At 39.2% G+C, this 71,618-nt stretch overlaps 3 protein-coding genes across 3 annotated transcripts; all 3 read right to left on the minus strand.

The window, feature by feature from the left end:
* Positions 1 to 3,054: 3,054 nt before the first annotated feature.
* Positions 3,055 to 4,156, minus strand: LOC129731105 (uncharacterized). Its single transcript, XM_055690870.1, has 4 exons — positions 3,970 to 4,156; positions 3,656 to 3,905; positions 3,457 to 3,587; positions 3,055 to 3,396 (listed from the first exon to the last, which is right to left on the minus strand). The coding sequence occupies exons 1-4, from the start codon at positions 4,040 to 4,042 to the stop codon at positions 3,101 to 3,103; spliced, it is 750 nt and encodes a 249-aa protein (XP_055546845.1). The 5' UTR covers positions 4,043 to 4,156; the 3' UTR covers positions 3,055 to 3,100.
* Positions 4,157 to 5,618: 1,462 nt separating this feature from the next.
* Positions 5,619 to 20,136, minus strand: LOC129731106 (uncharacterized). The gene is made up of 4 exons (XM_055690872.1): positions 19,835 to 20,136; positions 6,262 to 6,493; positions 6,072 to 6,202; positions 5,619 to 6,014 (listed from the first exon to the last, which is right to left on the minus strand). The coding sequence occupies exons 1-4, from the start codon at positions 19,935 to 19,937 to the stop codon at positions 5,713 to 5,715; spliced, it is 768 nt and encodes a 255-aa protein (XP_055546847.1). The 5' UTR covers positions 19,938 to 20,136; the 3' UTR covers positions 5,619 to 5,712.
* A 23,325-nt stretch (positions 20,137 to 43,461) lies between these two features.
* On the minus strand, positions 43,462 to 58,546 carry LOC129731115 (protein takeout-like). The gene is made up of 4 exons (XM_055690882.1): positions 58,090 to 58,546; positions 44,383 to 44,620; positions 44,191 to 44,324; positions 43,462 to 44,119 (listed from the first exon to the last, which is right to left on the minus strand). The coding sequence occupies exons 1-4, from the start codon at positions 58,157 to 58,159 to the stop codon at positions 43,818 to 43,820; spliced, it is 744 nt and encodes a 247-aa protein (XP_055546857.1). The 5' UTR covers positions 58,160 to 58,546; the 3' UTR covers positions 43,462 to 43,817.
* Between the last annotated feature and the right edge of the window lie 13,072 nt (positions 58,547 to 71,618).

Genomic DNA, 71,618 nt, shown 5'->3' on the forward strand with positions numbered 1-71,618 from the left:
GCGTACGTGATCGCTTTCAGTGTGTGAAAAGGGCATGGGCAGGAGCATGATCGGCTTCATGTGTTATGTTCGATGTTTAATTTTATTGCGTTGCATCTTGTGTGCGCAGTGAACTACCATCGATACTTTAAAATACGCTGCTAGTTAGCCGTTTCGAAGTTTATCGTTCGTGCTCTGACCGGACGATTACGGACGTTTTGTCCAGTTTTATGCCCTTGTTTCATGATTTTTGCAGCTTTTGAACAAATGTTGAAACACATAGACAATTTTTATTTAATTATTTTGAATTATTGTTGAAATCTCGTCAGCTGACATGGCAACTAAATTTTGATTGCGATTGCTTTGGCATTTTGTATCACAACTCAGAACTCTGTTTAGTTCGATATGCATATTTGCATTTTCATAAATTTTCGAGCTATGAATGCAAGAAACTTTGCCAATTTTTATGCTCAGTAGGTATCTTAGTTTAATTATTCGAGAAGTAAAAAATAATCGGCGCGAAACATCGTGTCCCTGTGCGTATGCGTCGGTACGAGGAAATAGAGCGGTCGCGCATAATGCTCCGGCGTAAAAACGTTTTCGGCCTGGGTGAGCTTTGCTCATCTAAGGATTTTCGGTGTGTTGTGACTTCCGAGGTGTACCAAATCATTTATTTGAAGACTGCCCGTCCGTTGGTTCTATTCCAGCACGTTGCGATTCAGAGTAGGTTTCGTTCATTCGATAAATATCGTAATAAATTAAATATCGTAATTATTCGCAATAAATATCGGGATTATATTGTTTGGTGTGATAAAAATTGTTACGATTTGTAGGTTGCTGAACATAATTTGAAACTTCGATTCTCCTGTATGCAGCAATCGTGGTGCGGTTTCATTTATATCGTCTCCTGGTGGCCGGTGGCCCAGAGACCGAGAAGTACCATATCGGGCCCAAATTTGTGTAGAAAAGATTGCACCATCAACCTCGATGGATCCAGATCAATTCCTTTCCATTAACACTAATTCCTTCCTTTGATACTTGTGGATGATGCAGAGGATTCCTCGGTCTCCAGTAGCAACATGTATCGAACTAACACTCCCGATATCCCTTCCTCTATTGATCTGCATTGGTCGTGGCCAGCTACGTTATTGACCAGTGAAAAGAAAGATCACCAGGAATTGTATACTGAAAATGTCTTGCTACTCCTAGGCACTATTTTGACGGTTCTTTGTGCAATTTCAGCTGATTTTGGTTAATCGCGGGCAACACACGGGCGATCAAATATGTTATATGCTATGCTATGCTCATTTTATATTTTTTAAATATCTTGTCGATGAGTGTAACATGGATTGTTGAACAGAATATTCAGAAAATTTCATAAATTTATGTTTAGAAAATTAGCAAAAATTAGAAAAAAAAATCCTAAAAAATCCTTCAACCAAGGTGATACAATTTTTATCGAGAGTGTACCTTGCAAGTCTTATAGAAAAATCAAGAACAGTAACATAATTTTTTGTTGATAAACCTGAAAACTATAAATACAATCGAAATAACATTCAATTCTGATCGGTAAAATAATAAATTGAAATATAAACTCACTTTCAAGAGAAAACTTCAAACGAAGATCCAATGAAAGATAACATATAACCCAGATTTCTTTCACCTCCAGAACTTGTCAAAGCTGATAAATTGAAAAAAAAATTATTACTCTTTGAACATCTTCGACTAATTGATGGATTTTGATGTTGTTAATTTTTCATCATGGTATTACATAGACTCGGTCAGCCTAAGATAATATGAAACCTTGGTTAGTAGGGCATAATATTTTCCAAGAGTGGATGAATTATCTCTACAAACTATACACCAAAAATCCCTGGAGTCACATCCTTTATCACATGAGAAAGTAAAAAAATGCAGCAGTGCTCCCGGATGTCGGTGATTTGGACATAAAAACTGACCAAAACTATGTTTACTGCCAATATATGTCGCGCATACTTGCTAAAAGTTGGAATCATTTGTGTAGCAAATTATGATTTTGTATGCTTTCCGAAAATTTGGTTTCAGGATAAGAGATGAAATGGTGAAAAACTTTAACAACAGTCAAACATTTGAAACTTTGTACTCTACTAGGGATACGGCTCATCATTTTTATTATTTTAATACTCTTGAAGACTAATATCTTAGAAGAAGAAAAACAGGATGGAAATGCTTGAAATAGGTTAGCGTCATAGAGCTCCAACTTGAGTTGATTCCTAAAACGTGAACTACTTGTAATACTTATTCTAAATATTTGGAAAACTTTATATTTGAGTAAACTTGAGAAAACAGAAACAAAATGCAAACATTATTAGACAAAACTTCCAAAATCCAAGATACACCTTCAAAGAACTAGGTTCTAGGAAGAAAGTGAGAAAGTTCTCCTCTGTAACAAAGACAGATGCGCAACTATACTCCTGGCTCACAGGTCACCGAATCAACCGTAGAAAAGGAGACGATCGTCACAATTCGTCGCACCCAAACAACCTAATTATGTCCCTCCCTTGCCATGGAACCCGTTTGTTTTCTTGCCTCTCCTCGTCAGGTCCCCGTCTGCTTGCTGAGGTCAAACGGAAGGTTCAACAGCCGGCCTACAAAATTTAGCGATGCGCCGAAAATTCAGCAGTTCGAGAAATTAATTGCACTCCGTCCGAGGCCGCGTGCCACGACGATGCGCTCTCGAGGGTCGTTGGACCCCGTCTGCGAATGTCGCGTTCTTGCATCCCATCCACAGTTGGGGTGACCAAGAGACAAACATGAATAAGTCGAGGCGTAATACGTGCTGCCCACGGAGATGCACTCCCATTGGCCGCGAAGGCTTTTGAACTGCATCAATGCCATTTTGATTGAACCAATCAGACCTCGCTCGTCATCTGCCACCAGTCGGCCGGCCGGCGCAGTGGGAGAAAGAGACAGAATTGCATCGCAGCAGCTGGCGGCGGCGGTGCTCAAAGTAGGCGAAAGGAGCTTGTGATACATTGTGATACATTGTTTTTATTGGCAATTGATGGTTGCCGACTGAGCGGTGTATATCTGTGTGCGTGAAGATCTTTGCGTTTTATTTATGAGGTTGGCGTTTTTTTTTTCATACAGGGAACAGCTTTTCGTAAGGCGCTAGTGCTAGCACTTCGTTAGCGATGTGCTGTAACCGGGAACTGAGTTGTACCCGAAGGTCTTTTTCGATTAGCTTAACGAACTCGGGCCGTGAAATGTCGTTCAAGTGCCGATTCACGCGGGGAATGTGCGTACTGTGGTCCAGATCGTTTATCACGTACGGACCCATGCTTAGTTCTACGTCGACACCGGAAATCCGAAGGTACTCCAGATGCTCGGGGGATTTGTACAGTTCACCTTTCACGCGAAATTTCGCCGTTGAGCTTCCTGTGATTTACAAACGTGATTTAGTTAATGGAAAACCGAGTAACATTATGGGTTACTTACGCACTGAAATTGTGAGGATGGAATTCTCGGAACCTTCATGGTCTACCAGAGATTCGCCGGAATACATGCCTAACAACTCCAGAGCAGGCATCAGGAAAGTCATGCTTAGCTCCAATTTGTCCAAATCGACGCTGTTGAAAATTTTAAAAACAAACTATCAGACTACAAAAAAGTTTTTTGTTCATTCACTTGCGAATACCTCGTATCGTAAATAAAACTGTTTTTAAGTCCCACCAAATAGCGGTTAACGTAAATGGCTTTGAATTCTTTCGCCTGATGACTGATCGTCATATTCGGGAGAAGAAGCGGGTCGAACGGAGTGATCGCTACTTTCGGCGACAGCTTCCCGCTAGCCATGAAGTTGACGAAGTACTGTATCGAAGTACCGACGCATTCATTTAGTTCGGATGAATTTTTTGGACAACCTGTAGTAGTTTCCTGGCGTCGACCTGTCCGAACAAACAAGCGGGTTTAAGTATCAACTAGCCATTGGTTAGAACAAGAAAAACTTACGATCACGACTTGGAGCAGCCAGAGTTAGGTGAATTCCAGCCAACAGTAGCAGATATATATTCAGAGAGACCATTTTGCTCCACACAACCGGGGATCACAGCCAAAGCTTCGTAGACGGGACCTAAACTCCGCACGGCACCAACGATGGATCGAGACTGCGATCGAGCCGCTTGATCGTCACGATTCACATTCAGTTGCCGTTTCAAATATGTTGCAAAAATTATTATTTGCCAAAAAACAGTCCTCCGGAGAGGAAAAGTATTGCCGATCGCAGGATGGGCCTTTCCAGTGGAAAGTCACGATCACGCTCGCACATATCGACGCCAGCGATGACAACCAATTGATATTCGCGTTGATTTAATTAAATGGTGGCGCTTCGGCGGGCAGCGCACGTAAGCCATCTCTTTTTCTCTCGAGCAGTCCAAGCTGGTCCCGAAATGCAACAGACTTTATATGCAAGAAAAAAATGGACCAAACCCCCGCGTTGTTCTCAATTCATGGGAAGAACCTTCCCCGCCATGAATCGATTGACCGATCACCAGCGCTAAAGTGCACCCCAACTGTTGTTCTATTTCTATAAACGGACTCCCCGCACCACCGACACGGATGCCATCGAACGCTAAACTGCGTGTGTCTTCGATTCACTATATACTCCAATTCTCGGGACCTGCTGCTTGCAGGCTATCGAGCATTTCATCTCTCGTTATTTTCGGGCCCAACAATCAACGATTCATTGAGAGAAAAACGCCGTCGCCAAAATTGCGTCAATGAACTGAACGGCACCGACGACGGACGGAAGCGCGTGGCAAACTCCCTCCGTTGCATGGCGCGAAGACTTTCGCGATTCCAGAAGGCTGAAAGGGAAACGGCGGGAGATCTGCTTTTTTTCGCCGCTGTTGAGCTGCCTTTCATTCACCAGTTCCAGCACACGCGCACGCGTCGGTTCGAGCTCTGATGACGATGGCGAAAAGCTGGTCAAACATTAAACATGTTGACTGTGGTCAGGATGAGCGGGGCCTTGTGTGCAAGTAAGAAATTTGTAAGCAAGCTTGCGCACAATCGGCGCAACGGTCAACCTACGTGTGGTTTGTTACTTGACTATCGATCAAGTGAAATCAAAACGATTTCGATTTCGTTCCAATATGCTAATAATATAAGCTAAGGGAGGTTTTTTTGATCCCTCTCCCCCCCATCGTAGCATTTCGTCACAAAGCTACAAACCCCTCTAAATAATGACGCAGCTTCGTAAGAACCCCCCCCCCATCCATGTCAATTTATTTTTGTAAATTTTACTATCAAGAACATACATTGATGTATAAGAAAAAACAAGAAAGTATTAAAAATGACCCTAAACAGAGAAAACGAAATAATAAAAATGAACAATTAGAACAAATCCAAACTTTTTTCTTAGTTTCATATTTGCTACGCAGCTTTTCTTGACCCCAACCCCTCCCCCTCGTCACATTTCGTCACTAAACTGAAACCCCTCCACCCCCTTCGAATACTACGTCATTTATGAATGTTCTCTGAATAGCTTTGTGGTAAGCAATTTGTTGTTTCGTTCTTTGAACAAAACAATTCAATTTCTTTCCGAACTAAATTAGAAGTGAATGGACTTTGACGTTAACAAGTTAATGACCAACGATGCGTACAAAAATAAATATTATTTATTGATACAAATAAAGCTCTATTTACATTGCCCTACAGTTAGTGTGGCGTGCATTTGATAACGCAACGCAACGGCTAATGGCTGGGGAAGAATCGCTCCAACGGAGCCAGCCGCAGGATATCGTTCAGCAACAGCTGGAACTTCTCCCGGAAGCTCTGCGTAAATTCATCCTCCACGATCGTCAGAATGTTCCGGCCCCGCTCGAGATCGAAGCTCTGGCTGTACTCGGAGTAGTTACCGCTCATTGTGAACCAGCCGAAGCCGACGGTATGATCACCGATGGTCAAATCGAAATCGGTAATGTTCACTCGGACGTACATCCCTTTCTCCGTCTGGGAGGTCATTCCTTTGAGATAAATTCGTAGCGTGGAGTTACCTACAAGATTCGACGGTGTTTAAAAATTGTTAAAATATTCGTTTGAAAAATGCTTACGCAAAGAGGAAAACATTTTGGCCCATTCTGCGATCTGCTTCTCGGCCGCTAGTTCCGCTCGGTACGAGCCATGAACGTCCAGTGCGGGTATGTGAAATTGTAGCATAAACTCAAGCTTGGTTAGATCTGCCCTGAAAAATTAGATTTGGGTTATTTTCGATTCTGTAAGTTTTTCACGCTGCATTATTACTTGACATCCGTCACGAACGCATTCCGGAAGCCTCGAAGCTCCCTGTTGAGGAAATAGGTTTGAATGTGTCGGTTGCGTACAAGAGTAGCATTCGGGAAGGCCAACGGATCAATGGACATGTCATTCCGGCCGGAGATTTTCCCGTTGGATGTAATGAACTCCTGAACCCAACGCTCGATGCATTTGTTGAGGGAAGGCGAATGACGTCTGCAGCCAGAATTGTTTTCGAATTCTGAAAATGATATGAGGAATTATTTGATAAATAAATATTGATACACAAAAAACTGCATTTAAGTTTGAAAAAAAATTAAATCAACAAACAATTACCAACAGTTAGTGGTGGTTGCACCGCTAAGTAAAAATTTAGCGACGCTAATCGATAATTCGTTAACTGGAAAATTCAGCTCGATAATCGCTAAACGCTAAACGCTAAACCCATATTAGCGGAGCTTTCACTAATCGCTAACTTTTAGACACGTAGATTGTCATATGACCACATTTATAGCTCATAAAAACAAAAGAAAATAATTACTTTTGAACGCTATTTATAATGAGAGGTTCGAAGTTTGCAAAACGATCTTCAAACTTGAGACACAGCCTAACAGACACTTCTAGCAAATTCTGAATCAATTCTTCGTTTAAGAGATAACAGTAGTTTCCGTAAGTAACACTGGCACCATATCCTGCCTTGTTCGCCCTGCGTCTTAAAAGCAGTGCTAGTGTACGTGCATTAGGGTGCCAATCATCGTATGGAAAAAAGTGACCAGAAAATTAAAAAAAAACCCTATACAAAATGTTCACCTGCTCGAAAAAACACCCTGTACAATATTTCAGATCAATCGGACTTTAAATGGGGTGACGCAAAGCGATTGAAGTTTGGCTTTTTTGAAAACCCAAAAATCACCCAAGGGGGGGGGGGGGGGGTACGTGAAATGTCGGTTTTCGAAAAAAAAATTTTGATGCCAAATGACTTAAAAACGCATGAAACGTCGAGAATTGGTGTCATCCGAAAAATTTTTTTTTTTCAAAAATCGACTCTCGGGGACTTTCGTTCGTTTTTTCAGTTGTGGAAGGCGGAGTTTAAAATATTTAGAATTTATTTATTGAAATTGATCGCTAGGCTCTCGAAATACCCTATATAATGATATACACCATAACTTGCATCGAATACATTATGTTTCATTGGGGTGGTTCATTTATTCGGCATAGGGTGGTTCATGATATTGTGTAAAAATGAGTATAAAATGAAAAAAATCACTTTTCACTGAATACCAATAGAAATGTTCCTGAAAATATAATATTTGTTATATCATTGTCGTTAGGATGGCAATGTTGAATTGGAAAAAATACCATGTAAAATGGCAAGATACATTATACCTCGATATAAGGCAACTCTATTTTTATTGTCGTTACGTTATATCGAGTTACGTTATATCAAAGCAAAAAAAAATTTTTTTTTTAATTTATGCAAGAATGTTGATAGTTACCCAAAGATGCGCTAAAACCTATTTTCCATAACCTATAAGTATTTTTAAACCTTTCTTATGCCCATTTAAGAATATTTTCAGAAGCAAAAAAAAATTTTTTCATTTGATACAATAGGTTACTCAAAGATACGTAAATATTAATAGTAGGAGGTTGTATCCAAGACACGACCGCATAAATGACGTACAACTACGTACACTATTAACAAATGCATTGAGTGTTTCATTACCCTAGTAACACAACTGGTTTTATCAAAGTTTTATAGCACTTTTTTGGCTGTATCGAGCGCCATAAAACTTTGATAATACCAATATTTTGCTTGAGAAATGGGTTATAATGTCTACTAATGAAGGGTTGTGAATTTCGTGAACCGGATTCAGCATTGTTAGCAGAACGTGCCGAGTTAAAAGCCATACACAGCACACACGCACAAATCATACCATATCATAGAAACACACACATCATACCATATTATACGGACACACACACATCATACCATATCATACAGACACACACAATCATACATATTATACAGACACACACACAGCATACCATACCATATCATACAGACAAACACACACATCATACCATATCATAAACACACACATATCATACACACACACAAACACACATCATACCATATCATTCACACACATCTCACAAATCAAATATCACACATGCTACAGCTCAGTGCGTCTTGAACTGTCCTACAGATCAGACGTTTTTTCGGTTGCTTGTGGACTGGTCTTTGACTGCCTATAGCTTCAAAGTTTGTGTTTTGTCAGTGTGTCTTTTAAAGACTACCTGAAAGTTATTTCTCAAGACTACCTACTTTTGAATTTAACATTTGTTTTAACTTTTTTCGTATCACCTGAAATGGCTGGACGGAAAAAGAAACCTCGCATCGCTGCGGAGAGAAAAAGAGAGGCATTTCTTGCCTGAGCAAGAAGCTGGTGAAATGGAAGTTATTAAAAATGAAACTATACAAAATATAAAATCTTTAAAAAGGAGAAAGTTCCACCTATTGTGGTAACTATTTCTTCTGAATTTAATATATTCAAAAAGGAACTTTCAACGTTTGTTTCTGAAGTTAAAGTTACCTATCAAATTGGCCGTAGAGGTGAATGCCGCTTATTAGCCGACTCAGTAAAGGGTCGTGATCGTCTTGTTCAGTATTTAACTGACAAGATGTACAAATTTTTTACATATGACACCAAGAACGCCAAGCCGTTCAAGGTTGTCTTGAAAGGTCTCACCAACGATCAAACCGTTGATGAGATCAAACTTACTTTAACAGAATTACTTGGCATAGCCCCTACCCAAGTAATTCTAATGAAACAAAAATCACGAGGCGGAAACAGTCAGAGAACTGGAATTTCCCTTGTTAATTATTTAATTCATTTAACCGCAATGAGGTTAACAACTTAAATTTTTTTGAAAAAGCACATGCTTTGTATAATGTGCGTGTAAAGTGGGAAATTTATAGGAAGTATGGCGGAGGTGAAAAGCATATCACCCAATGCCGTACTTGCCAACGTTATGGCCATGGTTCCAAATTCTGTAACATGGACCAAAAATGTCTTAATTGTGAAGACTCTTCTCACAAAAAGGACACATGTCCTGTGAAAGAGAGTAAACATTTTCGCTGTGCGAATTGTAACGGCAACCATATGTCAAATTTTTTCAATGCCCAGTCCGTTTAGCAATTGTTAAGGCAAGGCAAGGTAAACAAAATTCAATTTCTCAATTAAAACCAACTTCAAAACAAAATTCTCCAAGCGTACCAGTGACGCATAGTTTACCTACGCCTTTGCATACCCGTTTAACTTATGCACAGGCTACAGGTAGTTCGAACATTATACCGCCTAGTGTTGGTAGTTCGAAAATGACCGTTAAACAAAACACGCTAGAAAATAATTGTACACCTATTACTCCAGCTACTATTGCTGACGAAAATATTTTTCTAATGTCAACTGCCTGGGGCCTATTACGGCAGGTAAACTTTCTTTTTTGCAACAGGCAATGTTCGATCTTATGAACGCCATGTTGCAGGCAAAATCAATGTTTGAAGCCATTCAAATGGGCACAAATTTTACTATTAAAATTGTTTCTAATTTAAAATTTAGCAATGATTTTAAATAAAACAATTAAAATATTAAATTGGAATGCTCGCTCATTGAAGGCCAATGAGAATGAGCTTTTTAATTTTTTAACAGTAAATAATGTGCATATTGCAATTATTACTGAAACATTTTTGAAACCTAACATAAAAATAAAATATGATCCCAATTACGTGGTTCATAGAAATGATAGGATTCAGGGTTCCGGCGGTGGAGTTGCAATTGTTATTCATCGCCGAATCAAACATCGTGCTCTTCCCCATCTTGAGACGAAAGTTATTGAAACTTTGGGAATTGAAGTTCAAACTGAACTTGGGATTTTATTTATTGCCGCAGCATATTTACCATTTCAATGCACACGCGAGCTCAAATATTATTTTAAAGGTGATTTACAAAAACTCACCAGAAATCGTTCGCAATTTTTTCATAATCGGCGATTTTAACGCTATACATCGTTCATGGAATAATTCTCAAAGTAATTCCAATGGGAAAATTTTATTCAATGATTGTTCTTCAGGATACTATTAGTCCTACATGCTTTTCTTCTGTAAGAAACCCTTCAACAATTGATTTGGTGCTAACAGATCAAAGTCATGTATGTAGTGATTGGATCACACATGCTGACTTTGATTCTGACCATCTTCCAATAACTTTTTCTTTATCACATGAATCAGTTTTAAACCCTATGAGCTCTGTTTTTAATTATAACAAGGCTAATTGGGAAAGATACAAAACTCATATTGAGAGAAATTTCAATAATGATCTTGATTTGCAAAACCAAGTGAATATTGATTCCGCTTTGGAAGCATTAAAATGTACAATTGTTGATGCCAGGAATTATTCTGTTCCAAAGGCTCAAGTGAAATTTGATTCACCAATAATTGACGAAAATCTTCAACTTCTAATTCGTTTGAAAAATGTCCGCAGACGTCAATATCAACGTTCTCGTGACCCTGTTTTTAAAACTATTTATAAAGATTTACAGAAAGAGATTAAACATAGATTTACTCTTCTGAGAAATCAAAATTTTGAGACTAAAGTTGAAAAATTGAAACCATATTCAAAACCATTTTGGAAGCTGTCGAAGATTCTTAAGAAACCTTCAAAGCCTATTCCAGTTTTAAAAGATGGTGAACGTTTTCTTGTATCCAATGAACAAAAGGCTCAAAGACTTGCTCAGCAGTTTGAGAGTGTTCATAACTCAAATTTGAATTTTGTGAGTCCAATTCAAAATGAAGTCACACGTCAATTTGATTTAATTTCTTCCCAGAATTTTTTACCTGCAGAAATAATTGAAACTAACTTGAATGAGATAAAATCAATTTTTAAAAATTTCAAAAATATGAAAGCACCTGGTGACGATGGAATCTTTAATATGCTAATCAAACATCTCCCTGAGAGCACAATGGAATTTTTAGTGAAAATTTTCAATTGCTGCTTCAAAATTGCATATTTTCCCAAATTATGGAAAAATGCAAAAATTACTCCAATTTTAAACCGGATAAGAACCCAGCTGAAGTTTCAAGTTATCGACCAATCAGTTTGCTTTCTTCAATAAGTAAACTGTTTGAGAGAATTATTCTTAACAGATTGATGTCACACATCAACGATAATTCAATTTTTGCAAATGAGCAGTTTGGATTTCGCCATGGGCATTCCACAACTCATCAATTGCTCAGAGTTACTAATATGATACGAGCTAACAAATCTGAAGGTTATTCCACTGGAGCTGCTCTTTTAGACATAGAAAAAGCATTCGACAGTGTTTGGCATAAAGGTTTGATTGCGAAATTGCGAACTTTTAATTTTCCAATTTTCCTAATCAAAATTTTAAAAAAATATCTTACTGATCGAACTCTGCAGGTTGTCTTTCAGAATTCAAAATCTGATAGATTTCCTGTCAGAGCAGGTGTACCTCAAGGTTCAGTCTTGGGTCCAGTCCTGTACAACATATTCACTTCAGATCTTCCTGATTTGCCTCCAGGATGCACAAAGTCATTGTTCTGCGATGACACAAGCATTTCCGTTAAAGGAAAAAGTCTTCGTGTCATATGCAGTCGATTGCAGAAAAGTTTAGATATTTTTTCTTCCTACTTGCAAAAGTGGAAAATCTCTCCCAATGCTTCTAAAACTCAAATGATAATTTTTCCGCATAAGCCTAGGGCTTCTTTCCTCAAGCCAAACAATAATCACGTTGTCAAGATGAATGGGGTTATTTTAAGTTGGTCCGACAAGGTTAAGTACTTGGGACTAATTTATGATAAAAAAACTTATTTTCAAAGAGCACATTGAGAGTATACAAGCCAAGTGCATCAAATATACGAGATGTTTATATCCTCTCATTAACAGGAATTCTAAACTTTGTTTAAATAACAAACTTTTGATTTACAAACAAATTTTTAGACCAGCAATGCTTTATGCTGTACCGATCTGGTCAAGTTGCTGTTCAACAAGGAAGAAAACGCTCCAAAGGATTCAGAATAAAATTCTGAAAATGGTTTTGAAGCGTCCTCCTTGGTTTGGTACACTCGAATTACATAGACTTACTGGTGTTGATCCATTAGAAGCTATGTCAAATAAAATTATTAACAATTTTCGACAAAAATCGTTGCAATCCTCAATTGCTACGATAAGCTCTCTTTATAGCCAATAAGTTAGCAATTAAGTTAGTTGTAAGTTTACTTCCCCTTTTCTGACAAGTAGGTTTAAATCCCTACGAATGATAAGTCCTAATTGCGAAAGCAAACAAATCCTAACAATTAAAATTACAAATTTCTAACAGTGTTGAGAAGTCACCATTTGTGATTGGACACACATACTCATTATTTACTAATATTTATCATAAATACTTAAGCTACTAACAAATCCCCCCTTAAAAAAAAAAAACACACACATGCTACAGCTATCAACACACGCTAAAACGCTCCTTACACTGCTTTTGGGCCGGGTTCGTGTTCTCTCTGGGATTTCAATGCATTCACACTGCCTCCGTGTTTGAACCGTGCTCTGGCTGAGATCCGACTGCCCGGCACGAATCCGGCCCGGTCCCGGCACTGAAGCAGTGTGCATAGCGCTTAAATCTTTCCGCACACGCTATAGATATGCACATACGCTATATATACATACACGCTGGATAGCGTTAGCTTCTTAGACCACTTGGAGGTGCTGGTCTCATAAAATTTCTGGCTGTATTCACCTCAACGATATCTGAATTGGATTACCACTGGTGGGCTCCAACCCAGATCGAAGGGAAGCCGAACTAAACGAGGAACTGCAGCTGCCCACTACCAACGCCGTTGCCACCGTCGCTGCTACCAACGGTTTCCACCGCCGCTGTTACTGCCACTGCCAGCGCCGGGGGAACGGCAAGCCGAAGTCACTCGCGTGAACCATGGCATCGGCCTAATCCGATGCAGCAATCTACTGCCGCTATAATCCTATGGACAGTCCGTCCGTCTAACCGTTCGCCAAAAGAATGTGACTAACTCGACCAAAAACACCCTTTCATAACCAAAGAATGCACTGATATAGGCCCCGCCTTTTTGTTGAGTTTTACCATTATCTAATCTTCTTCAGGCGAGATTCCACAATTCGCATTTAATTTTTTTCCTGTGGAAAAACACCGATGGTGCTCTCGCACATGCAACGATATAACCCGTATCTTGTTGCGGCTGGGAACGTCAAGCGATTTTTTTGCTCGCTGTTGCGTGTTTGCATATCGTGTTGGAACTCTGCGGCTGGGAGACGACAAAATTCTGAATCCAGTATAAATTATTGCTGTGAAGTCGAATCAATCGCCTTTGTTAAAGCGCCCTAACATTTGAATGAAGTGTAATATTTTCATATTTTCGTGCAACGAGCAGCTGTTGAAAGGTTGTCGGCCTTTTATTCACGCATAAAAATTCCTATATCACTGATTAAACAGAATGAGAAAGCATTTGTTTCCGAAGTCTAGCACTCGAGTCCTTTTCAAAAAATCATTAATTTTTTTTATTCTTGCTTATTTTCCGTCGGTCTAGTTCCGCCACTGTTGTGGCCAATAATCGACGCCCAGGGAGGCGACTCCACACCTAGGACCCTAACTCACGACCCGTTTATTAACGGACAGGCGCCAACGGCTTTACTTCCTCATGCGATGGAAGGCGTGATCCCAGAGATTTTTCGCCTCAGAAAATCTCCCGGTGTCGGCTAGGATTGAATCTAGACCAGTTGGGTTGGTTGTGAGTGGATCACGCCACCTCACAACCATCGACACCTATGTCGGCGGTGGGATTCGAACCCAGGCGTCGAGCGTGGTTGGCGGAGACGTTACCAACCACACTAGGCCCCCGTTAAAAAAAAATAAAAAATCATTAATCTTCAATTACTTGTTAATTTACCTTGGTAAATGTAGTTTGCTGTTCAAAATCGGATATGGTGAACGCAATCTTTGTGCTGCCCACAGTGGGGGAATAAGGCACTCATACAACACACGGTTAAAGCTGTTTTCACACATAGTTAATTTAGATTGGTAGGCTAGCTGTGCACAACATGCTGTTGTTTGCCAAAATAAGACCAAGCTTCATCGTGGGGAAGAAGGCCTGAGCCCTCAACCGGCAATCCGAAACGTTTGTTGCTACCGCTATGATATGTGACCAACCGGCAAATGATTTTTTCAAGCCGAAAGCAAATTCGGCAAACTAGCTGATACTGGCGCAAACTGCTACGCTACGGCAGCGTTGCCACTAAGTTTTGAAAAGAATCTGGCAAAACGAAAATAAAAAGTCTGGCAAAAATCTGTCACTTATTTTTGGATAAAATTCCTGGCAGAATTGAAAGTGATGACCTTTTTCTTTGCTCTCGTCGGGTGTTGGTAGGTAAAGGCCAGGCACGGCTCATCTTGCAGTGATGACCTTTTTGCGAGACGACGCGGATAAAATCTGGCAAATATCTGGCAGATTCTGAGGTTTATCTGTTTGTCTGGCGCTCAAACAGAAATCTGGCAAAATCCAGATTTATCTGGCACAATGGCAACGCTGGCTACAGCTAGTTACGCTACGGCTAACTAGGAATGTCGACCTTTTTAGGGAAAGCCAGCAAACGACCAATGAGAGGACGTTATTCTCATTTCAACAAGGCTTGACAATTTGCAGTAGTGCAATAGTTCGCAGATTCAAACAACATTTTTCTGCATTTGGGCAGATGCGTGTATAATTTTCCAATCGGTTGCTGCAAGAATGAAGGAAATCGGTTGAAAAACAACCGACCTATAAGCATTTGAAAAGGGACAAATTTCGTCAGAGTTTTTCAGTTTGCATCCCTGTGTGGTATGCTAAAGTAAAACGTAGCTCTACGTCAAAACCTATTTTCCATCACCTATCACAGTATTTTTAAACCATTCTTATGCCCATTTAAGACAATTTTCAACAAGCAAAAAAATTTTTTTTAATTGATGCAAGACTGTTGGTGATTACTCACAGATGCGCGAAAACCTATTTCCCATCACCTATCAGTATTTTTAAACCTTTCTTATGCCCATTTAGAGAAAATTTCAACAAGCAAAAAAAAAGTTTTTTAATTAATGCAACACTGTGAATAATTACTGAAGGATGCGTGAAACCTATTTCCCATAACCTATAAGTATTTTTAAACCTTCCTCATGCCCATTTTGGACAATTTTTGCATTGGTTTCATTGGTTTCAAAACTTACTACAAACATTTTTTGAAGCAATTTATAGCCCAAAAACAGTTGCTGTATCATTTATTTTCGACTTCAATACATTTTAAAAAGTTACGTTATATCGAAGTAAAAGTTACGTTATATCGAGTTACGTAATATCGAGGTTGCCTTATATCGAGGTATGACTGTATTTATGTTTTTATAATTAACTTTTCTTAGTAAGGCCGTTACAAATTTTATTTTAATTTTATGTCAACCCCCCCCCCCCCCCCTTCAAAAATCTTCAATATTGGAAGGGGAAGAAAAAAAAAGCTCAAACCGTTTTGACCATTTTATTGGTTTTCCGACAGCATGAATGTTTCATTTAGCAACAACCAAGTCCAGTGACAGCGAGAGTGTCGTCAAAAGGCAAGCGAAATAAATAATAATAATAATAATAAAGTGTTATTTTTCAACATTTATTTGAGTGCAAGTTACAAACGTCTTAACTTGCACACAAACTTTGATCAAAGATATTTCTTTTTTTTTTTCGTCTCGGTGTTATTTATTATTTGCCACCCCCTTTGCTAACTTTGATGACCTTGGACATAAAAAGAATTCGAAATTTGTATCAGCCTAATGCGTTCTTAATTTATTTCAATTTATGTTTGAGTTACAGAAAACAGCACAACAACCACTATTGACATGTCGAGAATTAATCTCATATTAGTTAATCCATTTTATTTTATCTCAGAACAGCACAACGGACACTTTTCTATCCGACAACTTTATTACTCCTCCTCATTACTAACTATTATTAAACTAGTTGACTCGTAGTGGCTAGCCACTTTTAAAATGCATGTTGGACTATTACTTCGACTCACTACAAACACTGGTATTTATTTCAAAATGATGAAGCTTCTTCGAAAAATCTAGTTTGGAATCAAGATTCAACTATGACAATTCGACAATTCGATGCAGATGATTTACGCTAATTTGAAACTCAAATGTTAACCTTAACTGTGAGAAACATCCTTCTTCCAGTGTATCATGAAAATGCTTGGATTGATCGTTTATTTGAAGACGAATGAATATCTTGCCTCCCATACGGAACCACTGCACAGAACTTTTTTTTCCATTATTTAACCATTTTCGAAAAAAAATTCTAATGATTTATTAATTTTCTTTCGACGTTGTATAATAAGAGTTCAATTTTTCAATTGTATGAGGTTACATTTCAAGTAAAACTTACAAAACAAACGAAAACAAATGTGATCGAGAAAAACATAACAATTTGCAAAATAGTTGCCTACGACAAAATACTGAACTAATCCAGAAATCATTCACTCGTGCAAAAGTTTGACACCGTACTCTATAATAGTCATGGCAAAGCCTAGAATTCGGATTCCACGCAGATTTTTCAGAAAAGTCGTTTTTGACGCGGAATTTTTTAATGGAATTTCATTTTAAAATCGCTTATTTAGAATGTCTAAGGATCGTTCGTTTTATATTTTTCCGTGATGTTCAGCTCATTTCGTAGGTGGAAATAACACTGCTGTTAATCCTTTTTCGAAAATATTCAGCAGAAATGGTTAAAAATCTTTAGCAAATAACGTTTTCTACGCGAATTTCGAAATTCAAGTGGTTTTTTACGTCGATTTCGGAATTTTGTCTTGTTCTTTTTTTTTTTTCAAACAAATCAAATGCTTGGTTTGTGTAGAACAGTACCTATGTTGGATTTCAGAAAAATCGAAAACTACATGGCGATATTTCAAACATCTGAAATAAAAACTGTTAATCAAATTTGACATCATGTTTCAAAGTAATGACTCATAGTGTAAGCTTATACTGTATCTATATTTATAAAGCAATAACATAATATCTTGTTATTTAAAACGTATTGACTGGTGATATTTTTACATATCGGCAAAGGAATAATCGCTTTAACCGTACAGTTTGAACGCCAGAGTATAGTTGAAAGATTACGCTGAAGCTCTTGTTTTAAATAACCCATGATGTACTTAACTTTTTCATAGTCGGGTGCCATCTTATGCCATCTCTTAACAACCTAATTTTGATGGAGCTGTATGATGTTACAGGACTAATTCATAATCAACTGATAGTGGTTTGGCCAATTTCAAATCTCTGGGTCATGCTGAATATTTATGATACTACGTTCCTTTTACATCCCGAAATAATCTTCCTCTGTCTCCAGCGAAACATTATATTTTTTGCGGTTTTTGTCGATGCAACTGGATCAGAACATTTAGCCATGTGCGAATAATAACTCGTGTGTCTAAGAAAGTTTAAACTCAGTTCACTCTGATTTCCTCACGCTTCAATGGGTCCGTATCAGGCGAGAGGAGGTGTGTAGAGGACTAAACGCAATCAATGGTAACTTGTGGTTGCTACACCTAAAAAAGTAACAAACTTCGGTGTACCTCAGGTTCATAGTTTGCTAGGAAAGAAGACAGTTTTAGTAACTTGCGTTTGGCGTGTGCGTGACCACTGACAGCTTACGAAACTATATATATTCCGGTAATAATTCATTTTTATTTAACTCACATTATGTGTTCATGATCATATCTTCCGTACTGCATCAAATTTAGAACACTTTAGCTATGATGTAAATTCTTGCACTAAAAAATCAACGGAAAATGAACTTTCCCATCGATCTTAAATGTTTAGCATGTAGGTTATTTTATTGTTGTTGCATTGAGGTGCTATTTATATAGATTAAAACACGTTTCGAATCCCCGTCTGCTGGGTGGCCCTACAGTAAAGAGCTATACATCACAGGGTGAAGGACCTTTAAAGGAAGGAAATGGTATATAGTATTCATTCTTTTTATTACACTAGCTATAATTTGAAGTTTGAGACTGTTCGAAGTTTGAATCAAAACGGTAAATTGTAACATTTTTCTAATTGAATGGCCATAATACTTATCAAAGTGAATTTTGCTCAAAAACGTAACTCAATAACAAATACTCCCTTTCGTGGTCGTTGTAGGAATGCAGAGGTATACTAGGACTTTACAAAGCAAAGACTACATTCTGACATTTCTTCCATATCGTCGGTTTAGTACAGCACTGATGTGGCTTGAAATGTGTTAGAAAATTAATGTTTGAAATTATCTTTTCCATTTTCCAAAGTGAGGTGATAAATATGGTCACATTTCCCTGCAAGGTTTAGTAAAACTCATTTCAAACTAGAGTATAATTAGCAAAGGCATCTGCGTGTCACGCCTTCAACAAACTCAACTCGCTCCAGGGTAACTAGATTGCCTTGTGTTGCTTTGTTTACATCTGGTATGCAAACCAGCCAGTGAAAGTTGACATGCGTGAGCAGCGGGTACTTTATTAGATATGATGTTAACAGAACAAGCCTTAACTATCAAACAACGCGCCGGGTTCGAGAACTATCTACTTACATATACCAGAGAAAGAGGCATGTCTTCATAGTAGATATTATTATTCACACACTTCCAAATATGAGGTAGAATTAGAGCCACAAAATTACGATTTCCATAGCACGTATTCCTTCGAGACATCAGTTGTATTGGAATTTATTCTCAACGTCTGTGCGTGGCGTTCTTGCACGTGGTTAACGCTGTTTTTATTTGGCATCGAACAGAAACCAAATTTTTGCTTTCCTAAAATAAGACGCAGTTCTACGCCAAAAAATTGTTCGAAAACACCCCTCAGATCTTCAAATTGCGAAAAAAAAAAATGCACGAGCTTCATCGGCACTTACGGTCGTACCGATCGCAGGAGACTCCGTTCGGATGATATGACCGGGAGCATACACGAGGTGGTACGTACATACACACGATGATTCAAGGCCAATGTCGAGTGTGAATAACTTGCCTCTTACCGCCACCGTTCTTTACTCTCCCACTCTCTCTTCTTTCTATCACCAACCTGTTTTGCGTGATTTGCCGTCCAGCCGGAGCGGAGGGCAGATCATTCGTAACATAAGAGGTAATTACCGCGGGACGATCTCGACCCATCTCACACAGCACCTGGTTCGCGATCTCTTACTCACGTCTTGTACGAGAATAAAGCGATACAGTAATCACAAACTACGCACTCTTCTTTCTTCCGCGTGTGTTCAATCACTCACAATGCGGTACAATCTTCCATTTCCGGAAGTCTTCTACTATAACAAAAAAAGAACAAACGCCTACCCGGTTTGCGGTTCGATTCTCAGATTCCGGCTGTGATTTATGACTTCTGCGATTACGAGTCTATTTATATACACCACAAACTGATTAGGGCTTGAAAAGCGGCACCAAGCCCCTGAGTGTAAGAAAGGATATTGGAGCACTTACGTGGTGATCCATCCACAACCGTTAGAATTCCTGCGAACAGCAGCAGCAGCAGCGGAGTCACGACCGCAAACGTCACCCGGCTCAGTTTCCCCGTTGGAATCATATTCCACCTTTGTCGTTGCTGCTACTCAAATTTGACACGCTTATCACCTCGGACACTATCGCACGGACACCCCAAAACAACACTTCCTTCGGACGCGAAAGTAAGTTCACGAATGAAATTCTTTCCGGATCGTTTGAGCCGCTCGCTCTAACGAAACGGACCAATAAACCCAAGCGGAGAAAGAAACTGAATAATGGTCATTTTACGATGCCAGAATGATGATCGTCAGTGCAATTATTATCAGCGAAGAAGCCGGCTTGGTCGGTCGGTTCCCAGAATCAAACACCCGGCCGTGTAGGTCCGACTACCGCTCACCCATGATCGTACGCCTCGATCGTCACTTGCAATTATCATCCACCGGCTGTTATTTCGTCCCTCAACGGTAGTAGAGAGTAATAAATAAAACTTCGACTTCGAGAGCACAGCAAAACGAGAGTGATTTTTATGCTGTGCACAGAAAATAGACAGTGCGGAGGGATGATAATGGCAAAGTCGGTTCATTCCCACCGACAACCTGTTTCTGGGGTTGAACCTTCCTAGTAGGGCTCACCTCCGAGGTGAGAAAATGAAGGTGTGTGCGGCTCTCGAGTGGCTCGTAAATTCCTGTTTCTTACTGGACAATGCCGGCTTCCCGAGCGCCTGCTTCGATGCATTTCTCACAGCAGAGGGTAAAAAGGCGAAAGAAATGGTTGAAAACCTGATCAGAAATTCCTGCGGGCACCACCCCTGCTGGGAAATGACTCATCCAAGGCCATCTCCACGGGGTTAGTGATAAGGAAGCAAAAGTGTAAAGCGTGTGCAAATGCCGTTGCCGTATAGGTAGCGTGTAGAGCGGAAAAAACGAAACAAGAAAGGGCAATTCTCAGTCTGTTCGGTAAGTGAGATGAGATGATGACAGGCGTCAGAACGCGACATGCGACCGCGAAATGTAAGATCGCGCACTCGGAGAAAAATGAGTGCACTTAAGACTAGATTGAAATTGACGTACAAATTGGTATGATTTGATAAAATATCAGCGAAAGTAATGCGGCGGTCTTGTCACTGGGACCGAGCAAAGAAAGGGAAGGCTTGTAATGGAGAGTGTGCGATTATTAACCTTGTGGAGTTGTCTTTTATCACAGTCAACTGTCCGATTTTAGATCCGTCATCCAAGCGCTGAAGTATGAAAATATAGGGGAACTGTTCCATTATTCATCTCATTGAGCCGATATTCACGAATAGAATCGCCCAGCATTGTACATTTAGTAAACTTAGCTAGATTTATCCTGAATTTTGTAAAACAAACCATTTTCCACAACGCTTCAATATACATCTCAAAACTTGAATCAATGCTCAATTATTCATCTCACGACGCCCCCATATTCATCACACTGTTATTCACATTATCATGAATGAACGTAGCCAACGACCGTCGTAGAAGGTTACCTAGATCTCCGCTGTAGTTGTTTACGTCCAAAACTGGTAACCTAGGTAACCAATGCAGTGCTGTCGATTTATATAAATTATGTCGGAATAATTTAACTTTTTTTTTTTATTCCCGCTTATTTTCCATCGGTCTAGTTCCGCCACTGCTGTGGCCAATCACCGACGCCCAGGGAGGCGACTTCACACCCAGGACCCTAACTCACAAAAATTGGTCTAAAACGATGTTTGTATAGGAATATTCATTATTTGATTAAATTCGACCACTAGTCGCCTACTTTGAAACAGCCAAACCTGGGGTGTAAAATTGTGAAAATGCCTCAAAAATCACAAAATTTTACAACCAAAATAAAAAAAAGTTAGAAATAGTCAGAACAAGTTTAAACAAGACAGCAAAATAGACAGGAAGAATATTGAAATTTATAATTTTGAAACAAATGTCAGGCACCGAGTGAATTAAATTTATCCAATACTTAATGAAAACATTTTTTTTCCTTGATTTCCAATTTATTTTATTGTCAAGACTTTGTCATAACCTATACTATTCCTTAAGCTAATCAAACAATGTACAATTAGATGCTACTTCCTAATGGTATTTAATACCAATTTTGATACTGATGCTGCTGACTCAGTTCCTGAAGTAGATATGATGCAGGATACGCTGTAGTCGGATTCGCAGGAACATAGTAAGAAACGTACGGCGAAGGGTGTACGTATACCGGTAGCTGGTAGCCGTAGATATCCGTTTGGTAATATTGTGGCATGTGCTGTGGTTGAGGGTAATTTAACACTGGAACGTAAACTATTGTCTGCACCGGCTGGAACATCTGTGGAGCTTCATATCCGGCAGTATGACCTAAATGTCGATGATCTGGTTTTTTCGCAGGTGTATAGCGATTTTTGCTACGGCGGTAAAACCTTGGTCGGTTCTCCCTTTTAATACGATGGTTATTTCCTGGTCGGTTCTCTGCTACTCCGAGCTCACTCAACCAATATGAGTATCCCATGATATCCTCAGCCGAATCTTCGTGATTCACACAACATTTCTCTCGATGGTAGTGTTGACAGTGGTAGCAATCCTCCGGCGCTGGAGATGACGATCGGCTTAATCTGGTATTTTGAAATTTGTTTTCAGAACTACAGTTATACTGCTTGTAATTATTCATTATCGCTTTGGCAGAAAAGTTGGAAACGATATTCACCGGTAAACTGCTGTTCACTGTTTGTTAGAAAGAATCCACTTACGTACACTTTTATGCGAGCGTAGTAGATACCTAAATAACGTCTGCCAAATTCTACCTATCTAATTGCTTTAATTTTGTTTACAGAACTGATGCTTAACAGTAGGTAAAGCATGTTACGAGTAAATCTGAACTACCTGTTATTAATTAGTCTCTCTGGATAATGTTTTATGTAATATCTTCAAATCAATCGATATCGTATTAGGATGTTTATGAAAAAATACCTGTTTCATATTGTTTTCAGATTTTATCGGTAATTTCATTACCTGCAATAATCTTCAGAAATTGGCACCTGCAATTGCGGGTCACACAGTGTTTGTTAACGCTTTGTTCAATGCGGTCCTAATGTTACAATATTTCGTTTAAGGTTCGTATTTCGTTGAAATCAAATTTCCTGAATTTTATTTTGGATTAATTTGGTTTATTATGAAAAAGTAAATTTTAAATTCACATATAATTTAATATTGCAAACTATAATCTGCTATTTCGTTCTAATATTTCCAGAATGTAATATTCTGAAATTCGTAAACTGGCATTGTAATTAGAAATAAAAACCAGAAATTCTAATTTTGATTTCAGGTTTAATACTCCAAAGATATGAATATCTACAGCACTCCAAAATAACAAGTAGAGTTTAAAATTTATATTTACATCTCAACTCCAGGCATGGAAAATCAACCCCAAAACGGTAACTGGTTTCATCAGACACGTAGTACCGAATTAAGACACTGACTTGCAACCAACGAGCTCTACTCCATCAATGAGTTCGAGCATCTTGCATTATGTGTAAAGCATCCGGGGCCAGCTACAAAAATTCCTGTCCAATGCGCTTCAGGCTTACATAAAAATATACATACTTGTAAATCGTAATCCAATACCCCTTCCTCATTGTGAGCCGTACGGTTGGATTTGTTTTTGTGTGCCTTTAGTTATGGATTAATGATCAACTCTACCTACCATTTCATTGCTTCAAATTTGACTTCTTAACAGGTACGTAAAAGTAGGTAGTGTGTCTCTACTAATTTAGGTTAATTTGATTTACTGCATATCGTGTTAATCAACGATTTGGTTTTGTTTTTTTTTATATAAAGGGGGGATTTGTTAGTAGCTTAAGTATTTATGATAAATATTAGTAAATAATTAGTATTTGTGTCCAATCACAAATGGTGACTTCTCCACACTGTTAGAAATTTGTAATTATAATTGTTAGGATTTGCTAGCTTTCGCAATTAGGACTTATCATTCGTAGGGATTTAAACCTACTTGTCAGAAAAGGGGAAGTAAACTTACAATTAACTTAATTGCTAACTTATTGGCTATAAAGAGAGCTTATCGTAGCAATTGAGGATTGCAACGATTTTTGTCGAAAATTGTTAATAATTTTATTTGACATAGCTTCTAATGGTTCAACACCAGTAAGTCTATGTAATTCGAGTGTACCAAACCAAAGAGGACGTTTCAAAATCATTTTCAGAATTTTATTCTGAATCCTTTGGAGCGTTTTCTTCCTTGTTGAACAGCAACTTGACCAGATCGGTGCAGCATAAAGCATTGCTGGTCTAAAAATTTGTTTGTAAATTAAAAGTTTTTTCTTTAAACAAAGTTTAGAATTCCTGTTAATGAGAGGAAATAAACATCTCGTATATTTGATGCACTTGGCTTGTATACTCTCAATGTGCTCTTTGAAAATAAGTTTTTTATCATAAATTAGTCCCAAGTACTTAACCTTGTCGGACCAACTTAAAATAACCCCATTCATCTTGACAACGTGATTATTGTTTGGCTTGAGGAAAGAAGCCCTAGGCTTATGCGGAAAAATTATCATTTGAGTTTTAGAAGCATTGGGAGAGATTTTCCACTTTTGCAAGTAGGAAGAAAAAATATCTAAACTTTTTTGCAATCGACTGCATATGACACGAAGACTTTTTCCTTTCCCGGAAATGCTTGTGTCATCGCAGAACAATGACTTTGTGCATCCTGGAGGCAAATCAGGAAGATCTGAAGTGAATATGTTGTCCAGGACTGGACCCAAGACTGAACCTTGAGGTACACCTGCTCTGACAGGAAATCTATCAGATTTTGAATTCTGATAGACAACCTGCAGAGTTCGATCAGTAAGATAATTTTTCAAAATTTTGACAAGCAAAATTGGAAAATTAAAAGTTTGCAATTTCGCTATCAAACCTTTATGCCAAACACTGTCGAATGCTTTTTCTATGTCTAAAAGAGCAGCTCCAGTGGAATAACCTTCAGATTTGTTAACTCGTTTCATATTAGTAACTCTGAGCAATTGATGAGTTGTGGAATGCCCATGGTGAAATCCAAACTGTTCATTTGCGAAAATTGAATTATCGTTGATGTGTGACATCATTCTATTAAGAATAATTCTCTCAAACAGTTTACTTATTGAAGAAAGCAAACTGATTGGTCGATAACTTGAAACTTCAGCTGGGTTCTTATCTGGTTTTAAAATTGGAGTAATTTTTGCATTTTTCCATAATTTGGGAAAATATGCAATTTTGAAGCAGCAATTGAAAATTTTCATTAAAATATCCATTGTGCTCTCAGGGAGATGTTTGATTAATATATTAAAGATTCCATCGTCACCAGTTGCTTTCATATTTTTGAAATTTTTAATAATTGATTTTATCTCATTCAAGTTAGTTTCAATTATTTCTGCAGGTAAAAAAATCTGGGAAGAAATTAAATCAAATTGACGTGTGACTTCATTTTCAATTGGACTCACAATTCAAATTTGAGTTATGAACACTCTCAAACTGCTGAGCAAGTCTTTAAGCCTTTTGTTCATTGGATACAAGAAAACGTTCACCATCTTTTAAAACTGGAATAGGCTTTGAAGGTTTCTTAAAAATCTTCGACAGCTTCCAAAAGGGTTTTGAATATGGTTTTAATTTATCAACTTTAGTCTCAAAATTTTGATTTCTCAGAAGAGTAAATCTATGTTTAATCTCTTTCTGTAAATCTTTATAAATAGTTTTAAAAACAGGGTCACGAGAACGTTGATTGACGTCTGCGGACATTTTTCAAACGAATTAGAAGTTGAAGATTTTCGTTAATTATTGGTGAATCAAATTTCACTTGAGCCTTTGGAACAGAATAATTCCTGCTCATTACTGAAATTTCTCTCAATATGAGTTTTTTATCTTTCCCAGTTAGCCTTGTTATAATTAAAAACAGAGCCGTAATAGGCCCCAGAATAATTCCTGGCATCAACAATTGCACATTTTAATGCTTCCAAAGCGGAATCAATATTCACTTCGTTTTGCAAATCAAGCTCATTACTGAAATTTCTCTCAATATGAGTTTTGTATCTTTCCCAATTAGCCTTGTTATAATTAAAAACAGAGCTCATAGGGTTGAAAACTGATTCATGTGATAAAGAAAAAGTTATTGGAAGATGGTCAGAATCAAAGTCAGCATGTGTGATCAAATCACTACATACATGACTTTGATCTGTAAGCACCAAATCAATTGTTGAAGGGTTTCTTACAGAAGAAAAGCATGTAGGACCATTCGGAGACAAAATAGAATAGTATCCTGAAGAACAATCATTGAATTAAATTTTGCCATTGGAATTACTTTGAGAATTATTCCATGAACGATGTTTAGCGTTAAAATCGCCGATTATGAAAAATTTCGAACGATTTCTGGTGAGTTTTTGTAAATCACCTTTAAAATAATTTTTGAGCTCGCGTGTGCATTGAAATGGTAAATATGCTGCGGCAATGAATAAAATCCCAAGTTCAGTTTGAACTTCAATTCCCAAAGTTTCAATAACTTTCGTCTCAAGATGGGGAAGAGCACGATGTTTGATTCGGCGATGAATAACAATTGCAACTCCACCGCCGGAACCCTGAATCCTATCATATCTATGAACCACGTAATTGGGATCATATTTTAATTTTATGTTAGGTTTCAAAAATGTTTCAGTAATAATTGCAATATGCACATTATTTACTGTTAAAAAATTAAAAAGCTCATTCTCATTGGCCTTCAATGAGCGAGCATTCCAATTTAATATTTTAATTGTTTTATTTAAAATCATTGCTAAATTTTAAATTAGAAACAATTTTAATAGTAAAATTTGTGCCTATTTGAATGGCTTCAAACATTGATTTTGCCTGCAACATGGCGTTCATAAGATCGAACATTGCCTGTTGCAAAAAAAGAAAGTTTACCTGCCGTAATAGGCCCCAGGCAGTTGACATTAGAAAAAATATTTTCGGCAGCAATAGTAGCTGGAGTAATAGGTGTACAATTATTTTCAAGCGTGCTTTGCTTACCCATATTAACGGTCATTTTCGAACTACCAACACTAGGCGGTATAATGTTCGAACTACCTGCAACTGTGCATAAGTTGAACGGGTATGCAAAGGAGTAGGTAAACTATGCGTCACTGGTACGCTTGGAGAATTTTGTTTCGAATTTTGTTTACCTTGCCTTGCCTTAACAATTGCTAAACGGGCTGGGCATTTCATTATACTTTCACAGGACATGTGTCCTTTTTGTGAGAAGAGTCTCCACAATGGCACACAACATGGCATTTTTGGTCCATGTTACAAAACTTTGAACCATGGCCATAACGTTGGCAAACACGGCATTGGGTGATATGCTTTTCACCTCCGCCAAACTTTCGATATAATTCCCATTTTACACGCACGTTATATAAAGCATGTGCTTTTTCAAAAAGTTTTAAGTTATTAACCTCACTGCGGTTAAAGTGAATTAAATAATTCACAAGGGAAATTCCAGTTCGCTGGCTGTTTTCGCCTCGTGATTTTTGTTTCATCAGAATTACTTGGGTAGGGGCTATACCAAGTAATTCTGTCAAAGTAATTTTGATCTCATTAACGGTTTGATCGTTGGTGAGACCTTTCAATACGACCTTGAACGGCTTGGCGCTCTTCGTATCATATGTAAAAAATTTATACATCTTTTCAGTTAAATACTGAATAAGACGATTCCAATCTTTCAATGTTTGGGCCAGTAAACGGCATTCGCCTCTTCGGCCAATTTGATAAGTAACTTTGACGTCGGAGAGAAACGTAGCAAGTTCTCTTTTAAAAATATTAAATTCAGAAGCAATAGTTACCACAATAGGTGGAACTTTCTCCTTTTTTACGGAAATTTCACTTTGAATAGTTTTACTTTCAAACATTTCAATTTTGCCGGCTTCTTGCTCAGGCAGAATATCATATAAATTTTCACTGCATAAGCTAGTTTCAGAAAGAGATGCTTCTCTTTTCCTCCCCGTAGCGATGCGTGGTTTCTTTTTTCGTCCTGCCATTTCAGGTGATATAAAAAAAGTTCAAAAATAATATCAAATCGCAACTATTGAGAAAGAAAGAAATAGGTAGTCTTGAGAAAGACTGATGTAAGTTAACTTCCAGGTAATCTTTAAAAGACACGCTGACAAAACACAAACTTTGAAGCTATAGGCAGTCAAAGACCAGCCCACAAGCAACCGAAAATACGTCTGATCTGTCGGGCTTGTTTGTTGTTGTTCTATTATGGTATTCTATGTTTGTATCGGTTTACCTATTTTTGTCTAGCTCATTCAATTTAGTGTTTTTGAATTTATAATAAATAAGAAATGTAGTTTTAAGAATAAGAAATGTAGCGGAATGCAGACCAGACGCCCGGATATATCTAACAATAGATTAACGTTTCTGATCGCATTGAACACAGAAGACAGAAAAAAAAACTTGCCGTCAAATACTGAACGCAGCACCTTACACTCGAAAACATCGAGTACTCGTCGATCGGCTTCCTTTAGCGTCCATGATTTGTGACCGTTAAGGGTAACCGGGAGAATCAGGGTTCTATAAAGAGCCAGTTTGTCGTTATTCTGCATGGTACGAGACTTCAGCTGGGTACAAATCCATAGGAGGTCCTCTTCTGAAGGGCCTGGACAGCTCTACGATTTACCCCGATTATATTGATGTCACCCGTTAAGCTAAGAGATTTTATAATGAAGGGGCCGGTCTATCCACGTTTGCTCTTCGTACTGCAACTTCTGGGGCAATATTGAACAGAAGATTTATGGGCGCGACTCCTTGCTTCAGTCCATCCAACATTACGACAGATAAGCCGTTGAAGGCAAAAGGGGTACATGTGCCATTTTTACGCTTTTTGGGTTTTTCGCATAAATTGATGCAGAACGTAATAATGTACTAGAATATCCAAGAAAAACCGAAATCTGATAACCTGAACCGAAGTTATAGCCAAAACAATTTTTGGTAATTAACATAATCACTATTTCGTTGAGAGCAAAAGTACATGGCCAGTTTGTGCATATTAGATGAATTGTAAGTCGAGGATCGTAGGATGTAAAACAATCATATCTTCAGCAAAGTTGGTCAAGTGATTGAGTACTTTTAGATGAAGATCTGTCTGCTTTGGAATATTCTCACTAAGTGGCGCTAGTGTACCCGCGACCATTTTGTAACAGAAAGCATTACGCCTATTTCAGTATAAACTCGTATGCTGTTATCAAATATATATACACTAGCGCCCGGAAGAGACAGAATCCTTTAACAAACAGATCATCATTCTATAGTAGGTACTCAATCACTTGGAAAACTGCGCTGAAGACATGAATGTTCTATATCCTAAGATTAGAAAGTTATAATGCATCCTTCAACGTTTTGTGGTTGTCATTATTTTTCCCATAGAACAAAAGTGGTACATGTTTTTCCATCAAAATTTGTGTAAGTTTCTCAACCAGAACTCGTTATACTTTCATGTACCGTCTTTTGAATCCTTTCCAGCAATGTTTTAGTGCAATTATGTTGAAAAAAATTGTTGAAAATAATTTACTATTTGATTGTTTTCGTTTATCGCGTCTCCTGAAAAATTTACTCAATGGCACATGTACCACTTTTGCTCTCAACGGCTCAGATGTCTCGTCTGCTATCCATACGCGTCATGTTGATCCCTCCAGCGTCCTTTGAGGCAGCTTAACCAGTTTTCTAGCATTATCTGCCGATGAATTAGGTAGTCATCGGAGCAGACGATTGCTGCGAGAAGCGACTATTTAGCGGTTTACTGCTTTAAAACATTTTAACTGTAAGAAGAAATACCAGCAGAAGCTTTTTTCAAGGAAAACTGGAAGAATTTAGAGTAAAATACTGGAGAAAACTGGATATAAAAATTTGAAACTTCCGCAGAAATTTGTTTGATTTTCGGTTCAAGAATGTTGTGTAACTAACAATTATATACACATATTGCACCGTATTATTTCATGTTAACAAAAAGGGTGAAAGAGACAATGCATTGCTATTTTGATTATTTATGATGGAGATTATAGTCCCTAGGTATGAAGTCTGGCGTACTCCAAAGTTTGAAGATGTGACTGTAATTCGATTTAAACCAGAAAACTGAAGGGCATGAAGGTCCCAACTGATTGCATTTGATGCAATCCATCAACCGCGGTACAAACAAGCGCACTGGTAGACACATTTTATCCCCAAGCACAAAGCTCGGCACAGCAGACCCGGTAAAAGTTACGCGAAAAATTGGGCGTAAATTTTACCCGTTGTGGACGTAAATTTTACCCGCTGTGGGGCGATACCAAAAAGTGATTGCTTGCAACCCAGTATCTTTACCGGTTGAAGACTGGAATTCTTGAAACGGCCTGTTTCAGCCTTCAACAGGTCCTCGATGGTTAAACACGAATCACTGATCACACCGTCAATATGCGCGAGCTGGTATGTATATGTGGTAATCCAGTGTGAAAAGTTCACAAACCGCAATCTTGTTTACCTGTCTCAGGTTTGGCACCTAAACGCAGTCTATTTGGGCGGACCTTAGTAATCTCGGTCACGACTGAAAAACGTACAGATCCATAAATCTGTTTCTTCAGATTAAAAGAGGAATCAAATCTTGCACACCTAAATATGAAATTTACACCGACAAGAAAAAACTACCCTCAATAGCCTCTTTTCTCTTCAAGGATGAACCTGCTGCTGCTTATCCCGATACTCTTCACTACAAAGTCAAACAAAAGAATACGCGTCGTACTCAAGCTGTGTAGCTAACAATAACGAACGATCGAACGTTGGAGAGGACTCAAACAATGCGCGTCTGTTTGCTTTTGTAAAGACGGACAACTTAGCAGCGGAGCAGAAAACAACGATCCTGTCTTCTCTGAGGTTCACTTTCAACTGATTTTCAAGACTTGAATAAGGCTTTTACCAAAGCAAAATACAAACTACAGTGCTTCATGTAGTTTTAAAATGTAGGAACTTCTACTACTTCAATGTATGAAGAGAAACGCTATCAAGTGCAACTAACACAGTCCTTTTTACGCGGGGGTTACGTACTCTGGAATCCGTGTAAAAAAATCATTTGCTAAAAGTTGTAATCATTTCACTCATTCATCAATCAATCATCAATTATTTCATTTCAACGAAAACTGACGGGCTTAGAAAAAAATATATCTTATCCTGACGAGACTCGAATCCGCAGTCTCCGATGTCTTCTGCATGGTATTTTAGTCAACTAAATAAACTACTGTGAAGATAATTTTCCCTAACACCAAAGTCGTACCACCATCTACTATTGTGCTTCGTTCCTAGCACGACTCGATCAACAACATACACACATTGTCTTGTGTTATTTTTTGTGACTGGAAGAGAGAGAGAGATAGATATAAAGAGAGAGAAAGAGAGATAGATAGAGATAGATAGATAGAGAGCGATAGCTAGAAAGAGATAGAAAGAGAGACAGATAGAGATAGAGAGAGTGATAGAGAGAAAGGAAAAGAGAGAGATAGAGAAATAGAGAGAGACAGTTAGAGAGAGCGATAGAGAGAAGGAGAAAGAGAGATAGAGAGAGAGAAAGAGAAAGAGACAGATAGAGAGAGTGATAGAGAAAAAGAGAAAGAGAGATAGAGAGAGAAAGAGAGAGAAAGAGAGAGAGAGAGATAGATAGAGAGACAAAGATAGAGAGAAATAGAAAGAGATAAATGAAGAGAGAGGTAAATGGAGAGAGAGATAGAGAGAGGTAAATGGAGAGAGAGTTAGAGAGATGGCAAGGGAGGGAGAGAGAGAGAAAAAGAGAGAGAGAAAGCGAGGGAGAGAAAAAGAGAGAAAAAGAGAAAGAGAGGGAGAGAGAGAAAAAGAGGGAGAGAGAGAGAAAGAGAGGGAGCGAAAGAGAGGGAGGGAGAGAGAGAGAGAGAGAAATAGAGAGAGACAGTTAGAGAGAGCGATAGAGAGAAGGAGAAAGAGAGATAGAGAGAGAGAAAGAGAAAGAGACAGATAGAGAGAGTGATAGAAAAAAAGAGAAAGAGAGATAGAGAGAGAAAGAGAGAGAGATAGATAGAGAGACAAAGATAGAGAGAAATAGAAAGAGATAAATGAAGAGAGAGAGATAGAGAGAGGTAAATGAAGAGAGATAGAGAGAGGTAAATGGAGAAAGAGAGAAAGAGAGGGAGAGAGAGAAAAAGAGGGAGAGAGAGAGAAAGAGAGGGAGCGAAAGAGAGAGAGAGAGAGAGAGAGAGAGAGAGAGAGAGAGAGAGAGAGAGAGAGAAAAGAGAGAGAGAGACTATTACATCACGCGCAGAGAATATTAAGGGGTGTTACGGTTGAAAATTGATCAATGTAGTATTTTTATTGTGTATCAAAAATACCCTGAAAACCCCTCATTTTTTAGATGTGTGTGTATAGTTTAATGCCTCATGTTTTAATTCACATTTGCTCTTAAATATTGAAAATGGCGCCGAGCAAGAAAAGCAACGACTCAAAATTTTGCTTGCGCATTGCGAAAATCTGTACTACTCGAACGCCAAGTTAGCCAAATGAATGTGAATGTGACCAAATCAATTGTCACCAGTGTTGTAAACCATGGTAATTCGCATTCGCTAAAAAGGAAGCTTTAGTCAATATTTTTCCTTTATTTTGTGCGAGTTGAACTTGATAAAGAAACATGATTTGATTTTTGATTAAAAAAACGTCTGATTTACACAGATTTTTATTTGACCAATTTTTGACAGTAACACCCTTTGATTTTCGCTCATGCGATCAGGACCCTTAATAGTAGTTTACCCATCGAACACGTTAGACGGAAGAGCTTCGTTATGCTGAGATTAACTTTCAGAATTTATTCCAATTTTGTCTTATGAATTATGACTATATTCCAAGTTTAGTAAAGCGGGCAATTTATGTATTTTTACAGATTATTTGATTGGATTGTAATTGGCTTTTGGGTCGCTTAATTTGAAATATCGCAATTGAATTTTTAAATTTTGATTCAAAGACTAAACAGACACTGTTTTTCAGATTTTCAATTTGATCTTCGGATGTTAGGTCCTAGATTTCAGGGTCTTTTAACTTATAGCAGAATGAGAATGATTGATTCCGGGTCTCAGATTTGTACTGTGACTCAAAACTACCGTATTGATTCGATTAGTCTAGCAGTAGTTTATGGGTTGATTTTCCCCTTTCAGATGCATTTGGGTACCGTCATTACTGAACGTTTATTGGATTCTGTTCTCAAACCTCTTGCATCTTAACTCTCTATGACAAGTGTTGAAATGGGATATTGAAAAAAATGAATTGGTTTTTAATCGACCCGTACTTTTAAAAACCTTTTTTTTGACGCGATTCTGATTATCAGTTTTTCCCGATTTCCGCAAATAAACTTTAAAAGTTACTGCCTATTCGGTAAATTTATAGGCATTTGTTTGTTTGGTCCTAATGTTACAATATTTCGTTTAAGGTTCGTATTTCGTTGAAATCAAATTTCCTGAATTTTATTTCGGATTAGTTTGGTTTATTATGAAAAAGTAAATTTTAAATTCACATATAATTTAATATTGCAAACTATAACCTGCTATTTTGTTCTAATATTTCCAGAATGTAATATTCTGAAATTCGTAAACTGGCATTGTAATTAGAAATAAAAACCAGAAATTCTAATTTTGATTTCAGGTTTAATACTCCAAAGATATGAATATCTACAGCGCTCCAAAATAACAAGTAGAGTTTAAAATTTATATTTACATCTCAACTCCAGGCATGGAAAATCAACCCCAAAACGGTAACTGGTTTCATCAGCCACGTAGTACCGAATTAAGACACAGGCATGCAACCAACGAGCTTTACCCCATCAATGAGTTCGAGCATCTTGCATTGTGTGTAAAGCATCCGGGGCCAGCTACAAAAATTCCTGCCCAATGCGCTTCAGGCTTACATAAAAATATACATACTTGAAAATCGTAATCCAATACCCCTTCCTCATTGTGAGCCGTACGGTTGGATTTGTTCTTGTGTGCTTTTATTTAGGGATTAATGATCAACTCTACCTACCATTTCATTGCTTCAAATTTGACTTCTTAACAGGTACGTAAAAGTAGGTAGTGTGTCTCTACTAATTTAGGTTAATTTGATTTACTGCATATCGTGTTAATCAACGTTGTTTGTTGTTGTTCTATTATGGTATTCTATGTTTGTATCAGTTTACCTACTTTTTGTCTAGCTCATTCAATTTAGTATTTTTGAATTTATAATAAATAAGAAATGTAGTTTTAAGAATAAGAAATGTAGCGGAATGCAGAGCAGACGCCCGGATATATCTAACAATAGATTAACGTTTCTGGTCGCATTGAACACAGAAGACAGAAAAAAAACTTGTCGTCAAATACTGAACGCAGCACCTTACACTCAAAAACATCGAGTACTCGTCGATCGGCTTCCTTTAGCGCCCATGATTTGTGACCGTTAAGGGTAACCGGGAGAATCAGGGTTCTATAAAGAGCCAGTTTGTCGTTATTCTGCATGGTACGAGACTTCAGCTGGGTACAAATCCATAGGAGGTCCTCTTCTGAAGGGCCTGGACAGCTCTACGATTTACCCCGATTATATTGATGTCACCCGTTAAGCTAAGAGATTTTATAATGAAGGGGCCGGTCTATCCACGTTTGCTCTTCGTACTGCAACTTCTGGGGCAATATTGAACAGAAGATTTATGGGCGCGACTCCTTGCTTCAGTCCATCCAACATTACGACAGATAAGCCGTTGAAGGCATAAGTGGTACATGTGCCATTTTTACGCTTTTTGGGTTTTTTTTTTTTCTTTTTTTTTTTTTTTTTTTATTAAATTTATTTTGTCAAGATTGTATAACAGAATGAAAATATTTACATTATAACTAACTATTCAAATTAATATTGAATTCTAAAGCTTGTATGTCGATTCTACCGTTACAATCGTTAATGAAACAAAGATATTTGACAAACAATTTCAAAATGTGTATTCGTTTTCTTCTATCAATTCTTTGTAAAGATGGATTAATGAGCTCGATGAAAGAGAGACGTCTCCACCCATCTAGGGTTGCAGAGATTTTTTGTTGCAACATTGTCCACGCCGCATTAACACGATCACAGGTGCTATATTTATGTTGCAGTGTTTCCACTGTTCGGTTGTCACAGTGTGTACATTCTTCATTATCTACTCGCCGCATCACGAATAGAAGTTTCCGATGTTCAATCTTGCCGTTGACCGCTAGGTATAGAAAACTTTTGTGCTCCGAGCATATCCGATTATCCGAAATGTTTCTCCAAGTACGGCGCCAGTCATTTGCGGTATTGTTTTGTTCCACCTTTGGCTGTTCCGTTTGTTGGATGAAGTGCTGGTGGATATTATCAGTGGATGGATTTTGTTGAGTGAGGGGAGGTATTTGGGATAAACTTGTGAGTATAATTTTGAGGTCGGGATGATCAATGCTTGGCCGCAGATTCCTGTGTACAAGGTAGGATCTGTAGTACGGAAGCGAATCAATCTCTCGTAAGTGTCGGTGAACGGCGAGAGATTTGCACTTGAGCGCTGGTAGTTGCAATTTCAGACCACCATGCTCTCGGTCTCGCGCCAATTGCATTATTGGCACTCTTGCAACAATTCCATGCCACAGAAAGTTGCCCATTCTCGAGGTTATTCTTGCTATGTGTACGCCGAGTGGTGGTAGTATAGAGGAGAGATACCATATTTTGGACGTACCAAATGTGTTGAGAACTATAACTCTCTGGTGCAAAGTTAATTTTCGCGAGGACTGAAGCCACATCAATTGCGCGAATTTTCCAATCGCTGCATCCCAATTTAATGTGGTCATGAGTCGAATGGAGTTGGCAAAAATGATACCCAGTATCTTTACTGTGTTCGCTGTTTGAAGCCATTGTACATCAATTTGGTTCCCTTCCAGATAGCCTACGTCAACTGCGACCGTCTTACGCAAATTTAGTTTTGCGCCAGCAGCTGTTCCAAAGCTTACGAAAAGCTCACTCATGGTTTCAATTTGCTCGTGCGATGTGACTACCACGCTAATGTCGTCAGCGTATGCTACCAGAAGATCGTCCCCACACGCTTGCTCAAGTCTGCATATCAGAGGATGGAGATATAGCACAAAGAGATGCATGGAGAGCGGATCGCCTTGTCGCACGGAGCGCTGGATGTCGAACGGCTGTGAGAGGTGCCCGTTAATGAGTAGTCGGGATGTAGATCGGGAGGCGATTTGTGCAAGTAAGGTGACGAGACGTTGATTGAAGCCGAGCGACCGCATGGTCCCGAGAAGGAAAGAGTGTCGGACCCGATCGAAGGCATGATCCAAGTCGAAGCTTATGAGCTTTCCAGAACGACGATGATGACGAAGACTAGCTATGCGGTCTTTCAGAGCGAGAGTAGCTTGAAAGATATCACGCTCTGAGTTCGAACATTTTTGTGCTTCGCTCAGTATATTATGGACTCGTATCACGGCCTCTAGCCGAGCTTTCAAAATGCGAGAGAACAATTTGTAATCTGTATTTAGAAGCGATATGGGTCGATAAGAACGGGCTGTGTCGTCCCCACCCTTCTTTTTGACCAGTACGATGATACCGTCTACGAACGATGTCGGGAGATTGCCGATGAGCGCTTCATTCATCACTAGGTTGAGTTCACGGTGGATGATGTCAAACACACGAAGATAGAATTCCTTCGGGAGACCATCACTACCGGGGGATTTCCGAGATGCGCTATCTCTTATCGCAGCGAGAATCTCCGCCGTGGTAATCTCTCTGGTGCACGCTTCATTTGTCGGGTCATTTGGTGGTATGATGTTCTCGCAGATGAAGGTATTCTCACCTTCTACTTGCTCATCTTCGGAGTAGAGGTTGGAGAAATAGTCAACCATGTGTGCTTCGATTTCATGGGCATCGACAATCGTTTCACGCTGCTCCGTTTGCAGCCGAGAGATGACGGTTCGTTTTCTCCTTCGCTCTCCTAGTTGGAAGATGGAGATTGGTTCTCCCGCCACGTACGTCTCGTTTATGCGCATAAACATGTGTGAAAAATTACGCTGTAGTGTCAACATTTCAGCTTTGATTCGGTTGATGGTTGTTATCATTGCTGGATTCAAGTAATAATCGTCGTATGCCTGTCGTAACTCGGCGTAAAGTCTTTGGTGTTCGTTATGAAACTCATCGAAAACGGCTCGGGATTTCAATTTGAAGAAGGATTTGGTTTTGGGTTTAGCATATGTAAGCCACCATTCCATCCAATTGGCATAGTTCCGACGTTGGCGAGTCCAGAATTGCCATTTGTATTGGAATTCTGCTACATTTTCATCGGTGAGCAAGTGCGGGCGAAGGGACCAGAATCCTCGACCGTGTTCTCGCCCTAGGCTGGGAAGGCAGAGTCTGAGAGTCAGTGCTTTGTGGTCGGAGAAAGAGCAGACATGAGTATGTGTAGCTCGTAGCTGGTCGCGGAGAGTAGTACTCACGTAGATTCGGTCGAGTCGGGATCGTGCGTTTCTACTCACGAACGTATATCCAGCATCTCGTGGGCATAACTCTTCCCACACATCGATAAGCTGCAGTTGCTGGACAGCCGTTCTTAGTGAAGGACTCGTGTTTGGACTAGATGAGTCACAGGGTCGTAGCACACAATTGAAGTCTCCTACTAGAACTACGTGCTCGGTGCGATTACGTAGATAATAAGCAAGTGTGCCGTTGAAGAAATCTTCTCTTGCCAAACGCTGTGTTGTTCCTGAGGGCGCGTAAACATTTACGACCGTTACGTTTCCGATTCGCAAAGCTATTAACCGTCCGTTCAAGCTTTTCTCGACGTGGGAGTATCGAATGTGTGTTTTTATTGCTATCGCCGTTCCTCTTCTTGCATGATCCACATTTGCAATAACGGTGTAACCGGGCAATGAGAGCTGTTCATTTTCTACCTCTTGTAGGCATACGATATCTAGGTATTGGCTGTTTACGAAATGTTGCAAAGCGTTTAGTTTTGTAGGACTTGTGATAGTATTGATATTGATCGAGGCTATATTGTACGAAGTGACAGACATTATGGATTGTAGCGCTTCTCTCTATCGTCGTCTTCGTCATTTTTTCGAGGTTTTTTGTTCATTTGTCGTCCACGTCGTCTTTTGCTACTCATGGACGATGTAGATTCATCAGTTTCATGGCCCGTCGACATGCTGCGTGTTACGCTGCCATATCTTCTAAGCATCTCGATCGAGTCCACAAAAGTGGTTGTCTCCTCAGTGTGTGCCTCAGCTGTTGGTATTTGTACAGTCTCGCGAATCGGTGAGTCTACTACTACCACTGCTGTTGATTGGGTGGCAGAATGTGTTTGAGAATTGGCCTTTGTCGAAGGTGGCGGTAGTTCGGGAAAAGTTTCCGAAGTCACTGGAGGTGGCGCAGTAGATCTCATATTTGCAGGTTTCGTCGGTTTTTGGATCGTTGGTACCGCAGGTTTGGTGTTTTGCTGGCGTTGTGGCACAGCTTGCTTTGTCACGTTTGCGTAACTTTTCTGAACTAGCAGCTTCTTGTTTTGCACACACGATATGCCTGTATGTGTCTGCTCGTGACAGTGACGACACGATTGCAGTTGCCCTTTGTACGTGACATATGCCTGCGCTCCGTCGATGGTGACCCACGAATCGATATTATGCTTTACCACCATTCGGACGCTCCAGATACCGAGCGATACGCCTTCGTACCCATGCTCTTCACCGAACATAAGCTCCTTGACCGAGAGAACGTCACCATACTGACTAAAAAACTCAGAAATCGTCGTGTTCGGTACATCTTCGGGAAGATCCCATACGCGCACCTCAACACTTCCATCTTCCATGGTAATTCGAAGCTTGTATTTTTTGTCACCACACTTCACTTCGTGTTTGTCGTCGTGTTCTTCGACCACTTTTTGGGCCAGAGCTAGGTCAGCGACCTTAACAAACGCGCACGTTTCACCTCTATGGCATTGTAGCCTCTTAACATCTTCTCGTTTGAGTTCAAGCACTGTACGACAAAATTCGTAGGTTTTTTCATATGACGGTTTGACCGGTAAATTCGAATAGTCTATTCGAAAGGTGTTTTCACGCCTCATCGCGGATATACTACACGCGACGCGGCTCAGACTCTCTAAAAGTAGAAGGATCAAAGTAGCAAAATCTTGATAGGCGCACTCGAAATATACGTTTACACGTCTCAAAGGTTGAGCGATGGTTTTTCGCATAAATTGATGCAGAACGTCATAATGTACTAGAATATCCAAGAAAAACCGAAATCTGATAACCTGAACCGAAGTTATAGCCAAAACAATTTTTGGTAATTAACATAATCACTATTTCGTTGACAGCAAAAGTGGTACATGTCCAGTTTGTGCATATTAGATGAATTGTAAGTCGAGGATCGTAGGATGTAGAACAATCATATCTTCAGCAAAGTTGGTCAAGTGATTGAGTACTTTTAGATGAAGATCTGTCTGCTTTGGAATTTTCTCACTAAGTGGCGCTAGTGTACCCGCGACCATTTTGTAACAGAAAGCATTACGCCTATTTCAGTATAAACTCGTATGCTGTTATCAAATATATATATACACTAGCGCCTGGAAGAGACAGAATCCTTTAACAAACAGATCATCATTCTATAGTAGGTACTCAATCACTTGGAAAACTGCGCTGAAGACATGAATGTTCTATATCCTAAGATTAGAAAGTTATAATGCATCCTTCAACGTTTTGTGGTTGTCATTATTTTTCCCATAGAACAAAGTGGTACATGTTTTTCCATCAAAATTTGTGTAAGTTTCTCAACCAGAACTCGTTATACTTTCATGTACCGTCTTTTGAATCCTTTCCAGCAATGTTTTAGTGCAATTATGTTGGAAAAAATTGTTGAAAATAATTTACTATTTGATTGTTTTCGTTTATCGCGTCTCCTGAAAAATTTACTCAATGGCACATGTACCACTTTTGCTCTCAACGGCTCAGATGTCTCGTCTGCTATCCATACGCGTTTAAAAATTTAAGAACTTCTACTACTTCAATGTATGAAGCGAAACGCTATCAAGTACAACTAACACAGTCCTTTTTACGCGGGGGATACGTGCTCTGGAAACCGTGTAAACAATTTCATTTGCTAAAAGTTTTAATCATTTTACTCATTCATCAATCAATCATCAATCATTTAATTACAACGAAAACTGACGGGCTTAGAAAAAAATATATCTTATCCTGACGGGACTCGAATCCGCAGTCTCCGATGTCTTCTGCATGGTATTTTAGTTAACTAAATAAACTACTGTGAAGATAATTTTCCCTAACACCAAAGTCGTACCACCATCTACTATTGTGCTTCGTTCCTAGCACGACTCGATCAACAACATACACACATTGTCTTGTGTTATTTTTTGTGACTGGAAGAGAGAGAGATAGATATAAAGAGAGAGAAAGAGAGATAGAAAGAAAGACAGATAGAGATAGAGAGAGCGATAGAGAGAAAGGAAAAGAGAGAGATAGAGAAATAGAGAGAGACAGTTAGAGAGAGCGATAGAGAGAAGGAGAAAGAGAGATAGAGAGAGAGAAAGAGAAAGAGACAGATAGAGAGAGTGATAGAGAAAAAGAGAAAGAGAGATAGAGAGAGAAAGAGAGAAAGAGAGAGAAAACGAGAGAAAGAGAGAGAGATAGATAGAGAGACAAAGATAGAGAGAAATAGAAAGAGATAAATGAAGAGAGAGATAGAGAGAGGTAAATGGAGAGAGAGATAGAGAGAGGTAAATGGAGAGAGAGTTAGAGAGATGGCAAGGGAGAGAGAGAGAGAAAAAGAGAGAGAGAAAGCGAGGGAGAGAAAGAGAGAGAAAGAGAGGGAGAGAGAGAAAAAGAGGGAGAGAGAGAGAAAGAGAGGGAGCGAAAGAGAGGGAGGGAGAGAGAGAGAGAGAGAGAGAGAGAGAGAGAGAGAGAGAGAAATAGAGAGAGACAGTTAGAGAGAGCGATAGAGAGAAGGAGAAAGAGAGATAGAGAGAGAGAAAAAGAAAGAGACAGATAGAGAGAGTGATAGAAAAAAAGAGAAAGAGAGATAGAGAGAGAAAGAGAGATAGAGAGAGAAAGAGAGATAGAGAGAGAAAGAGAGAGAGATAGATAGAGAGACAAAGATAGAGAGAAATAGAAAGAGATAAATGAAGAGAGAGATAGAGAGAGGTAAATGGAGAGAGAGATAGAGAGAGGTAAATGGAGAGAGAGTTAGAGAGATGGCAAGGGAGAGAGAGAGAGAGAAAAAGAGAGAGAGAAAGCGAGGGAGAGAAAGAGAGAGAAAGAGAGAGAAAGAGAGAAAGAGAGAAAGAGAGGGGGAGAGAGAAAGAGAGGGAGAGAGAGAAAAAGAGGGAGAGAGAGAGAGAAAGAGAGGGAGCGAAAGAGAGGGAGGAGAGAGAGAGAGAGAGAGAGAGAGAGAACTATTACATCACGCGCAGAGAATATGAAGGGGTGTTACGGTTGAAAATTGATCAATGTAGTATTTTTATTGTGTATCAAAAATACCCTGAAAACCCCTCATTTTTTAGATTAGATGTGTGTGTATAGTTTTATGCCTCATGTTTTAATTCACATTTGCTCCTAAATATTGAAAATGGCGCCGAGCAAGAAAAGCAACGACTCAAAATTTTGCTTGCGCATTGCGAAAATCTGTACTACTCGAACGCCAAGTAAGCCAAATGAATGTGAATGTGACCAAATCAATTGTCACCAGTGTTGTAAACCATGGTAATTCGCATTCGCTAAAAAGGAAGCTTTAGTCAATATTTTTCCTTTATTTTGTGCGAGTTGAACTTGATAAAGAAACATGATTTGATTTTTGATTAAAAAAACGTCTGATTTACACAGATTTTTATTTGACCAATTTTTGACAGTAACACCCTTTGATTTTCGCTCATGCGATCAGGACCCTTAATAGGTGTTTACCCATCGAACACGTTAGACGGAAGAGCTTCGTTATGCTGAGATTAACTTTCAGAATTTATTCCAATTTTGTCTTATGAATTATGACTATATTCCAAGTTTAGTAAAGCGGGCAATTTATGTATTTTTACAGATTATTTGATTGGATTGTAATTGGCTTTTGGGTCGCTTAATTTGAAATATCGCAATTGAATTTTTAAATTTTGATTCAAAGACTAAACAGACACTGTTTTTCAGATTTTCAATTTGATCTTCGGATATTAGGTCCTAGATTTCAGGGTCTTTTAACTTATAGCAGAATGAGAATGATTGATTCCGGGTCTCAGATTTGTACTGTGACTCAAAACTACCGTATTGATTCGATTAGTCTAGCAGTAGTTTATGGGTTGATTTTCCCCTTTCAGATGCATTTGGGTACCGTCGTTACTGAACGTTTATTGGATTCTGTTCTCAAACCTCTTGCATCTAAACTCTCTATGACAAGTGTTGAAATGGGATATTGAAAAAAATGAATTGGTTTTTAATCGACCCGTACTTTTAAAAACCTTTTTTTTGACGCGATTCTGATTATCAATTTTTCCCGATTTCCGCAAATAAACTTTAAAAGTTACTGTCTATTCGGTAAATTTATAGGCATTTGTTAAAACTTCCTTATATTGACTGCTATTGCTATTGACTGCGTGTTGAGTTTTTCCCTTAACCCTATATTTAATCTTTCTAAGTCTCTGACCGTAGACAGGCTCAGGGTCTAAGGTTCTCTAATAAAAAGCAAATCAAATCAAATCTGACGAATTTCAAACTAAGTTAATAAACCCCTTCCCCACCATGTGTGTGAATATGATGAAAAAACATATCAAATGGGCTATTGCTTTATGGACCGATAGGTCTTAGCTATAAACAAGAAAAAAAGGGCTATTATAAAAATCGTTCACACAGCTGTAATCAAACTACCGTCCGAGTGACCGTTCGCTACATAGCTTATGCGGACTGGCACTTATGAATACGAGTTCGTCATTATCTATGCCGTTAAGCCGCTACTGAACGCTGCTTCATAGAGTCAGCTGAGCAATAACGCAGCAATTGATGGGGGATAATTTGACCGATTAGGAACTGTGAGCGCTCAATGACGATTTCGATATACGGCAACGGCTGGTCTCTATGACAGCAAATTTGCGTTTGCGCCTCAACGTATCGTTTCTCGATTAATTTTTAAGATGCCCTTGGGGTAATTTTTTCCTACTCAAATAGTTGGCTTTATCATACCACGACACTTAAAATCTTCAATCTCAACCTGTTTTATGAAATAAGCGCTTTCGGAACCAACTATGTTCCTGAAATTCAACCACCCTTTCCGGTTTCGAAGCTGATTACCTTTCGCGAAAGGTTTCCTGCAAATTACGTGAGCAGAAACACGTCGGATTCTTCTTTGGTGACACGTTCTATAGGACCGGTTTGTATTTGTTTGTTTTAGACATCAAAACCTCGCAAATTCTTCGCCAAGTGTGCTGTATTCCCGAAAGACAACAGTAGGCGCTAATTGCAGACAGTTTTGCGGTTCCCAACATTTCAAGGTTAGGTTACTGTTTGGAGTGGCGCACTCGAGACAATAATGAGATAATCCTGCGAGTGTTTTATTTTCGTTTATTTTGTTTACCATTCTTAACGTAAATGTGAATGACGATTTCAGTTCTTTTCGTCAAGCCTCGCGGCTCGACAACAGAAGAGAAAAAAACTCGCGAGCTCTTACAGGTAATCAACTTAAATACAGATAAGCTTATACCTAAACGCAAATTAATCACAGACAACAGCTTCCCAGTGTTCAATACAATACCTGCCGGCTCTCGGCAGGTACAGAAGACAGAATTAAGTGTTATTTAAAGATCGTCCGACAGGCTAACCGGCAGACCGATCCATTCAGGACGATTGTAAGTACAATTATGCCTGAACTTTTCACCATTTTTTGGTATTTATTTTCGCCTATTACGCCGGGAAAATGTCGTCCATGGTGGCCAGCTTGAGAATCTCGTTAGCCGTGTTTTTGAACGTCTCCGAGAGGCTGCGTTCCAGACCGGGCGTCAGCTCATCCAGGAAGAGCCTCGAGTTATCGTTGATAAACTGGTTGCCTACCTGGCTAAGCACCGGGTCGCCGTTGAAGAGGTCCTTCAGATCGAACTGACCCTTCTCGATTTGGATCTTGACCAGCAACCGCTTGACACGCATGTACAGCTGGCCATCTTTCTCGTACTTCTCGTTGAACAGCTTCACGCGCGCACGGGAATTCTCTGTTCAAGGCGGGGTTAAATGATTCAATTAAAGTGGACTATAAGTGGGAACTCGTGCAGCGAATACTTACCGATTACCCCCTTCAGATCGCCGTTGCCGGCAATATTCAGCAGCAATAGTCGCATCTTGAGGTCGTATTTGCCCCGGAACGCAAGCTTCGGTAAGTAGATGTTGAAGTCGAATGTCAACTTTTCAAGGTTGACTCTGAAAAAAAAATAGACATTTAATTTTACACATTAAGATGGAAGAAAAGATTACTAACTTCAAATTGTCGATCTGAAACTGGCTCGGTCCATCCACCAGCAACCGGCTGAAGGTGGCCTTGAACTCCGCTCCCTGATCCATGTTGATGTTAGCCAGAGCCAGCGGCTCCAGGGGCGGTATCGAGAAATCATCAGAAAACTTTCCGGTCGCCAGCAGGGGCCGAAGCGCTATCACCGAATCCGTGACACATTTGTTCAGATCGGGAACGCTGCGTGAACACACTCGGATGGCGGCGGCTGAAATGGAAGGAGAAGAAAAGATTAATCTAATTAATTCCAGGGGTGATTTTGGAAGCGCGCACGTAAACGAAATGCACCCATATACGGGTGCAGCGAATGGCATAGAGGGTGGTGTTGAATTCAATTCAATGTGAAGGTTACACCGGCAGCGATGTTTCCGTCTATTAGCAATCGCAAGTATAAGCGAGACGGGAGAGGTCTGCCAATCGATCGACTTACATCATCGCACTACAGGTCCTGCATATTGATGTGCCCTGCGCCACGGTGGACGTGGAAACGTTTTATATTTTTTTGAGGAATCGACAGCACGTGGATGCAATTAATGACAAGCCGGTGTGCATCAAGGGAATCTATTTCATGGCACATTTATTGGTGATTGGATAGCCAGTGAATATTTAGCGCTGTTGCTCCCTATTGCCCTTGCTGAAATAATGATACGTAAGAGCCAACGATACTCTTTATGGATTATGCCCAAAGCTTATTAAAAGTTGATTTTTAGAATTACACTAACAAACTGCAGGTTCCCGGAAGAACGGCTAACAACAAATAGACAATAAAACAGTAGTCATGCAATTGGGTTCAATAAATGTAGTTATCGAAGATATTATCGAATTTTTGGTTGACATAAGTTGATTGATGTTGACAGAAAGTCGTATGCCCTGGCGGATTTTTGGAAATTTGAATCTCTCAAGGTAAAATATCTTATCATTTCATTTGGTATTTCTGATAGTAACTAAAAAGTTTCGTTTGGTAATTAAAGCCATATTTTATTGTTTTAAAGGTAATAGCGATATGTGAAATTTTTTCGAAAACTTCAAGGTCAACAAACTGGACAGATACATCACTCACTACAAGGTTGCCAAAAAGACCTTCAAAGAGCATTTGCCTTATAAGTTGGCAAGATTCCAGCGCAACGTGAACCAGTTAAAGCAATTTGAAATCTCGTTCTATTTCATCACACTGTCTGTAAACTTCGTTGCTTTTCATTCGTCGACACGTCGCATAGGTACCGTGTAAAAAAAGTCGGCAGACTGCTTTGTAAAGGACAAGTTTTCCATAAGTCATGATCGGACCGCAACCGAGTGCAGAAGTTCTCTGCCATCTGGTAGAATGCCTCACCAATCACTTGCTCGCAAGCAACGAAGGCACAGATTGCTTCAGAATCTATTCTGCGGTAGTTGAACTCCCGTGGTGTAATTTTGCTGTGACATGGCACGAATAACCTCGCCAGTTTTCTGTTGGCGAGAACTAAAATCACTCACCGTTGTCCGGTTCTGAGTCGATCAAGAGCATCGGTGCGTTGCACCTGTTAACAACGCGTAAGCTTTTAGAGGAGTATAATTAAGATCTAGTTACACCTTTAGACCTTAAAAGTGACAGTCATAGGTCTACACGTGAGTGAGCCGAGTTGGTGTATGGGAAAATTATTATTTTTCATCTTTTCGTTTCGTAGAAAAGGTATGAGAAACGCAAAAAATAGTATTAGCCTTTGAAACGAAAAATGTAGGAATAGTTTGAATATTCAATTTTTCCTGATTTTGATCGTTAATTCGTTAACCTTTAATTTTTATAAACAGAACCATAATCTCAAGCAAAAAATACCGCTTTTGAAATTCAGATCGTAACTGGTTTATTGACGGCGAACGACGCTGAAGTCGAATGTTTCTGTAATCTAGACTAACCAAAAAAAACTGTAATAGAACCATTCTACCGTTCTAAATGATACCCTTCGTTGAGTCGGTAATCCATAGCTGACAGTATAACATGCACGTAAGCTTTCGCTTGTACGTGATGGAACGTAATTTTATTACTTTCAAAGGTTATAATGGTAAAACGAAATGAATCGTTTATTTAGTTCCTCCTCTCTGTTTAGATGAGCACGTGACATAAAGATGCTCTGGAAATTTAATATTGATGAGATAATTAGTAGATATGTTATGCATGAAAATTTTATATTAAGTTAAGGTTGCATATTCAATTCTGGGGTGTCAATTCAATTAAATTGGTCGCGTGCTGATAATTCACTCCACAAATACAACTTTGAAAAATGATGTACGACAAACTTGTAGTCCTTAAATGATGCTCAAGCTTATCGAAGAAAGCAGTGCTTCAACTCTTATGCCTTAGAGAGCATGACGTACCCCCAAAGCATACATTGAAAGAAAGTATCAAAGATGACCCTTAACCGAAAAATACATTGGTCTTGCCAGCGTTGAAAAAGATTTCGATAACTGTTCGCACTCACTCCCGGACGAACGAATTCGATTCGCATCGATTCCCTAGGATTACTCACATTGAAATCGTGAGTGTCCTCGATAAGGAATTCCTATGAAAGAATCCTCAAAAATGCCCTGTGTATGGGACTAGAATTCCTGTATAAGAATCGTGTGGTGAGAATCCATCGGATTCTGCAGGATTCCACATTGGAATCCGAAGACTTCTCATAACCCGATTCTCATTCAAGGATCCTAGTCCCATATACAGTGCATTCCTGAGGATTCCTTTTCCGGGATACCTCATATAGGACGCCTACGATTCCGATGTGAGGAATCCGTCCGAATATATATATGAATTAATTCTACCCGTGTATATAGAAACATTAGGAAATATGTCAAACAAAATGTTTTCTAATTGACAGTTTTTTTTTTTGTTTTCTTAGAATTACATTCACTCAATTACGAATACAACTAATATATATATATATATATATATATATATATATATATATATATATATATATATATATATATATATATATATATATATATATATATATATATATATATATATATATATATATATATATTATCTATGAAAAAAGTAAAAAACAGAATATTATAGTTTTTAAAGGTGACCTTTTATGACGAAACAATACAACAATATCGCACGCTAGCCTGGGGACTAATGTGGTCTCGATCAACTAGATCAGTTGAGAGAATTCGTTACCCAAGGGGACCATGTCCCCCGAGCCCCCACACTTTAGGGCCCCACAAAAGATAATTTCTAATGACTCATTAATAAAGACAAAAAAACTAAATTGCAATAGTGGAAACCTATTCTTTCATAAAATACTATTTAAAAAGATTGAAAAATTATTTAAGAAGAATTGCATCACTTTTTATTAGATGTTTTTACCAGCGAATAACGATCTCTTTGTTAGACGTTGGCAGTGGTGGGCACCATGCCGCTAATTCGCTAATCGCTAATTAGCGACGCTGATATTCAGTTAGCGATTTAGCGATTTCGCATAATTTTCATGCTGGTTAGTGGACTGTCAGCCTCGCTAAAATTTAGGCCCTGGGAACGCTAATCGCTAATTCGTTAATTTTGTAGAGAAGCGACAAAAAATACTTTTTTTTTAAAGTGCGAGTCGCTGATGGCTCACGAAAATAGCTTCGAATAATGAACATACATATGTTTCATTCAAACAACCTTCAATGGTCTCAATTGTCTAAAATTCCTCTCTTTACGACACAAGTGTAAATCAGCATTTTAACTCTAGAATGGGGTTCTAGTTATAGTATAAGCCAGAAGAGCATTCTGGAGAATAAGCTCAAGGTGATCTAGATTAAATTTTTGGAACGCCAAAAATTTCTGCATATTGCAATGCGCTAGAAGTTCGGTTCTACTTTTTCGATTCAGATAATATTCGAGGTTTTGAAAAAAAAAAATATTTCTAAAAGCATTTATATTACATACAAGCAGAATCACTTTTGTTGCTTCTTATTTTCACAAAATCCTTAGGTATGACTTTTTTGTGAATTTTCAGCCTCTTTTTGTTAATAGCACTCAAAGGTAATTATTTTCGTTTGTTTTTATAAGAACAAAACACATCCTCATGACATGCCATGTAATAATAAGTTAGCGATTAGCGAAAGTTCCTCTAATATGGGTTTAGCGTTTAGCGATTATCGAGCTAAATTTTTCAGTTAGCGGATTAGCGATTAGCGTCACTAAATTTTCAGTTAGCGGTGCCCACAACTGTACGTTGGTTAAAAAGATGATTAAATGCTGTGGCAAAAAACATTGTTTTTGCAATAAAAAAACCTAAATTAATCCACCTAGCGGTCAAACTCAGCCTTTCTCATTCAAACTTATTATTTGTAAAAATAGATTTACATGAATGCCTTAATCTAATAGAGGTTTATTCACTCTTTGGGTTCTGAAATATTGATGTTGTGATTGAAGTATTAAATATGAAATTTGACGTAATGTTAGTGCTTAAGAAATAGCGAAATAAGAGAAATAACTTTTAATATCGAACAATTTCATCACGAGCGATACCGGGAACGTTTAAATAGTACGATACCACATTTAAATTATGTTGAGCCCACATGTATCGATCAAAGCAGGTATAGTTTTAAATAGTCTTTGAATTTCTTTTCGTTCCATTACTTTTGAACCACATATCAAGTTGTTATTAAGTTTGTTATTTGTAAGTTTAGGAGATAACTCGTTCGTATGACACTAGTTATGTTAAATAAGTCGTGTAATCTTTGAGATAATAGACTTTCGTTGTTATTACAATTTAATACATAACGGTTGCTTAAGTTCGATTATAATCGAATGAAAAGGGAACGCATAGAGCAGCCGAATTATGAAACCACTTGTTCAATCATAACTTATAAGTTAACCTATAATCAGCCCGTTCATCTGATATCAATATTGTTCAAATCGGTTGTGTAGTTTCTGAGATAATGAAGTATCGTGATTTTCACATTTCGATACATTACAGACGAAGTTACAGTCCTATTACAGGTAAATTCAATAGAGTGTCATGAGGCAGCTGGAACTCTCATTTGACACAAATTTTGTGAAAATCGGTTTAGCCATCTCTGAGAAAAGTGAGTGAGTTTGAGTAGTCTTTTGAATATTTTACTTTTCATAGCTGGATTTCACATTTTTAAACATAACAGGCAAGAAAATAGTCCGATTGCAAAATAAATCAATAGGGTCTTATGAGGCAATAAGACCTTCCATTTGACACTGATTTTATGAAAATCGGTACAGCCATCTCTGAGAAACATGAGTGAGATTAAACAGTCTCGAAAACACGTTTCTTTCCATAACTTTTGAACCACAAGTTCAATCTTTATGAAATTCAAAACTTAAGGGTTTTCTAGGTAGCCCGTTCTTTTGAAACCAATTTTGTTCAAATCGGTTGCGTAGTTTCTGAGATATTGATGTTTCATGATTTTCACATTTTTAAACATAACCTCTAAACTAAAAATCCGATTACAATAAAATTCAATAGAGTCTTATGGGGCAACAAGACCTTTCATTTGCAATTAATTTCATGAAAATCGGTCCAGCCATCTCTGAGAAAAGTGAGTGAGAATAAAAATCTGCACACACACACATACACACACATACACACACACACATACAGAAAATGCTCAGCTCGTCGAGCTGAGTCTAGTGATATATGCCATTCGGCTTCTTGGAGCACTTTTATTCCTTCGGTTTTGCAAGTGATTGCTATACCTTTCTAGGAGAAAGGCAAAAACAAAGTGACGTTGGCACACATTTTCATACAAAAGTGACGAGAAATTCTTTCGTTTTTGGGCCGTACTGAAAAACTGATCACTTGGATCTACGTCACAATGTCATATCACGGCAGAGTTGGCCACTGAATATATCGAGATTTTTGGCTATAAAAATTATGTAATTTTACCTTTTTACCTTTGTTATACTAAACAAAGGTTATAAAATCGGTCGAAAAACGCAAAATAGATCCAAGATCTAAAGGGCCGAATCGTATATACCATTCGACTCAGCTCGACGAACTGAGCAATGTCTGTTCGTGTGTATGTGTGTGTATGTGTGTGTGTGTGTGTGTGTGTGTGTGTGTGTGTGTGTGTATGTATGTATGTTGTCTGTATGTATGTGCCGCAAAATACTAACGCACCTTTCTTACAGAACGCAATATCCGATTTTGATGATCTTATATGCAAACGAAAGCTACTGTGCTCCGCCAGAATGCTGCCGAGTGGATTTTCGATTAGTGGCTTAGTTCTCAAAATTTTGATCAAAGAGTATTTTTTACATAAGATATTTGACTTTTAAGGCAAAATGAATGGCATGGAGAACCATGTGTTATACACCAATCGACTCAGATCGACGAACTGAACAATTTCTGTATGTATGTGTATGTGTGCTTGTATGTACGTATGTGTAAATATGTTGTTTATATGTATAGTATATCAGAATCAAAACAAAAAAATTGCAAAATAAACGCTCATTTTACAGAACGCATATTCCGATTTTTATGTTCGCATGCTCAAATGAACGCTCTAGAGCTCTTTAAAAATAATACTAAGTGCGATTTTTTTTTGGTACCTTGAACTGTTAAAATTTGACCGAAGTATATCTCAGACATGAGATATTTTACTTTTTGGATAATTCATCTTTCTCCCTCTCCCTGCTCTCTCTTCATCTCTATCCCTCTATTTCTTTTTTTTTCGTTTCGCTATTTATTTCCCAAAAGAAAACAACAATCATCGACAACTTTGCATAATTTTTATACTCTTCGTAGTGCGTCCTAACTGGTGTAAAAAAATTACCTTTTAGCTTTTTCTTAAAAATTTTAATTAGATTTTAGAGGAAACTGCAATGCTCACTCAGCTCCTTTTCTGCCTTGCGAAGCTTCCGTCCTCACTTTCTTTAAAATATATATTAAACTAGCTGAATGTACCCGGCCTTGCTCGAGTAAAATATCTGCTTTTTCTATAATTTTCTATATTTCCATATAATTTTTCCAACCCATCATTTCAAATAATATTACTATTTAAGTTATAAACTTGCTTATATACCACCTTTTTCGTTGATTAACAATCGATGCGAAGGCATTCCAGCTGGGTCGAGTGAGTTCAAAAATTCCCTTGGAAAATGGATTGCCTCATCAGCATCTTCGACGATATCGATTAACTTACAATAAACTCAAATTAGACTGAAAATACATAATCAATAGCCTAAGCTCACCTCTGATAGTTAAAATTATTGCTTGCTATGTCTTCTCGTTTTACTTTTTTGTGTAAACAATATCAATATTATCTTTATAGTTGAACATCAGTCTTCATGAATTAATTACCAATTTTGAGATAAGGGAACTATCTCCACATTTTCCTCAAGTTTTGAATCACTTCCAATGCAGTAAAACGACCCTCACTATACAAAACGTTCGTACACCACTTTTCGGTTTTTGGGAGTCAGCTCTGACCTGTGAACTTAATATCAGGGAGTATTTGAATATTTTTCTTCTTGATTTTGAAAATAGCTTTGAAAACGGGTGTCGTTATTTTCTGAACATAGTTCTCTTGCTTGAAATATTGACATTATTTAACCATTTTGCTTAGCGAATATGTTAGTGCCACCCGTTTGCAATGCTACATTTTGAACAGCTGGGAAACTTTTCAGTTGAATACTTATTCTATGTTTTAAATTCAGTTCAAATAATTTTTACTCGTGACCAGGAATTGGTAGTGAACGTAATTGGAAAAATAAGGAAACAGTGTTGAGAAATTGTGAACATCGAGATTCGATGATTTACAGTTTGGATGAAACTGAAGCAACTTTACATGGCTATACACGTTTACTAGTGTGCGCAGGTGAAAAGTTACTTATCTCTATGATATGATACACTATGCTCATGTAAGACTAAGTGCAATAAGAGTATCCATGTTATTCCGCTTCTCGTTATCGCAGCAAGCTTTATAAAGTCTTTATGCCGAATTTTATCATACAGCCTAGACCTTCGAGAAGAATAATGTTCTCGATCACACTCTGAAAATCGAAAATTCACAAATGTCGTAAAAAAGCTTCATTTTCAGATAATGGATTTGAGATAGAATTAAATTGACTACTTTCATGGATAGTTTTTTTTCCTGTATAATTCTGAACTATAATTTTTCGAGAACAGGTTTCTTGAAATTTGCTTCAATTCGTAAAAAATATAGGATGCTGATTCATAATTCTAGGTCCTGCGATTTCTAAAAATAAAGCGAAAGTGATATTCAAACCTGGATTATCGGGATTTAAAAAAAAGAACTACATTACACTAACATACATATTTGAAGTTCTAGTTCTAGTTGTTATCTATTACTGTTTCCTCACGTTCGATTATTGCAAGAAAAAAATTGAGTTGCTTATAACTAGCATTTAAAAATTGGTTTGTGATCGAAAAAATAACACTCATATACTCCAGTGGCAACATCCATAATATTTGCGAAACCCACAAGCTTTAATTCAATGATCGTATTTGGTTCATTCTCTAAAAATTATCTTTTAAATTCGTTTCATTCATTATTGGAATTGGATTTACGTTGGTATATTTGAATTTGTGGTTTACACTTATTAGATGTAAAGTAATAGGTAGTTAGTATAACAAAGGTTTCTGCACCACTAGGTGGATTAATTCAGGTTTTTAAGTAATAGCAGGTTTTCTCGATTGCAATCAATTTCATAATCACTTTCAAATTTTGATTTTGATTTAGATTCTGCGATGTGCATTTCAGAATTACAACAAGCTCAAGGCTGAAATGCAAAGCTATTATGAGCAAAAAAATCTGAGAACTCGAGCTTCGCGGTTTAATTTTGTCATATAGTCCCTCCTAAAATATCCGAAATTTTTTATTGAAATAAAAATAAAAAAAAATAAAAATACCCTTTCAGAAAAATTAGAGAATTTTATTTTAGAAATTAACTAGACATTTCAAACATGCTTTGGTTACTAATACAAATCTTTAGAAAAATTTGCTTCACCTCTTAACGTACAAAGAAGAGGAGAGAGGAGAAACTCTCTCATTATTAACATTTGGTGCGAAATCTTCATGCGTAAAGTCAAGTTGTATTACATATATTTTTGTTGTAATATTGCTAAAAAGGAAAGCTCCACAAATTACCTGGCCCCCGGGCCTCCACGACCCCCGAATCCGGCCCTGAGCTCATGTAACTGTAGAAAAGTATCTTGAGAGAAACATTCGGTTTTAAAGTGCTGTTCTTCATTCGTTGCGAGCCGAACCCAAGATGAGCAGCAAGTATCATTATGCGTATTCTACCAAGTTTGCTGTTGTTTTTTTTACGCGGCTTTTTTACGCGGATTCCGGAATTTACGCGGTTTTTTTTACGCGGATTCCGGAATTTACGCGGATTTCGCGTACGTATCCCCCGTTTAAAGCGACTTTAGTGTACATGATTAGTTAATCGCTAGTGGAAATCCGGCCTTAGAAGATTTCATCATTTTCGCTACTGAGCAATGAAGTAATAATGGTAAGTCGCATGTCACAAAATTGTCCATTGTTTTATCTATCCAACGACATATTGATTACTAAAATCCATAATGTGGTTATTTAGTAATTACTGTTTGAGATCCAACCTAAAAATTGGTTCGCTTGTTTTTTTTTTACTTTTACTACTTTTTTTTTTAATTTCAGCGCTTTTGCATGAAATTGAAAAATAACTACCAAAACAATCACTGCTTTTTCTGCCATCATTTTTTTCTTCCTCCGTTTTTTCAGTATTCGTAAAAAATGAAAGCCAAGTCATCCGCCAGAGGCAGTGAAAACGTGTTCGTTTGATATTCACTGTTTCAAATTTTGTGGAAATTTAATATTCTGAGTTTCATTCTGTGAACGGTAATATTGTAAACTCGATTTGTGTACTGTACAGTAGCATTACGCTACTGCAAAATGCTGCCACGAAAGAAATTTTGACGTTTCATTATGATAACGACAGCAAGCGTCACGTTGATAACGCCATTTTCACTCTCTGAAGGAACGGTGAATAACATTCGGTTGGATTTTCAGAAGATTTTATTGCGTGACTGTGAATGATGTGCGTGAATTGTTTCATCGGAGTATGGCAGCTCGTTTCCAGGATGAAATTCTAGTGTTTTTGAAACGGCGCTGTATTCATTGGGAGTGAAAATTGAAACCGATTTGCTGTAGTTTTCACAGAATTCTGATAGTGAAAATGATTTTTATCAGCTCTGACCACAGTATAGCAAACAAAGACGTAGCCCTACGTTAAAAGTTACCACCACACGTACAAATCAGCACGATGAAACCAATAACGGTTGTTACTTCTTAGGCGTGATGATTTGGAACCCGTCTAATACATTGAATATACGCTAGAGCAGGGCGGAGCACTTTTTCGAGCCAAAATATCTGGCGGAGCACCTGCATCTCGAATCAATGTAAAAAATTGAAGAAGTTTTCTCATTGATTCGAAAATGTAGAGCATTTGCAAAAAAAAAGATTTTTCTGCCCAGCAAGAGATTGAAAAGCTGACAGAATTGTTTTATTTTTGTTCGGCCTCCCAGTCGAACTTTTCAAAGTCGGGAGTAAGCAACTGTTGCATGCAATCTATCGACTTTTTCGAGGATTTCCGTCTAGTACATCTCAATTTTGTATACCTATAAGATTCTCTCCCGCATCCTGTTTCATATACTGAAGCCGTTGCAGGAAGCCTTTGTTGGAGAATACCAGTGCAGTAACCGGGAAGAGCTCTCTTCAATTGATCAAATAATTAAACTTGCAGGCTCATCATCTGTTTAAAGACTTCATGGCGGCATACGATTCAGTTAAGCGCAGCGAGTTATGGTAGATAATGCTTTAACACGGTTTTCCAACCAAACTGGTTAAGCTGATCCATGATAGGTTTTCATCATGCTTCAGGATAGTGGACACTGATTCTTCCGGTGGTACTTAGCATAAAACTTTAACTGGTCAAAAACTAAAACAAAATAGATTATAACTAGATGACGTTGATTGGTAAACCATCTCTGAGTTCTGATTTTTTTCATGTTATTGGCAGAGAATGATTACAAAAATTATATTTATCGATGTTTTTTGGACGCCATTCATTCCCTGTTCAAATACTAAATAAGTGATCGGCAATATTGTTATAAAAAATCAATTTGTATCTATTTGTTGACTTGAATTCAAACTAGTATAGACTTTTATTAGGTATAGATTTCAGCCCTGGAGATGAAAGATGACGGCTCTAGTGTTCATCCAAATGATACGTGTCTAGAATGCTTATTGATTCCTTATATCCTTATGAACCTTTTCATATGATGTCCTTTTGTTGCTAACAATAAGCCTCCTGTTGGTATTGTTAACGTGCTTTTTATCCACTGGATTTTTTTCCATTTTGAGCTTGTTTTGATAACCAAGACTGCAGGGCATTTTTTGTTCCAGTAATTCATCTAGTCCGATTATCCGTTTCCAGTTTTTATTGTATTCTTTCTTTAGCTTTTGGCCTATACAACTTGAAACACATCAAACTTTCACAAAACAAATCACCGTTGTTTAAAGTGTAGTGTGGTAAAAGTGTGAATAAAAATTTCTCCATAATTTCTGTGAATCAAGGCATATGCAAGAAAAGTTTGGAATATTTTTTCTTTGAAATGAATTGTACCTGTAATGGTCGTCTTGCTTCTTTAATTTTTCCTTTTTTTCTTGTTTTTTTGAATAAGTAGATCATTATTAACCTTTTATTTCATCGTCGATCAATCAAAATTCCAAAAATAAACAAATATTTCATAAAAATACTATTATTGAATTAAAAATAGTTCATGGAAATGCAGCTGTTAAAATTACGATATGTGCCACTATAAGCACTAAAATTCGTTAAATTTTGGGGCACATTAAAGCAAACAAATAAGCAAACAAGGCTGGAATAATCGCAAGGGTTAAAGAAAAAAATAAAAACAACTGCATTAATTGGAATTTCAAAATATAGTCAGAGCTCTAGTACTGCACAGGGAAAAATCTGCTTCATCGTAGTTTGCGTTTAGTGTTTTTTGATTAATTTTCTGCTGAAAGTGGTTTGTTTAGTGTGAAAGTTACTGCAGGATGATAGGGTGTTCGAGCACAAGCCAGATTTATTGGGTTTAGTAAGATAAGTCCAAGTTTTGTTACAAATTTTTGATGTGTTGATATTCATACCCAATAAAGAAATTAATATCTCCTTGCACACTGTAGGTATTGTAAATAATGACCATTGGTAATGATTTGCGATAAAAATTGTTCAAAAAAATAAACAACACCCATGCCGAAAAACCACGGATTGTAAAAAATCTACAACTCAGAATGAAGGTAAGTACGAAAACCTCCTGTAAATTGATTGGAGATTGGTATTCGGTGGTGAACCAGCCAGCCACAGGCCATCTTAATAGAGAAATAAAAGAAAAGATTGGACATTAGTATAATGAGAGCAATTGTTTTTCAATAATTCACAATAAAATATTTCATTCTTCTGATGAATCAAGCCATCTCTATCAGATTGGAGCAATTGGTTTTATTTATAGTTGTCTTGTAGTAGATTCATTAGATTTTTTAATTTTTAAGATTTGTTAACTTTGACTGCACCGTCAGCTCAAAAATTCTAGAAGAAAGTCAACAAGCGAAAAAAATAAAAAAGAAAGCAACATCAGCAGCATTGTTTATTTTTGCGGGAAGACACTTCAAAACTCATAAAAAGATGCTTGTTCAGGTTTGCTGAAGCGAACACTATGTAAGAAATTTTATAACTAACTTTGAACTTTATAACTTACTTTGAACGCGTAATGCAGAAATCAGAAATATTAAAAATGTATTATAACGGTGTTAGCCTAATAAATTGTGTAACGGAAGCTGATACGTTAGTAGTAGATCTTTTTAAATCCATTATCCAAACTCAGAAAAAAATATCCAAACTGTATTTAAAAAATCTTGACTTCTGAACGCAAATAACGACAAGTTATAGTTCAAAGTAGACAAAAAATTCGGATAACTGGTGGCGCACACCAGAACGTTGCCCTTTTAGAGCAATAAACTATCAAAAACATTGTTCTAAATCCATCAAAGTGTGTAGGTCAGAAAATAGATTTATACTGTTAAGGTGTACGAGTAGCTATTCCTTTAATGCCACGAACCATAAACCCAAATGTTCAAACACCTTTTTCCTGTTTGTGGTGGGTATGAACAACTGACAGTCATGGTAAACACTAAACAGTGTACAACTTTTTTTTTTAACCAATTCATATCAGCCAGCATAAAATTCAATCGTAACAACCACGGCTTCCACTTACGATGGGCAAGGAAAAGAAAAGTTTACTCCATGCTCTGTAAGAAATGTGACAGCATTGATCGACACATAACCGCAAAAACGTTTCGTAATATCCTGCTTTACATAGCAAGACGACGTTAGGCAAGCTACTTTCAAAAGGAAAGTTTTACACCACTGATGTCATTTGTTTATGACGGCAAATTATGGCCCTTGAACAGGTTCAAATCTGATAAAACAATAAATGAGATTTATTTTAAACATAAGTCAGAAGAGTAACTGAACGTTTTGATTTTGTCGAAATAGCATTGCAATGAATATTTTGAAACAAATTTAAAGTGGGTCAGTTATTTTTGTATTCCAAGATATTGTACCAGTTTTCACTTCATGTCAACAAAAATCAATCAAAAATAACTTACGTAATTTCCCATAACTACTATCTACTCGTAGTAAAACTCCGATCACTAGTAATGCGGTGATTGATTTCATCTTGACGTTTGGATGGTTTTATTCCTTCAACTTTCACAGTGCACCCACTTCGTCCATGAACTTGAGAGGTCCTTTGAGATCACTTTTCTTCGCAATCGTTGTTTATCACCACTGTCTGGTTGGTATCGAACGTAGCTTTCTTACCCTCTACGCTTTCGTTATCCGTTAAGCCTTGTTATCCTTGAACCCAAACAGAGCGAATCGTAGCCGCACGGAACAGATAGGTAGGTACATACAAAGCTATCGCGCGTTGAACCGAAACAAGCGATACAACACAAAGGACAATTTCACTGACCGATCGAGACCGAGAAGGAACTACACAACTCCAGGAAATTCCTCAACCGCAATTCTCTTGACTAGCAAGTGCCGAAGCCGACTGTATTCTTAATTGTGCAATCGGCCGCCTTTTATAGAATATGACGGTGGCCGCCTTTTGGTAATCTGGTTAGTTGACCGATTGCACGACGGGCGGCCGATTGACCGCGTCTCTACTGTGTATGCGTGCGTGTGGCACGCAGTTCGCCGCCGCTGAGTGCGAGCACAAGAATTCGCACACCGGTTGAGCCCACAGTCAGAGAATTGTCACCGAGCGGGGCGCGAAACAAGCAGGCGAACAACAACGCAGCACCAGAGCCGCATTCATCACTTCTTGCGATGGGTGTTTCTATGAACCGGTATTAACTTGTTGGCGAAAAGCCGAACCGCGGAGAGAGAATTAACGACTCTATTGCTGTGACGATAGAAATCGCTCACCAAGAAGCACAAGTAAATGACGAAAAAAGTGCGTTAGTGGAAATAAACATTAGCCTATGGTGGTGATTTTCCCCCACTGTGCGTTTCCGCCTGAGTAGCACTGCTTGAGGCAGTACTAATCCTATAAGTAGCAGCGATCACGGCGTGAACGGCACAGCTTCTGCCGGCGGCGCCGGCGGCGTTTACGACAGTCAACCTGAGCTGCTGTCTGGGGTCGATGGTAAATGGAATCTTTTTTTGGGAAAAAATTTTCTGTCTACGCGAGGTTCGTCGTGTACGATCGATTAAGTCTTTCCGCGGTGGCGGCGCCCCTTTGGATGAGTATTGAATTTATATGCCACGCTTCTGGCTATAAAAACGCAAGTCATTTATGAAATCACAAAGTTGTTTTTATCCGAACCATCCCCACGTTGAGGATGGGTATTCTGGGTTTGGATTGTTTGCAGTTAAACATTATTGGCGCAAATTTGTTTGTCATCCAGCTTAAGACTTTTTCGGAATGACAACGACGACGGAGAAGCATAATTGGTTGAAGTATTGAGAAAAACGAAAAATAAGCATTATTGCTGGAGTTTACAGTGTTACAGTGACCATGGCTGCTCAATTAATTTGATTCTTACGTTACATATGATGCCAGCTTTAAACTGTGGTTCAAAAATGTTTTTGGAGCATCGCTTACGCAGGATTTTTTTTTGCACGAGTTTACCCGAACGAATATTTCTACAATAAGTGGAAACTTCAACAACAGTTACTGTTTTTTTTTGTTCATCTATAATTTATTTGACACGGCACAAATACAATTTAATGTTTAACGGCGCCAATTATATCTGGTAGCTTACTTTCTAAAGTATCTTAATAACTAAAAGCAAATTTTCTATCCTCGCTGCCGACTACGAGCTGAAACTAAATGTAACTTAAAGCAATAATATTTTGCATTAAAAGCACTGGTTTACTGTATGATGGTTTTCATTGCCATAGGTAAGCACATGTTCCGCTGCTGGGCCAAGATATTACGGACTGGCATATTGGGTTGTCTCCCTCGGGCCTTGAGAGTATCGTGCGGGTCTGATTGCTGTTTCCGGATCCGGGGTCTTAACGTGTTCTTGTCGTTAGGCTGGATGCAGGCGGAAGGGGGTAGGACTAAACTGGGGCGTGGATGGATTTCAGGAAAACGTATATAAGGGACATGTAGGATAGGTCACGGCTCGCCAAGACATCACGAACAGGAACAGCCGACTGCCTACCTTCGGCCTGCAGGGAAGCTATTAATTTAGACCTGGCGTCACGGTGTACAGGGCATGACCAAACAACGTGCTTTATGTCGTGATAACCTTCACCACAGGCACAGATACCACTTTCCCCGAGCTCAACACGACGGAGATGCGCGTCAAATCTATAGTGATTGGACATAAGCCGGGACATCACGCAAATGAAATCCCGACCTACATCCAACCCCTTGAACCACGGGTTCGTCGACACCTTGGGGATTATGGAATGTAACCACCTTCCCAGTTCCCCTCTGGTCCAAGCATTTTCCCAACTGATGATCGTATTCTGACGTACAAATGCGAAAAATTCATTGAAGGCAATTGGTCTTTCATAAATATCACCGTTTGTTGCGCCCACCTTAGCCAAAGAGTCCGCTTTCTCATTGCCCGGTATCGAGCAGTGAGAAGGGACCCACGCTAGGGTAATCTGATACGATTTTTCGGATAAAGCACTCAGATGTTCCCGTATTTTCCCCAGGAAATACGGAGCGTGCTTAACAACTTTCATCGATCGGAGAGCCTCAATGGAACTGAGACTGTCCGTAAAGATGAAATAATGGTCCGTGGGCATTTTTCGATAATCCCTAGGGTGTACTGAATTGCAGCCAATTCTGCGACGTAGACAGAAGCAGGATTATCAAGCTTATGGGAGAAGAATAAATTGTTATTGAAAATACCGAAGCCAGTGGACCCATCAAGAAGTGATCCGTCAGTGTAGAACCTATTGTCGCAGTTGATGTTTCGATATTTATTGGAAAAAAATTTGGGGATCTGCTGCACGCGTAAATGATCCGGGATTCCACGAGTTTCTTCTATCATGGATGTATCGGAAAACACAGTAGAATCAGAAGTATTTGATAAGTCGACACGATTTGGAATATTCGAAGAAGGGTCAATATTATGGGACATGTGACTGAAATACAATGTCATAAAACGGGTTTGAGAATTAAGTTCGATTAACCTTTCAAAATTTTCAATCACAGGACGGTTCAAGACCTCACATTTGATAAGAATGCGAGAAGACAGGCTCCAGAAGCGGTTTTTCAATGGTAGTACTCCAGCTAAGACCTCCAAACTCATCGTATGGGTCGACTGCATGCAACCCAAGGCGATACCCAAACAACGATATTGTATTCGCTCCAGTTTGAGTAAATGTGTGTTTGCTGCGGAGCGGAAGCAGAAACACCCGTACTCAATGACAGACAATATCGTTGTTTGGTAAAGCCTTATAAGGTCTCCTGGGTGGGCTCCCCACCATTGTCCGGTTATTGTACGAAGAAAATTCACTCTTTGTTGCCATTTGTTCATCAGATACCTAACGTGACAACCCCAGGTGCCTTTAGAGTCGAACCAGACACCAAGATATTTGTGTGAAGCTGAGCAGGTTCATGCTTCCTAGAAAAAACTACTATCTCAGTCTTCTCCGGAGAGATTTCGATACCTAGCTGTAAAGCCCAAGCAGACAAATTGTCCAAGGTATCTTGCAATGGTCCTTGCAAATCGGCAGCTTTGGCTCCTGTAACAGAGATTACACTGTCGTCTGCAAGTTGTCTTATCGTGCATGAGTTTGCCAGACATTCGTCGATGTCATTTACATAAAAGTTGTAAAGAAGGGGGCTTAAACATGAGCCCTGGGGAAGACCCATGTAGCTAATGCGAAAAGTTGCCAAATCGCCGTGCGTAAAATGCATGTGCTTTTCGGACAACCAATTGTGCAAAAAATTGTGCAAAATTGGAGAAAATCTTTGTCGGTGAAGTTTACCCGAAAGAATGTCAATAGAAACGGAATCAAAAGCCCCCTTAATGTCCAAGAACGCAGACGCCATTTGTTCTTTGCGAGCATACGCCAGCTGAATATCTGTTGAAAGCAACGCAAGACAATCATTCGTCCCTTTGGCACGGCGGAAGCCAAATTGAGTATCTGATAGTAGACCATTTGATTCGACCCAGTGGTCTAAACGACGGAGTATCATTTTTTCCATCAATTTCCGGATACAGGATAGCATTGCAATCGGCCTATAAGAGTTGTGATCAGAAGCTGGTTTCCCTGGTTTTTGGATGGCGATCACCTTCACTTGCCTCCAATCCTACGGTACAATGTTTTGCTCCAGGAACTTATTGAACAAGTTAACAAGCGCCTCTGAGCATTGCCGGGTAGATTCTTTAACAAGTTGAATTTGATTCTATCTAACCCAGGCGCGTTATTGTTACATGACAGGAGGGCAACTGAAAATTCTGCCATCGTAAAAGGTGATTCTATCGCGTCGTGACCCGGAGACGTATCGCGAACAAAGTTTTGCTCAGGAACAGAGTCCAGACATACTTTCCTGGCAAAATCAAATATCCACCGACTTGAAGACTCCTCGCTTTCGTTGACCGTTACGCGATTCCGCATTCTTCGGGCTGTGTTCCAAAGAGTGCTCATCGATGTCTCCCTCGACGTCTCGTTCACGAACCGACGCCAATATCCGCGTTTCTTTGCTTTAGCCAGGCTTTTAAGCTTGGTATTAAGCTCCGAATACCGTATATAGTCGTCGGGTATACCTCCCTTCTGGAAGGCCAAAAACGCGTCGGATCTTTGCATGTAGACATCGGAGCACTCTTTGTCCCACCACGGAGTTGGAGGCCGTTCTTTGATCGTTACGCCGGGATATTTCTTCGTTTGGGCTTGCAACGCGGCGTCGAGGATTAGGCCCGCGAGGAGGTTGTTTTCTTCAAGTGGTGGGTGATGTTGAATCGACTCGACCGCTTTTGAAATCATTTCCTCGTATAACTTCCAATCGACATTCCGTGTGAGGTCATACGGAATGTCAATTGGTCGCATGCGAGTTGACCCGTTATTAATTGAAATAAGAATAGGCAAATGGTCGCTACCGTGAGGATCAAGGATTACCTTCCATGTGCAATCCAACCGTAGCGACGTCGAACATAAGGATAGATCCAAAGCGCTTGGGCGCGCTGGAGGTTTCGGGATACGTGTCATTTCACCGTTGTTTAAAATAGTCATGTCGAAGTCATCGCAAAGGTTATAGATTAAAGAGGAGCGGTTATCATTGTATGGGGAACCCCAAGCCACGCCATGAGAGTTGAAGTCTCCCAAAATCAAACGTGGCGAGGGAAGAAGTTCTATTAAATCAAAGAGCAGCCGTTGCCCAACCTGTGCTCTGGGAGGAATATATATTGAGGCAATACAAAGCTCTTTACCTTGTATTGTCATTTGACATGCGACAACTTTTAATCCCTAAAAGTACTCCTCCATATGAGGTGTCTCGATCAAGGCGAATAATATTAAAATCATGGAAGTTGAGATCAATATTTGAAGTAAGCCAAGTTTCACAAAGGGAAAATGCATCGCATTTGTTTCTATTTATTAAAACTTTAAATGAATCCATTTTTGGTAAAATACTTCTACAATTCCACTGTAAGACAGAGATAGAATCCTTCGTATACGCAGATGAATTAGGCATCGAAGGATACAATCGCTGCAAGGAGGGGCCATTGGGCAGTCAACTGCTTCAAAAATGATCTAACTGTTGGGAGGAATGCTGTAAGAAAAATTTTAATTGGATCGGGTACATTGAAAGTTTCAAAAATCCAGTCCACAATGTCAGAAAATTTCACTAATCCAGAATTTGTTTCATCAAATGGGAGTGCAAAAGGAACAACTGGGGTTTTAGATGTTCCTGGCAGTGCTGGGAACTCCTTCTGGGACTTTAAATTTGCAAGCCCAGGAGGAGTTTCTCATCTACTACGCATCGCATCTACTACAGTAGCAGCAGAACAGCGGAACAGGGGTGCTGGGAAATCAGAAGAACAAGAGTCATCCGGTGAAGATTTGTAGATGACCGTATATGCGTGTTGAGGATGAGGGCAACATCTTCAACTACAGTTTAACCAACACCTCAAAACGCACAATCAAAACGCACCGAGGAACGACAAATCCGCTTGAGTCAAAGTGCCCTAAGCACGACGTAAAAGTCGTCATCGGAGACGCAAACGAACAGGTTGGGAGGGAGGAATTCTTCCGTCCGGTCATTGGAAGGCATAGCCTCCACTCGTCAACCAATGAAAACGGCCTCAGGCTGATAAACTTTGCAACGGCCAGAGGAATGGCCATATGTAGCTCCTATTTTCCACGTTTGAATATTCGGAAACATATCCGGAGGCATCCAAATGGAGAAGCCTGCTCCCAGATCGATCACGTACTGGTTGACGGTCGGCACTTTTCGAATGTTACTGATGTTAGGTCTTCTCGGGGACCAAACATTGACTCTGATCATTATCTCGTAGTTTGTAAGATCCGCGCACGGTTGTCGAACGTGCTGAAATCTCGCACAAGAAGAACGACGCGTTCGAACATTCAGGCAGCAGAATACGCCAGAGTGCTGGATCAACGGATCGCAGAACAGCAGGAGGAAGGAGTGGAAGACATAAATGGGCTTTGGAACGGTATTCACGGCGCCATCGAAACGACTGCGAGAGAGGTGGTAGGTACGACGCGTGGAAGACAGCTAAACGGCTGGTTCGATGCCGAGTGCCAGAGAGCGACAGATGAGAAGAACCGTGCCAGGAGCCGCATGCTCACTGCGGCTACGCGTCAGAACAGAGAGAGGTACAGGGTGGCAAGAGCTGCCGAAAATAGAACCCACCGTCGGAAGAAGCGCGAGTACGAGGAGCAGGTGCTCGCCAGCGCAGAGGACAGCTATGCTGAAAACGACGTGCGGAGATTCTATAGAACTGTCAACAGAGTCAGAAGCAGGAATTTCCCTGTGCCGGTCATGTGTAATGACAAGGACGGCAACCTGCTTACTGATAAACCGACGGTTGCAGCCAGGTGGAAGGAGCATCGAGGCATAACGTTGCTCAATTTCGCATATAAAGTGCTCCTGTTCTTCAGATTAAGACCGTTGATGGAATCCTTTGTGGGCGAATACCAGGCTGGTTTTCGACAGAAGCGTTCCACGACGAATCAAATCTTCACCCTGCGACAGATCCCCGATAAGTTCCAGGAGTACAACTTACCGACTCATCATCTTACAGTTGCAGGTCTCTGAACAAAAGTCGGAAAAAACCTAAGTCTTCTTTAAATGATAGGAAATTACATATTCTTAGTTAGAATATCAAAATTACCTACTGATTATTACAAATTATAACAAGTTATGTAAGGTTTTTGGTAGAAAAATATCAGAATTAGTTATAATGTACAATAGTTTGTTAATTGAATAACAAATTTTGTTATAAATATACTTTAAAAAATATACTTTTGACCTTTCAAGTGCATGATAAAAGAATTTGATATAATTCTGCACTTTTTATCACTCTGGCATATCAAGAATATTACAGGCTTCGTTATTTCTATCAAGTCCAGATATATTTGTGTTACTCGTTTGTTATAATCGTTTGATCTGGTAATCTTTGTAACGACTTCATATGTTAAACGACGGTGGAATGAGACGTGTCCCGAAACCTCCAGCGCGTTTAAGCGTTTTGGATATATCTTTAAGTTCAACGTCGCTAAGGTTGGATTGCATAAGAAAGGTAATCCTTGATCCTAACAGTAGCGACCACTTGCCTATTTTAATTTCAAATACGAAAAGGTCAACTCAAACGCGACCAATCGATATTCCGTATGGCCTCACACGGAATATCGATTGGAAGTTATACGAGTGATTGGTTTCAAAAGCTGTCGAGTCGATTCAACATTATCCACCTCTTGTGGACAACCCTCGCCCTCGCGGGCTGGATTCTCGACGCCACGTCCCGATCAGAAAGACAAAACAAAAATGTAACAGAAGCTGTTAGTTTGTTTTGCAAAAAACCTTTCAGGTTGTGTTCAAATCAGATCCCGTTAGGTGTTAAAATAACAGATAATAAAACAAAAAATATTCTACTAATATCAAACACATATCAAGCTTTGTTACTAACCTATCAGCTTTCTAAAAAAATTAGATAGCATATGGAACAGTATAATAACAACCATTGTTTTAAACAAATTTTGATAGAGACGAAAAAAATGAGAGATTTGTCTCAGAACAAATTTATTTCAGGATTTGTTTTTAAAACTCATTCAGATTCTATTTTGATATCAAAAGCATATGGGAAAATACAAAATCGTATCAAATTATGTTGTTTGTATCTCGTGTTGATAGAATTTTATAATTTTTTTGTTATGCTCTTCTGATCGGGGTTGCAGGCCCAAACGAAGAAATATCACGTCACGATCAAAGAACAGCTTCCCACTCCGTGATGGGACCAAAAATGCTCCAATGTCTACACGGAAAAATCCGACGAGCTCTTTCGGGAGAAAGCTACTTCCGACGACTTCAAGCGATATTCGGAGCTTGACACCAAGTTTGAAAGCCGTGGGTCGAATCAAATAGTCTAGTCTCTGATACTCAATTCGGTTTCCGCCGCGCCGAAAGGACGAATGGCTGTCTTGCGTTGCTTTCAACAGAAATCCAGCTCGCGTTTGCTCGCAAAGAGCAGATGACATTCCTATTCTTGGACTTTTTGATTCAATTTCTATTGACATCCGTTCGGGCAAACTATCTACCGACAAGGGTTTTCTCCAATTTTGAACATTTTTTGGATAATTTGTTATGTTTGTTATGTGCTGAGATACGGGAACACAATAGTAGAGGGTGATTCGACTTTGGTTTAGAACTAGTTATACTTTTCCCAGTAGTTTAATTGGCTAAAACACCTTGCCGGAGACAACGGAGATTGCGGGTTCTAAGCCTAAAGTCACACCTTCTATACCCGTTCATTTTCACATCCTCGCGAACTGCATACTTTGCCCGCTTTACTGAACTTAAAATGTAAGTCATATGACAAAAAATGAAATTAGTTCGTAAAGTAAAGAAGGAGTCTGTTGTACCACAAAAATCATTCGAATTGTATGTAACAAGGTACAATAGAGTTGTTCTACCGCCACGTCGTAGCACAGTGGGAAATCGCTGGCCATCAGCGTAAGCTTTCAAATGCATACTGTCCGCTGTAGCGCAAAACTGCGCAAATTGTCACTATAGTGAAGAAATCGAAAGCAGATTTTTTTAGTGTTTATTTTTGAAATTGAAATTTCATCCAGGATTAATTTTAATCATAATCATGATACCCCATTAATGAAGATTTATGATATCGTACTCAATCCGTAAGGATAAAATATAAATTGGGGCGAAATTACAAAATTTATCAATGAAAAGTTATAAAATAAGTGTTAAACAAGAAAACAGTAAACAAATATTTATGAAATTTTACTTATGTCAAACTTTTTTACTTTCTGCAAAAATGAAATTCGCTAAACTGATTGAAGTGTCAAATACTAGCAGCAAATTCATACCATCAAACTCCAGCTAACAATAGCCCGTTTGCTTTTGCTTCGCACTCGTTTGCATACAAAAGTAAAGAACACATTTTGCTTTATGAGAAAAAAAAGAACAGTCGTCGCCCTCCGCATCTTTCGTATTCATTTAGAACGTTATGTCATTCAAGTGTCTTGGTCAGACCTAAGGGGAGACAACTGGGTATAGATTTGCATCCACTTTGGGAACCACTCGCTGATTGGTTGAAATTGAGAACCCCGAGTGCGTTAAAATTTATCATCAGGCTTGAACATTCAAAATAAAGTACAAAGCATACAAATACGGGTGTAGTGAGAGATCCGATTTGGATCATCACTTATATCGATTACCAAAAGATCTAAAAGTGCGCGTATACGGCTGCTCAATGTTGGAAGTAAATATGTAGTGTAGGATTATTTCTACTTTTGAATCCGTTCTGGATTAAGTTTGGAACATACCTGTTTAGGCATATTGCTTGTGCGAAGAGTACAATTCAGATGGGTCAATGAATGAATCATAATCATTGATGGATGACACGTTAGAATTTAAGTATATTGAAGATGCAGATTCTCCGGCAACCTTCAGGCGGTAAAACTATCGCCTCAGGAGGAATGGTACATAATGCTGATAAAAAGCGTTAGAAACATTCAGCTATTTTCCGAGTGAATGGCATCACTTACGAAAAATACAAAAGGGATCATCGAGGTGAGTGAGTAAGAAGAGTAAGAAGCCAGATGTCTCCCCTTTGGTTTTCGAATTCATAAATTCGTTAAATTTTATTATGGAGCCTTCAACTTCAGCAGCACCACTTAATTCAATGTCTAGTAAGTTGTCAATTCATGGTGTTATACATGTATTTAAATGTCCTTTTTCAACCATAGAAACCGGATTAGGAAGATAACATATATATGAAACAATAAAACATCGAAAATTACTAGAAGAAATGAAAATTGCAGCGAAAGACATTTTTCCTGCTGATAAGTATAATGAACTTCAAATTTTCTGGAAACAATTCAACACGAGATTTAAGCGATCACAGCAGAAGTTGATGATGCTTTTTTCAATTTGTAATTAGTCTGTATTTCTTATGTTGTTTCAGTTGATTAAAAAAAGAATATATATTTAGGCACAATTTGTTTAGTTCGAGGGGTCGTTCATAATTTACGTATTTTTTCAATTGGGACGACGCCCGGTGGCACTACTTGTGGTCAAAGATCTTACTTACTTTACTTTACTTTACTTTTTTGGCCGTTCACCGGTCTAGGGCCGAACGAATTAGAGATGTCCAGTAGAGATGGTCGGGTTTGATGTTTTTCAAACCCGTACCCGACCCGAACCCGAATTTTTTTTTCGGTCGAAACCCGAGCCCGACCCGAACCCGAAAATATTTTTTTCCCAAAACCCGAACCCGACCCGTACCCGACACTTTCAAAAATTTTCAAACCCGAACCCGACCCGAACCCGTCGGGTACGGGTCGGGTTCGGGTTTGAAAACCCGAAACTCGACCATCTCTAATGTCCAGCTTCTTCTGTCTTGGGCAGCCGTTCTCCAGTCTCCCCGTACACCAGCAGATCGTGCATCTTCTTCCACCGCGCACAACCACCGCGTGCGAGCCCTACCACGGAGTTGACGGCCTCTTCCTGGTTCTCTACTGAAGATAGTTTTGGCGGCTCTCTCGTCAGGCATCCTGGCTACGTGTCCAGCCCACTGAAGCCTGCCCCGCTGTATAACCTTCACTATATCAGCATGTTTGTATACCTGGTACAACTCGTGATTTATGCGTCTGCGCATCCACCTTCCAATTTACCGCCAAGTATCGATCGCAGAACTTTACGCTCAAAAACTCCGAGCACTTGTTAATCAGCTTCCTTCAGCGTCCATGCTTCATGTCCGTAAAGGGCCACCGGGAGTATCAGCGTCCTATACAGCGCTAGTTTTGTGCGAGTTTGCAAACTACGGGACCTTAGCTGATTACGCAGTCCGTAGAAAGCCCTGTCCGCAGCTGCAACTCGTCGTTTCACTTCACGGCTCATATCGTTGTCACATGTCACAAGCGTACCAAGATAAACGAATTCGTCAATCACTTCAAATCGTTCCCCATCTATCTCCACCTCAGCACCAGCACCACGGGGACTCCCACGCTCTCTGCCAGCTACCATGTACTTCGTTTTGGCAGAGTTAATGACAAGTCCCAATCTCGCTGCTTCTCTCTTAAAAGGTACGAAAGCCTCCTCCACGGCCTTACGGTTGATACCGATGATATCGACGTCGTCCGCAAAACCAAGAAGCATGTGAGATTTCGTGATGATCTCACCGTTTCTTTCGACGACTCAAGAGCTATGTTAAACAGTAGGTTGGAGAGCGCATCCCCCTGCTTCAGTCCATCCAACGTTACGAACGCGGCTGATGTCTCGCCAGCTATCCGCACGCACGATTTTGATCCCTCCGGTGTCATACGACTCAGCTTTATTAGTTCCAGCATGATCTGCCACAGCTCGTTTCTTTTCACTGAGTCGTATGCCGGCCTGAAGTCCACAAACAGATGGTGAGTCGATAAGTTGTACTCCCGGAACTTATCGAGGATCTGTCGCAGGGTGAAAATTTGATCCGTCGTGGAACGCCCTTGTCGAAAACCAGCCTGGTATTCACCAACAAAGGATTCCGTTAACGGTCTCAATCTGAAGAACAGGATACGGGAGAGCACTTTATATGCAGAGTTGAGCAACTTTATGCCTCGATAGTTGCCACAATCCAATCGATGGCCCTTCTTATAGATAGGGCATATGAGGCCTTCCAACCAGTCGTTCGGCATTTGTTCGTCCGCCCAGATTCTTAGTATTATCTGGTGGATCGCATAGTATAGGCGCTCGCTTCCCGCTTTTAGAAGTTCGGCCGGGATACCGTCCTTCCCAGCGGCCTTGCCGTTTTTCAACTCACCAATCGCCTTTTTCACGTCCTCCTGTGTTGGTGGCTCCACAGCTTGTTCGTCCCTCATAATCGTCATCCTGTTCCTGCTCTGCTCATCCGGCTCTTCACCGTTCAATAGCGCCTGAAAATGCTCCTTCCACCTGGCTGCAACCGTCGGTTTATCAGTAAGCAGGTTGCCGTCCTTGTCATTACACATGACTAGCACAGGGAAATTCCTGCTTCTGACTCTGTTGACAGTTCTATAGAATCTCCGCACGTCGTTTTCAGCATAGCTGTCCTCTGCGCTGGCGAGCACCTGCTCCTCGTACTCGCGCTTCTTCCGACAGTGGGTTCTATTTTCGGCACCCTGTACCTCTCTCTGTTCTGACGCGTAGCCGCAGTGAGCATGCGGCTCCTGGCACGGTTCTTCTCATCTGTCGCTCTCTGGCACTCGGCATCGAACCAGCCGTTAGGCTGTCTTCCACGCGTCGTACCTACCACCTCTCTCGCAGTCGTTTCGATGGCGCCGTGAATACCGTTCCACAGCCCATTTATGTCTTCCACTCCTTCCTCCTGCTGTTCTGCGATCCGTTGATCCAGCACTCTGGCGTATTCTGCTGCCACGCCATCAGCTTTCAACCGCTGAATGTTGAAACGCGTCGTCCTCTCTGTGTGAGATTTCAGCACGTTCGACAACCGTGCGCGGATCTTACAAACGTCAGAGTCAATGTTTGGTCCCCGTAAAGACCTAACATCAGTAACATCCGAAAAGTGCCGACCGTCAATCAGTACGTGATCGATCTGGGAGCAGGCTTCTCATTTGGATGCCTCCAGGTGTGTTTCCGAATATTCAAACGTGGAAAATAGGAGCTACATATGGCCATTCCTCTGGCCGTTGCAAAGTTTATCAGCCTCAGGCCGTTTTCATTGGTTGACGAGTGAAGGCTATGCCTTCCGATGACCGGACGGAAGAATTCCTCCCTCCCAACCTGTGCGTTTGCGTCTCCGATGACGACTTTTACGTCGTGTTTTGGGCACTCGTCATAGATTCGCTCCAGCTTGTCATAGAACTCATCTTTGACTTCATCGGATTTGTCGTTTGTCGGTGCGTAGGTGTTGATTAAACTGTAGTTGAAGAATTTGCCCCTAATCCTCAACACGCATATACGGTCATCTACGGGCCTCCACCG

Source organism: Wyeomyia smithii, chromosome 3 (genome assembly GCF_029784165.1).
Source record: "Wyeomyia smithii strain HCP4-BCI-WySm-NY-G18 chromosome 3, ASM2978416v1, whole genome shotgun sequence".
Classification (NCBI taxonomy): Eukaryota; Metazoa; Arthropoda; class Insecta; order Diptera; family Culicidae; genus Wyeomyia; species Wyeomyia smithii.

Excerpts from the sequence above, each read along its gene's own strand:
- LOC129731106 (XM_055690872.1), bottom strand. The coding sequence starts at position 19,937 with ATGATTCCAACGGGGAAACTGAGCCGGGTGACGTTTGCGGTCGTGACT. Across the intron at positions 6,494-19,834 it reads GGTTGTGGATGGATCACCAC|AATTCGAAAACAATTCTGGC; the intron begins GTAAGTGCTCCA and ends TATCATTTTCAG. Across the intron at positions 6,015-6,071 it reads CAAAATGTTTTCCTCTTTGC|GTAACTCCACGCTACGAATT; the intron begins GTAAGCATTTTT and ends CGAATCTTGTAG.
- LOC129731115 (XM_055690882.1), bottom strand. The coding sequence starts at position 58,159 with ATGAAATCAATCACCGCATTACTAGTGATCGGAGTTTTACTACGAGTA. Across the intron at positions 44,621-58,089 it reads TAGTAGTTATGGGAAATTAC|CCGCCGCCATCCGAGTGTGT; the intron begins GTAAGTTATTTT and ends CTTCCATTTCAG. Across the intron at positions 44,325-44,382 it reads TTTCAGATCGACAATTTGAA|AGTCAACCTTGAAAAGTTGA; the intron begins GTTAGTAATCTT and ends TTTTTTTTTCAG.
- LOC129731105 (XM_055690870.1), bottom strand. The coding sequence starts at position 4,042 with ATGGTCTCTCTGAATATATATCTGCTACTGTTGGCTGGAATTCACCTA. Across the intron at positions 3,906-3,969 it reads GGCTGCTCCAAGTCGTGATC|GTCGACGCCAGGAAACTACT; the intron begins GTAAGTTTTTCT and ends TTGTTCGGACAG. Across the intron at positions 3,397-3,456 it reads CATCCTCACAATTTCAGTGC|GAAGCTCAACGGCGAAATTT; the intron begins GTAAGTAACCCA and ends TGTAAATCACAG.